The 72089-nt window shown below is 38.3% G+C and overlaps 1 protein-coding gene across 2 annotated transcripts; it reads left to right on the top strand.

Annotated features, from left to right (window-relative positions):
- Positions 1-24249: 24249 nt before the first annotated feature.
- Positions 24250-54966, top strand: LOC124796238 (ATP-dependent RNA helicase WM6). Of its 2 annotated transcripts, none has more exons than XM_047260327.1 (11): positions 24250-24390; positions 31200-31416; positions 31579-31799; positions 41818-42001; positions 42087-42205; positions 48486-48617; positions 48724-48870; positions 49263-49400; positions 49483-49600; positions 49811-49858; positions 54716-54966. In XM_047260327.1, exons 2-10 carry the CDS (start codon positions 31209-31211, stop codon positions 49822-49824), a joined length of 1281 nt encoding a protein of 426 aa, XP_047116283.1. In that variant the 5' UTR covers positions 24250-24390; positions 31200-31208; the 3' UTR covers positions 49825-49858; positions 54716-54966. The 2 variants fall into 2 exon arrangements, with proteins under 2 accessions (XP_047116283.1, XP_047116282.1); XM_047260326.1 differs by having other exon boundaries at positions 24283-24436.
- The last annotated feature ends 17123 nt before the right edge of the window (positions 54967-72089 follow it).

Here is a 72089-nt window from a genome sequence, read left to right as displayed (position 1 = left end):
GTGATGTGAAACTGATTGATTTAGATCATACATTATGTACAGGGTGTTTACTTGTAACATAGGATAGCTCAGCTTAACCTAATGTCTTAAAATATTTAACCTACATTTGCAATATAAAACAACATAGTATGAGTTATTTAATTACAACATGCTACAATATTTTCAGCTGATTACAGTACACACTTACATCTAATAACGACAGTTCTCATTCTTTACGTGTATGCTCCTCTACACTAAAATATTCTATTTACTTTAAGAACCATTCAGATGTTTCTCGAATGTCCTTTCACTCATACCGTCCTGTAGACTCTTGAAGAAGATGCTTTATCAATTGTAGATGTATCGAGGAGCTTTTTCAGTGACTCTCAGCTAACCTTTATTTCTTGTGCATATGAATGAACATCTGCATTTTTTCTAGTAATATATTGCCTTTGATTCACGAAATTACTGTTTCGTATGTGTAAATGGATTAAAAAGTCGATATTTTTAGATTACAGAAGGGAGCTTGTAACAACAACAACTGTACATATAATAATTTCTCTTCTGATCTTCGATGAATTAATGTAAGCAATGTTTTGATTTCATTTCTTTTTCTTTTCGTGTCATTATGTTAAAGAAAATGTAAGCAACTTTCGATGTGAATGTTAATATTTATGTCAAATTTCAAGAAATGCTATAACAGAATTGAAGTGTAACACATATTGAATCTATTGTAACATGTTTAAAATTGTAATTGTGCACCTGGTCCATACGTAGGCAATGTATTAGGATATGTGGAATGTAAAACCTTTGGTGAATACCCTATCTGTAGGGGAGCGGTAAAGGGTGGATGGCAGGCGAGCGCGGGAAAATGCACACGGGCGCGGCACGGCATAACGGGCTCAGCAATACAGTCGGAGTTGGGCATCGGTCTGAGGAACACGTTCCGGATCGAGGAGGCTATCCTGGAAAAAGTGGTTTCATTGAGCCTCAGATGTGCTGTTTCCGACGACTACACAGCATGGCTATCTTCTAAAGGCACTGAATTGAAAAGGATTGCGACGCTAAGAAGAAGCAAAGTGCCGATAAACCAAGAGCCATAGCTGTGATTGTATGTGTACGGTGGGCCTCGCCATCTCGCCGCCCGCCAACCGCTGCATCGACACGAACAGGTTGAATCTTTAGAATTGTATTCGTGTGGACCAGTGTTAATTTTGTTCCTGACTGTTCAATAACAACTTAACTTTTACCAGAATTGTCCTATCAATTAATTATCCTTATCACTAACCTAGACAGGGTCCTTTCCACATGTTGTACAATCTGAGTGCCCCGAAATGAAGATTTAAATTTTATGTTAATAAGAAGGTCCTGCTGACCTTTTTTATGCTAGAATGAATTTTAAGGAGCTTTATTGTTAATAAAAATATAAACAAGGAACAAAGGTCTGACAAAGTTGGAAGTTAATTTTGGAACTGGTTTAGTAATGAAGATTAATTAATTTGAGACAAAAATAATGGTAGTTAAATGAGGAAGTAATAAGACAAAAAGAGTAGTAACTCATATTTTGTAAATCTTGAGTGATTAATGTTTCCAATAGTTAAGAGTTGCAACACAGTGATCATAACAGTTTCAGCGTCCCCCCCCCCCCCCCTCCACTCTTTACTTTTCTATTCATTTAAATTCTGGAGTGTACTAAACTGATTTGACCTGGAAAGTTAAAGTTAATATAAAACCTAAATTTATCAGTGTTTTACCCTTCTTAAAATTGACATTGTTTGTGTGTTTCAAAAGTGCTATTTCTAGGGTAACCTATGCCCGATGTCAGTCAGATCAATAGACAAAACGCAGTTTGTAGTAATCATTATAGTGTAATGTTGTGTATTTATAGCTTGTCCAAATTAGTACAGAAAGGGAAAATATTAGTTCAGTAGATTTTTCTGGTTCTAAAATTTACCATATAATGCAGTATTACTACGTGTTGTTATGCTTGTACGTACATCCACTTGTACAAGGGAAAAACTCACTTAATGCCTAATTAGGCTGGCGACCATATTATTAACAATTGGTAGCATCGGCTGTGAATGTTTCTTGCCCGTCCTAACGTGTAGTTGCACTCAATACTTGCTTGACATATTATGGTTGTTAGTGAGTAGGTGAAAGTCTGATTTTGCCTCCATTCAGGTACACGCAGTCAACATATTTACTAAAATCCTTTCTTATAAGGTGAAGCCCGTCAACTTATCATAGTACAGGCTTTAAAGGGTTAACGTACGCCCGAGCATAGACGTTACACGTGGCGACCGTGACAGGACATCCAGTTGTTGTCGGTCACAAATTAAAGTGAATACCGAACAGTGGATGTTCAGTGGCTCGAATTGCAATAATAGTCAGTAAAGTAAATAGCAGTGAACGTCAAGTACGGTAGATGTGCCAAGTGTAATGGAAAATGCGGCTGGCAGTAGCAGGAGTTTACGCGGCCAGATAACAGATGGCGTTAGCGGAAGACAATTGGCGTACATACAATATCATGAACACTTAACGAACAGATTGAAATGTCGAGATCGTCTCGAAAACAGCAAGGGATAAAACAGGAAGTAGAGGGTGGCTTTGTAGATGATAGTGGGTATGTGAATGAATCCACTGACATGTTTGATTCACCACAGATAAAGAAAGAACCGAAAGAAACTTCTGAAGTAGGGTCAGAATACACCGATTCAGTAGAACAAAACAGTGTGAAAATTTTAAGCGTGAACGATTTATTTGAACAATTAACCAAACAAATTTCAGGGCAGAATAATCAGCTTAAAACACACGTTGACAAGCAGCTTAAAACACAGAGCCATCAGCTCAAAACACAGAATGATCAGCTTAAAGCACAGGTCGAAGAGCAAGGAATTAAAATTAGTAAACAAATAGAACAGGTAGAACAAAAAGTGGGTAATTTAAGTTCTGTGGTAAATACTATGAAATTTGAAATTGACACCATTAACAAAAATATGGATACTATGCAGGGGGAAATTGACAACATTAACAGTAGGTTTGATGTTGAAATTCTCAACATCCAAGAGAAAGTAGAGCCTCTGGTTGAAACAAAAGTAGACGAAAACGTTTTCGGTCTTAAAACTGAAAACGTAAACGAATGTCAACACGGAATCTCACAGTTGAAAAGGGCAGTTTCAGACACTGAAAGAGATTTAGGTGAGAAAGTTACCGGATGTGTACAAAAATGTGAACAAAATGCTTCGAAAATTCAAGGCAAAATTTTCGATCTTGAGAGTAAAATTAAAGATAGACCTGGTGTTGTCTGTAATGGCACACCAATTACGAAGCTATTAGAAGGTGAGGAACGCTTCGATCCCGCCGAGAAACATAACGGATGGCATCCGTTAGATTTCATCAGAAATTGCGAGAGGATATTTCCTGAACACTTGTCTGATCAGGAAAAGATAAACGTAGTAATTAGCGCCTTAGCAGGTGACGCTAAGCGCTGGGGAATTAATTTGAATACCGAACAAATGACGTTCGAAGAATTCAAGCAAAGGTTTACGGAAGAATATTGGTCCCAACAAAAACAGGATCATTTATGGCGCGAGTTTATCATGGCCAAGCTTCATGATAACAGGGGCAGGAATTCTTTGAAAGATTTCTGCGAATATTGGTACAGGAAGTTGACGCATTTAAGAGGAAGAAGATCCGATTCAGAAATCATCTGGGAACTATATAAAAAGCTTCCAGAAGACTCAAAGAGATACTTGGGAAGCAATCATCGTAGCTTCCAAGCATTTCTCGAAAGGGTCGAAGTCGAAGACCATTGGCGCGAAAGTCGTGCCAATTATCAAAATTTTGGTAGTCGAAATAACCGTAATAATGACGAAAGAAATGACGGCGAAGGGTTTCGCATCAATATGATACAGAGAGGTAGAGGTAGAGGCAGAGGAAGAGGAAGTTATCCAGGTCGCGGTAGAGGATACACTGCGCAAAATAATAACGACGGGGGAAACAGATTTCTGTGAACATTGTGGGCCAAACGGAAGCGGACAATATATACCGGCCCCGATTTGAGAAAAGTTACCGAACTGACAGTACTGTTATGAGACAGGTTAGAGACAGGCGTGGAACGACGCAACGTGTTGTTGCGAAACAAGCGTCAGGTGCGAGCCAGAATGAGTCATCTCCGCCACGCAGAGCGTTACATGTCAACAGGCGAGTGGAGCAGCAGAGGGCAACGGCCCAGCCTAGCAGAACAGCTGTTCAGAGAGAAGCCGCTAGCAATGCGGCAGCATTAGATACGAACATGGCCGTAAGAGCTGATGAATATATTATGAATGATAATTCCGTGGCGAAGGAAATAATAGATGAAACTTTGAATACACAGAGAGGTGCGGTTAGCAGTGTTTGCAATGAAGTAAAAGGCGAGAATGAATTAGCGGAAGTAAATAATTGGCGTGTGCAGATCGACGATCTGTACAAGGTCCTAAAGCAATGTGAGTGGGGGGATTTTAAGAAGGAGTATGATGCAAGGAAGTTAATTAGTGAAAAAGGAGGTAGTAGGGACGTCGATAAGGTGATGTGGCCCAAATTTGAAGAGGAGAGAGTAAATAGCGCCGCGCAAAGTACGCGTGCTGCCGATAGGACGAAAGTGAAAAATAGGAAGGAATTGGAGGACGAAATCCTTAGCATTGACGAGGAAGTAACTTCTGTCAATGATCCGCCAACAGTACTAGCTGTTACCGAAAGGCTCCGTGAAGAAGGGGCAGATTATTACCTAAAAGTAATTGAAGTCCACGAGGATTACACGAAATATGAATTAACAGTAGATGTGAGTAAAGCTGATGATGAGGCCGTTTTGCCAAAAGAGGATACTGAGTTAAAATTAAAGCCTGACGAAAATGCAGAGGGAGAACTTAATGCCTGTCTCAGAAAAGCTTTTATGTTAGAACCTGAAAGCGATCCAGAATGGTCGGATTCTGACGATAGTTCAGATGGCGAATATTTCGGTACTGGTGAAAATAATGGGGATGCAGCTAATTGTGATATTGTACCTAATGATGATGAAGTTTCAAAACAAAGAAAGAAAGAGCCACCGGACGACTCAGTATTTATTTTACAAAGAGTTCAAGTAAGCAAGGGCTTTGAACTCCAGAAACCGAAAAAGCCGCCAGATATAAATGGTTAACATGTCAGGAACGTATCTTGGGACAATATGACAGTCGACCAAGGTGCGTTGCGGTAAAAACAGGAAGGGGCATGATTTAGAGTCTGGGGCAGATTTATATCGGATTTTGAGAATGTCATGAACACATTACATCATGAAACTACTGGGTTCCCACCAGAAGAAATTTTGTTAGGCAGCAGAATTAAAAGTTTAATTGAGGAAAAACTAGAGTTTCCACCTTGTACAAGTTTGGGGTTGAGTCAAAAGGAAAGAATTAGTAAGAAAAAGGGCAAAGCAAAAAACTGTATCTAGATCTAAAAGACACGATAAAAATCTGAAAGTTTCAAAATTTAAAATTGGGGATTATGTTCTTTTAAAAACCCACGAAAAGTCTAGTGAACTGAACCATGAAATTTCCAAATTTAAATATATTTATAATGGGCCATATAATACAGAACATTCCACACGATAATGCTTACTACCTGATCTACCCAAAATCCAAAAAACCTTTAGGTGTAAGATATATTGTGGACCTGAAACTGCATGTTCCTAGGAGTGAGTGACATAAGTACACTCAGAAAATAATTTGCAATAAATGTGCTGTATCCTATGCTAAAACTATTTTATTCCAAATGTAACAAATCTTTGTAAATGTATGTATACCATTGGCAGTGTTCTAATGTAGTTATGTGAGTTTCAGATTACCAAATGCACTATAAATGTAAGAATGTATGGAGAAAAGGACTGAAAAGGAAAGGGTAAATGCAAAAAACCAAAGTGGACAGTATATGAGTCATAATATAAAGGACTGCCAAACACCAATGAGGGCAGACAAATAATCAATGGAGAATTGTAAGTGTGATACAGGTGATGTGGTAAAATGAGGTGAAAAGGACTGCCCAAATCTGAATAATAGGCAGCAAATGTGTGTAGTAATTTTCTGAATATTATTGTGTGTGTGTGTGTGTTTTTTTTTTTAGTAAGTAAGGAAATGGACTGCCATTCAATGCAAGCAGCAATAAATTGTCTTATAGTGTATACAGATATTTGCATTTGCTTTTATAGTTAAATGTTTATGTTCCAGATTTTGAAATTATTTCTTTGAAAAAGTTAGTAAAAATGAGTAATTTGCTATTTTAATAATGTTGTGATGGGAGGTTGGACTGTGCAAGAGGCACTTAAGTAAATAACAAGTAAATGTTCTTGATATGTTAAAAAGTATAGACCTATATAATGTGAGTGAAAAGAAAGTATGTGGTATAATTTTTTTTTTTGGCATTCACATAAAGATTCAGAACCACTGTATAAATGTAAAATTTAGTGTTCCCATTAAATTTGTACTTAGTAAAATTTACTGGAAACAGGGGCATGTGTAACAACAACAACTGTACATATAATAATTTCTCTTCTGATTTTCGATGAATTAATGTAAGCAATGTTATGATTTCATTTCTTTTTCTTTTCGTGTCATTATGTTAAAGAAAATGTAAGCAACTTTCGATGTGAATGTTAATATTAATGTCAAATTTCAAGAAATGCTATAACAGAATTGAAGTGTAACACATGTTGAATCTATTGTAACATGTTTAAAATTGTAATTGTGCGCCTGGTCCATACGTAGGCAATGTATTAGGATATGTGGAATGTAAAACCTTTGGTGAATACCCTATCTGTAGGGGAGCGGTAAAGGGTGGATGGCAGGCGAGCGCGGGAAAATGCACACGGGCGCGCCACGGCATAACGGGCTCAGCAATGCAGTCGGAGTTGGGCATCGGTCTGAGGAACACGTTCCGGATCGAGGAGGCTATCCTGGAAAAAGTGGTTTCATTGAGCCTCGGATGTGCTGTTTCCAACGACTACACAGCATGGCTATCTTCTATAGGCACTGAATTGAAAAGGATTGCGACGCTAAGAAGAAGCAAAGTGCCGATATACCAAGAGCCATAGCTGTGATTGTATGTGTACGGTGCGCCTCGCCCTCTCGCCGCCCGCCAACCGCCGCATCGACACGAACAGGTTGAATCTTTAGAATTGTATTCGTGTGGACCAGTGTTAATTTTGTTCCTGAGTGTTCAATAACAACTTAACTTTTACCAGAATTGTCCTATCAATTAATTATCCTTATCACTAACCTAGACAGGGTCCTTTCCACATGTTGTGCAATCCGAGTGCCCCGAAATGAAGATTTAAATTTTATGTTAATGAGAAGGTCCTGCTGACCTTTTTTATGCTAGAATGAATTTTAAGGAGCTTTATTGTTAATGAAAATATAAGCAAAGAACAAAGGTCTGACAAAGTTGGAAGTTAATTTTGGAACTGGTTTAGTAATGAAGCTTAATTAATTTGAGACAAAAATAATGGTAGTTAAATGAGGAAGTAATAAGACAAAAAGAGTAGTAACTCATATTTTGTAAATCTTGAGTGATTAATGTTACCAATAGTTAAGAGTTGCAACACAGTGATCATAACAGTTTCAGCGTCCCCCCCCCCCCTCCACTCTTTACTTTTCTATTCATTTAAATTCTGGAGTGTACTGAACTGATTTGACCTGGAAAGTTAAAGTTAATATAAAACCTAAATTTATCAGTGTTTTACCCTTCTTAAAATTGACATTGTTTGTGTGTTTCAAAAGTGCTATTTCTAGGGTAACCTATGCCCGATGTCAGTCAGATCAATAGACAAAACGCAGTTTGTAGTAATCATTATAGTGTAATGTTGTGTATTTATAGCTTGTCCAAATTAGTACAGAAAGGGAAAATATTAGTTCAGTAGATTTTTCTGGTTCTAAAATTTACCATATAATGCAGTATTACTACGTGTTGTTATGCTTGTACGTACATCCACTTGTACAAGGAAAAAACTCACTTAATGCCTAATTAGGCTGGCGACTGTATTATTAACAATTGGTAGCATCGGCTGTGTATGTTTCTTGCCCGTCCTAACGTGTAGTTGCACTCTATACTTGCTTGACGTATTATGGTTGTTACTGAGTAGGTGAAAGTCTGATTTTGCCTCCATTCGGGTACACGCAGTCAACATATTTACTAAAATCCTTTCTTATAAGGTGAAGCCCGTCAACTTATCATAGTACAGGCTTTAAAGAGTTAACGTACGCCCGAGCGTAAACGTTACAAGTGGCGACCGTGACAGGACATCCAGTAGTTGTCGGTCACAAATTAAAGTGAATACCGAACAGTGAATGTTCAGTGGCTCGAATTGCAATAATAGTCAGTAAAGTAAATAGCAGTGAACGTCAAGTACAGTGGAGAGGTGTAATTGGCATTCAGTATGGACAGGAACGTAGACACGCTAGATGTGCCGAGCGTAATGGAAAATGAGGCTGGCAATAGCAGGAGTTTATGCGGCCAGATAACAGATGGCGTTAGCGGAAGACAATTGGCGTACATACAATATCATGAACACTTAACGAACAGATTGAAATGTCGAGATCGTCTCGAAAACAGCAAGGGATAAAACAGGAAGTAGAGGGTGGCTTTGTAGATGATAGTGGGTATGTGAATGAATCCACTGACATGTTTGATTCACCACAGATAAAGAAAGAACCGAAAGAAACTTCTGAAGTAGGGTCAGAATACACCGATTCAGTAGAACAAAACAGTGTGAAAATTTTAAGCATGAACGATTTATTTGAACAATTAACCAAACAAATTTCAGGGCAGAATAATCAGCTTAAAACACACATTGACGAGCAGCTTAAAACACAGAGCCATCAGCTCAAAACACAGAATGATCAGCTTAAAGCACAGGTCGAAGAGCAAGGAATTAAAATTAGTAAACAAATAGAACAGGTAGAACAAAAAGTGGGTAATTTAAGTTCTGTGGTAAATACTATGAAATTTGAAATTGACACCATTAACAAAAATATGGATACTATGCAGGGGGAAATTGACAACATTAACAGTAGGTTTGATGTTGAAATTCTCAACATCCAAGAGAAAGTAGAGCCTCTGGTTGAAACAAAAGTAGACGAAAAAGTTTTCGGTCTTAAAACTGAAATCGTAAACGAATGTCAACACGGAATCTCACAGTTGAAAAGGGCAGTTTCAGACACTGAAAGAGATTTAGGTGAGAAAGTTACCGGATGTGTACAAAAATGTGAACAAAATGCTTCGAAAATTCAAGGCAAAATTTTCGATCTTGAGAGTAAAATTAAAGATAGACCTGGTGTTGTCTGTAATGGCACACCAATTACGAAGCTATTAGAAGCTGAGGAATGCTTCGATCCCGCCAAGAAACATAACGGATGGCATCCGTTAGATTTCATCAGAAATTGCGAGAGGATATTTCCTGAACACTTGTCTGATCAGGAAAAGATAAACGTAGTACCTAGCGCCTTAGCAGGTGACGCTAAGCGCTGGGGAATTAATTTGAATACCGAACAAATGACGTTCGAAGAATTCAAGCAAAGGTTTACTGAAGAATATTGGTCCGAACAAAAACAGGATCATTTATGGCGCGAGTTTATCATGGCCAAGCTTCATGATAACAGGGGCAGGAATTCTTTGAAAGATTTCTGCGAATATTGGTACAGGAAGTTGACGCATTTAAGAGGAAGAAGATCCGATTCAGAAATCATCTGGGAACTATATAAAAAGCTTCCAGAAGACTCAAAGAGATACTTGGGAAGCAATCATCGCAGCTTCCAAGCATTTCTCGAAAGGGTCGAAGACGAAGACCATTGGCGCCAAAGTCGTGCCAATTATCAAAATTTTGGTAGTCGAAATAACCGTAATAATGACGAAAGAAATGACGGCGAAGGCTTTCGCGTCAATATGATACAGAGAGGTAGAGGTAGAGGCAGAGGAAGAGGAAGTTATCCAGGTCGCGGTAGAGGATACACCGCGCAAAACAATAACGACGCGGGAATCTGATTTCTGTGAACGTTGTGGGCCAAACGGAAGCGGACAATATATACCGGCCCCGATTTAAGAAAAGTTACCGAACTGACAGTAATGTTATGAGACAGGTTAGAGACAGGCGTGGAACGACGCAACGTGTTGTTGCGAAACAAGCGTCAGGTGCGAGCCAGAATGAGTCATCTCCGCCGCGCAGAGCGTTACATGCCAACAGGCGAGTGGTGCAGCAGAGGGCAACGGCCCAGCCTAGCAGAACAGCTGTTCAGAGAGAAGCCGCTAGCAATGCGGCAGCATTAGATACGAACATAGCCGTAAGAGCTGATGAATATATTATGAGTGATAATTCCGTGGCGAAGGAAATAATAGATGAAACTGTGAATACACAGAGAGGTGCGGTTAGCAATGTTTGCAATGAAGTAAAAGGCGAGAATGAATTAGCGGAAGTAAATAACTGGCGTGTGCAGATCGACGATCTGTACAAGGGCCTAAAGCAATGTGAGTGGGGGGATTTTAAGAAGGAGTATGAAGCAAGGAAGTTAATTAGTGAAAAAGGAGGTAGTAGGGACGTCGATAAGGTGATGTGGCCCAAATTTGAAGAGGCGAGAGTAAATAGCGCCGCGCAAAGTACGCGTGCTGCCGATAGGACGAAAGTGAAAAATAGGAAGGAATTGGAGGACGAAATCCTTAGCATTGACGAGGAAGTAACTTCTGTTAATGATCCGCCAACAGTACTAGCTGTTACCGAAAGGCTCCGTGAAGAAGGGGCAGATTATTACCTAAAAGTAATTGTCCACGAGGATTACACGAAATATGAATTAACAGTAGATGTGAGTAAAGCTGATGATGAGGCCGTTCTGCCAAAAGAGGATACTGAGTTAAAATTAAAGCCTGACGAAAATGCAGAGGGAGAACTTAATGCCTGTCTCAGAAAAGCTTTTATGTTAGAACCTGAAAGCGATCCAGAATGGTCGGATTCTGACGATAGTTCAGATGGCGAATATTTCAGTACTGGTGAAAATAATGGGGATGCAGCTAATTGTGATATTATACCTAATGATGATGAAGTGTCAAAACAAAACCCAGGTGTTGAGACTGAACAAAGAAAGAAAGAGCCACCGGACGACTCAGTATTTATTTTACAAAGAGTTCAAGTAAGCAAGGACTTTGAACTCCAGAGACCGAAAAAGCCGCCAGATATAAATGGTTAACATGTCAGGAACGTATCTTGGGACAATATGACAGTCGACCAAGGTGCGTTGCGGTAAAAACAGGAAGGGGCATGATTTAGAGTCTGGGGCAAATTTATATCGAATTTTGAGAATGTCATGAACACATTATGTCATGAAACTACTGGGTTCCCACCAGAAGAAATTTTGTTAGGCAGCAGAGGTAAAAGTTTAATTGAGGAAAAACTAGAGTTTCCACCTTGTACAAGTTTGGGGTTGAGTCAAAAGGAAAGAATTAGTAAGAAAAAGGGCAAAGCAAAAAACTGAATCTAGATCTAAAAGACACGATAAAAATCTGAAAGTTTCAAAATTTAAAATTGGGGATTATGTTCTTTTAAAATCCCATGAAAAGTCTAGTGAACTGAACCATGAAATTTCCAAATTTAAATATATTTATAATGGGCCATATATAATACAGAACATTCCACACGATAATACTTACTACCTGATCTACCCAAAATCCAAAAAACCTTTAGGTGTAAGAAATATTGTGAACCTGAAACTGTATGTTCCTAGGAGTGAGTGACATAAGTACACTCAGAAAATAATTTGCAATAAATGTGCTGTATCCTATGCTAAAACTATTTTATTCCAAATGTAACAAATCTTTGTAAATGTATGTATACCATTGGCAGTGTGCTAATGTAGTTATGTGAGTTTCAGATTACCAAATGCACTATAAATGTAAGAATGTATGGAGAAAAGGACTGAAAAGGAAAGGGTAAATGCAAAAAACCAAAGTGGACAGTATATGAGTCATAATATAAAGGACTGCCAAACACCAATGAGGGCAGATAAATAATCAATGGAGAATTGTAAGTGTGATACAGATGATGTGGTAAAATGAGGTGAAAAGGACTGCCCAAATCTGAATAATAGGCAGCAAATGTGTGTAGTAATTTTCTGAATATTATTGTGTGTGTGTTTTTTTTTTTTTAGTAAGTAAGGAAATGGACTGCAATTCAATGCAAGCAGCAATAAATTGTCTTATAGTGTATACAGATATTTGCATTTGCTTTTGTAGTTAAATGTTTATGTTCCAGATTTTGAAATTATTTCTTTGAAAAAGTTAGTGAAAATGAGTAATTTGCTATTTTAATAATGTTGTGATGGGAGGTTGGACTGTGCAAGAGGCACTTAAGTAAATAACAAGTAAATGTTCTTGATATGTTAAAAAGTATAGACCTATATAATGTGAGTGAAAAGAAAGTATGTGGTATAATTTTTTTTTTTTTGGCATTCACATAAAGATTCAGAACCACTGTATAAATGTAAAATTTAGTGTTCCCATTAAATTTATACTTGGTAAAATTTACTTTAAACAGGGGCATGTGTAACAACAACAACTGCACATATAATAATTTCTCTTCTGATTTTCGATGAATTAAGGTAAGCAATGTTTTGATTTCATTTCTTTTTCTTTTCGTGTCAATATGTTAAAGAAAATGTAAGCAACTCTCGATGTGAATGTTAATATTTATGTCAAACTTCAAGAAATGCTATAACAGAATTGAAGTGTAACACATGTTGAATCTATTGTAACATGTTTAAAATTGTAATTGTGCGCCTGGTCCATACGTAGGCAATGTATTAGGATATGTGGAATGTAAAACCTTTGGTGAATACCCTATCTGTAGGGGAGCGGTAAAGGGTGGATGGCAGGCGAGCGCGAGAAAATGCACACGGGCGCGGCACGGCATAACAGGCTCAGCAATACAGTCAGAGTTGGGCATCGGTCTGAGGAACACGTTCCGGATCGAGGAGGCTATCCTGGAAAAAGTGGTTTCATTGAGCCTCGGATGTGCTGTTTCCGACGACTACACAGCATGGCTATCTTCTATAGGCACTGAATTGAAAAGGATTGCGACGCTAAGAAGAAGCAAAGTGCCGATACAGCAAGAGCCATAGCTGTGATTGTATGTGTGCGGTGCACCTCGCCATCTCGCCACCCGCCAACCGCCGCATCGACACGAACAGGTTGAATCTTTAGAATTGTATTCGTGTGGACCAGTGTTAATTTTGTTCCTGACTGTTCAATAACAACTTAACTTTTACCAGAATTGTCCTATCAATTAATTATCCTTATCACTAACCTAGACAGGGTCCTTTCCACGTGTTGTACAATCCGAGTGCCCCGAAATGAAGATTTAAATTTTATGTTAATAAGAAGGTCCTGCTGACCTTTTTTATGCTAGAATGAATTTTAAGGAGCTTTATTGTTAATAAAAATATAAACAAGGAACAAAGGTCTGACAAAGTTGGAAGTTAATTTTGGAACTGGTTTAGTAATGAAGATTAATTAATTTGAGACAAAAATAATGGTAGTTAAATGAGGAAGTAATAAGACAAAAAGAGTAGTAACTCATATTTTGTAAATCTTGAGTGATTAATGTTTCCAATAGTTAAGAGTTGCAACACAGTGATCATAATTGTTTCAGGGTCCCCCCCCCTCCACTCTTTACTTTTCTATTCATTTAAATTCTGGAGTGTACTGAACTGATTTGACCTGGAAAGTTAAAGTTAATATAAAACCTAAATTTATCAGTGTTTCACCCTTCTTAAAATTGACATTGTTTGTGTGTTTCAAAAGTGCTATTTCTAGGGTAACCTATGCCCGATGTCAGTCAGATCAATAGACAAAACGCAGTTTGTAGTAATCATTATAGTGTAATGTTGTGTATTTATAGCTTGTCCAAATTAGTACAGAAAGGGAAAATATTAGTTCAGTAGATTTTTCTGGTTCTAAAATTTACCATATAATGCAGTATTACTACGTGTTGTTACGCTTGTACGTACATCCACTTGTACAAGGAAAAAACTCACTTAATGCCTAATTAGGCTGGCGACTGTATTATTAACAATTGGTAGCATCGGCTGTGTATGTTTCTTGCCCGTCCTAACGTGTAGTTGCACTCTATACTTGCTTGACGTATTATGGTTGTTACTGAGTAGGTGAAAGTCTGATTTTGCCTCCATTCGGGTACACGCAGTCAACATATTTACTAAAATCCTTTCTTATAAGGTGAAGCCCGTCAACTTATCATAGTACAGGCTTTAAAGAGTTAACGTACGCCCGAGCGTAGACGTTACAAGTGGCGACCGTGACAGGACATCGAGTTGTTGTCGGTCACAAATTAAACTGAATGCCGAACAGTGAATGTTCAGTGGCTCGAATTGCAATAATAGTCAGTACAGTAAATAGCAGTGAACGTCAAGTACAGTGGAGAGGTGTAATTAGCATTCAGTATGGACAGGAACGTAGACACGGTAGATGTGCCGAGCGTAATGGAAAATGCGGCTGGCAGTAGCAGGAGTTTACGCGGCCAGATAACAGATGGCGTTAGCAGAAGACAATTGGCGTACATACAATATCATGAACACTTAATGAACAGATTGAAATGTCGAGATCGTCTCGAAAACAGCAAGGGATAAAACAGGAAGTAGAGGGTGGCTTTGTAGATGATAGTGGGTATGTGAATGAATCCACTGACATGTTTCATTCACCACAGATAAAGAAAGAACCGAAAGAAACTTCTGAAGTAGGATCAGAATACACCGATTCAGTAGAACAAAACAGTGTGAAAATTTTAAGCATGAACGGTTTATTTGAACAATTAACAAAACAAATTTCAGGGCATAATAATCAGCTTAAAACACACGATGACGAGCAGCTAAAAACACAGAGCCATCAGCTCAAAACACAGAATGATCAGCTTAAAGCACAGGTCGAAGAGCAAGGAATTAAAATTAGTAAACAAATAGAACAGGTAGAACAAAAAGTGGGTAATTTAAGTTCTGTGGTAAATACTATGAAATTTGAAATTGACACCATTAACAAAAATATGGATACTATGCAGGGGGAAATTGACAACATTAACAGTAGGTTTGATGTTGAAATTCTCAACATCCAAGAGAAAGTAGAGCCTCTGGTTGAAACAAAAGTAGACGAAAAAGTTTTCGGTCTTAAAACTGAAATCGTAAACGAATGTCAACATGGAATCCCACAGTTGAAAAGGGCAGTTTCAGACACTGAAAGAGATTTAGGTGAGAAAGTTACCAGATGTGTACAAAAATGTGAACAAAATGCTTCGAAAATTCAAGGCAAAATTTTCGATCTTGAGAGTAAAATTAAAGATGGACCTGGTGTTGTCTGTAATGGCACACCAATTACGAAGCTATTAGAAGGTGAGGAACGCTTCGATCCCGCCAAGAAACATAACGGATGGCATCCGTTAGATTTCGTCAGAAATTGCGAGAGGATATTTCCTGAACACTTGTCTGATCAGGAAAAGATAAACGTAGTAATTAGCGCCTTAGCAGGTGACGCTAAGTGCTGGGGAATTAATTTGAATACCGAACAAATGACGTTCGAAGAATTCAAGCAAAGGTTTATGGAAGAATATTGGTCCGAACAAAAACAGGATCATTTATGGCGCGAGTTTATCATGGCTAAGCTTCATGATAACAGGTGCAGGAATTCTTTGAAAGATTTCTGCGAATATTGGTACAGGAAGTTGACGCATTTAAGAGGAAGAAGATCCGATTCAGAAATCATCTGGGAACTATATAAAAAGCTTCCAGAAGACTCAAAGAGATACGTGGGAAGCAATCATCGCAGCTTCCAAGCATTTCTCGAAAGGGTCGAAGACGAAGACCATTGGCGCGAAAGTCGTGCCAATTATCAAAATTTTGGTAGTCGAAATAACCGTAATAATGACGAAAGAAATGACGGCGAAGGCTTTCGCGTCAATATGATACAGAGAGGTAGAGGTAGAGGCAGAGGAAGAGGAAGTTATCCAGGTCGCGGTAGAGGATACACCGCGCAAAACAATAACGACGCGGGAATCTGATTTCTGTGAACGTTGTGGGCCAAACGGAAGCGGACAATATATACCGGCCCCGATTTAAGAAAAGTTACCGAACTGACAGTAATGTTATGAGACAGGTTAGAGACAGGCGTGGAACGACGCAACGTGTTGTTGCGAAACAAGCGTCAGGTACGAGCCAGAATGAGTCATCTCCGCCACGCAGAGCGTTACATGTTAACAGGCGAGTGGAGCAGCAGAGGGCAACGGCCCAGCCTAGCAGAACAGCTGTTCAGAGAGAAGCCGCTAGCAATGCGGCAGCATTAGATACGAACATAGCCGTAAGAGCTGATGAATATATTATGAGTGATAATTCCGTGGCGAAGGAAATAATAGATGAAACTGTGAATACACAGAGAGGTGCGGTTAGCAGTGTTTGCAATGAAGTAAAAGGCGAGAATGAATTAGCGGAAGTAAATAAATGGCGTGTGCAGACCGACGATCTGTACAAGGGCCTAAAGCAATGTGAGTGGGGGGATTTTAAGAAGGAGTATGAAGCAAGGAAGTTAATTAGTGAAAAAGGAGGTGGTAGGGACGTCGATAAGGTGACGTGGCCCAAATTTATGTACTAAAATCTGATTGTACATCAGTAAATGTTATAGTTATATTAAGAGAGAAACATTTTTTGTGGGATTCTTAAAGAGATATGGTACATAAAGTTTTGGATTTTATCTTAGAGTAATCCATTTGAGGCACTAAGAACCATAAAGCACATCATCGTCGATTGTGAGACTGTAGCATTTATTCGTCCTTCTGACATCTGTTGATCTTATGGTTTACGAGGCGCGTTTGAAAAGTCTGTGCAAAATCCGAGAGATGGCACCAATGGCATGTATCGAGTTTACGTTTATTTAGTAGCATCTTTGGAAAGAACGCACACCAAGTTTCAGTCATATTGGTCTATTTCTTTGTGTTTGGCATTCGTTTGAATCAAGAAAGTCGAGTGATCGTCAAAAAATGGACGAAGAAGAATTTTGTGTGGCGATTAAACATCACTTTATGAAAGGCAAAACGCCTCAGGAGACTAAAGAGAAGCTTGATGAACATTTCGGTGACTTTGCACCCTCGATTAGAACATTTTATAAGTTGTTTCAAAATTTTCGGAGTGGCCATGTGGACACGAGTGATGTTGAACGTTCTGGACGTCCCGTGGAGGTTACAACTCCAGAAATCATTGATAAAATCCATGATGTTGTGAAGGATGACAGAAGAGTTAAGGTGCGTGAGATTGCTAATGCTGAAGGCATCTTGAATGAACGGGTGCATAATATTTTGCATAAACCTTTGGACATGAGAAAGCTATCCACAAGATGGGTTCCGTGATTGCTCACCCTTGACCAAAAGCGGAATCATGTGAAGTGTTGCAAGGATTGTTTGCAGCTGCTCAGGAAGAATCCGCAGGACTTTAAGCGTCGTTTCGTCAGTGTGGATGAAACACGGATACATTACTATATTATTGAGACCAAACAACAATCTAAACAATGGGTTACCAAGGGAGAATCTGCACCAAAAAAGGCGAAGACCTGTCTTTCGGCCAGAAAGGTTATGACGACTGTCTTTTGGGATTCGCAAGGGATAATCCTCAACGAGTATCTGGAAAAGAGTAAAACTATTACAGGTGCATATTGTTCACCGTTATTGGACCGTTTCAAAACCGAGCTGCAAGAAAAACGCCGCCGATTGCACTGCAAGAAAGTGCTTTTCCATCACAACAATGCATCAGGACACACCTCAGCAGTTGTAGTCGCAAAATTAATGGAAATAGGAGTCCAACTCGTTTCACATCTCCCCTATTCTCCAGACTTGACTCCCTCAAACTACTATTTGTTCCCCAATTGGAAGAAATAGCTGGTGGGACAAAGATTTTATTCAAATGAGAAGGTGATTGCACAACTAATAGCTATTTTGCAGACTTGGACAGTTCCTATTATTCAGAAGGGATCAACAAATTAGAACAGCGCTGGACAAAGTGTATAAGTCTAAAAGGAGATTATGTCGAAAAATAAAAAGGGTTTACCCCAAACACATAAGTAGTTTTCATTTTTGCACGAACTTTTTAAATGTCCCTCGTATCTGTACTGTAGGCTCACATTCTACATATATTTGAACATTTAGGAATAGCTGTTTCACTGGTTTCTCTGATATTCACATAAGTAGGGGGATCAAAGGCGGTGCTTTTGGCCGTTATGGCTCTCAGCGCCTCTTCTGTATTCTAATCAAGTGACCTTGGTGATTGATAGTATTGCTTGAGTTTAATCATTTCTGCAAATGGCAGTTTGTGTTTGGAGTTGGTTGTCTACTGTGCACAGGTGCCAAGGCCATGGGGTCTGAGGGAACCCAAGCCCCCTCAAAAATTTGTTTGTGGGGCGGAGCCTCCCAATAATGTAAGAAAATTATTCGTTATATTATGCTTTGTAAAATCACAAAATTATGTTGGAAATTTTTATTTTCCTTGTTTGATGATAGTAACCTTTTAAAATACATTCAGTAATGAGTTAAAACAAATAATTATTAGAGCAGTAAGCAGATTAACTGAAAACGATTGGTGTCAATCATGATAGTGTTATGGTGCTGTGGACACACTTAGAATTTGTTCCAGTGTGCGAGCCTTCGAGTAAAGTCTGACACCAACAGGCCACCGCTGTGGCTGCGCTGACATCAAAAGGACTGGAGCAGAAGTGCCTGGAATGCTGTGCCTCACGTCGCCTTGACGCTTCGAGACATTTTGACGCCGCGGCTATATAAAGCCCACCCTACTGTTGCAGTCATTCAGTGTGGGTAGTTCAGCACATGCTGCAGACGTGCTTAGTGTTCCAAATTTAGTGTCTAGTGGACTACTTTATATGACTATATTTTATTCACTTACATTCGTCTCTTAGTATATTGTGAATTAAGTTTGTAATGGATAAATGTGGCACTAAAAAGGCGCACTTGGAAGCTGATGATAGTGCAAGTCAAGCTTCAACAATTATTGTGTCTCATCAACTGCTTCATCGTCTTCAGGTGAGAACTGTTCACAGCCAAAACCTGGACACCCCGGTAAGGGAATGTCATTTCAGAAGTCTTGGTTGATCAAATGTACATGGCTAGAATACGCACATCTACTGAAAAGTTTGTTGCAAAACATGCAAAGAGGCCGATGTTAATAATCTGTTACAATTTTCTTCAAAAAAAGAAGATGCATTTACTTCCATAGAGTTTTCTAACTGGAAAAATGCTTGGGAAAAATTCAATCTTCATGAAAATACGTTTACACATAAAGAAGGCGTTCTCAAAGTAAATTCTGTCACTAACCGAAGTGTGGCCTCCCTATAGAACGAACAGTTAGATAGTGATATGAAGGAAGGCCGTTTAGCTATTGGAAGAATTTTTACTACCGTGCAATTTCGAATTCGACAAGGACTAGCAATTAGAGGGCACGAAGATGTAAAATCAATTTTTTTTTTCATTTGTTGGAACTCCGAAAGGATGACATACCTGAGTTAAAGATTGTCTAGGGCGATCGAGGTATAAGTGGACAGCCCACGATATTCAAAACGAGATCATTGATCTACTAGGAAAGTCTGTGTTGAGAAAAGTATTGGCTTCAATCAAGAAGAGTGAACATTTTTGTATTATGGTTGCCGAAACAAGTGATTCTTCAATTCACGAACAAGTGTCATTTTCTATTTGTACTGTTGATGATTCCTTAATCATCAATGAAGACTTTATTGGCTTATATGAGACCCCCAACAATGAATAAAAAACTCTGTTTACTATTTTAAAAGATTGTTTTGCTCGTCTTGATTTGTAAATGGATAACTTAAGAGGACAGTGCTGTGATGGTGCCTTGAATATGAGAGGTAAGTTCAAAGGACTAAAAAAAGTTAGTTTTGGATATACAACCAAAAGCACATTACATGGATTGCACAGTTTAGACTTGGCAGTTGTAGACAGTCTCCGCCATCTTACGTCTATGAAGGATATTATGGCTTTAGCCAAGGATTTAATAAACACCGTAAGGGAATCCAACAAAAGGATGGCACTTTTCAGAAGCATTCGCTGTGAGAGGCCAATGATCAAACTGGTCTACAACCCATTTGCCCGTCTCAATGCACTATGTGAGCTTCTAGTATGTTGAGAATATTGAAAAACTTTTGAAGAACTTCTTGAGTTTTTTGAAACATTTTCTGCAGAGGTCAAAACAGAGACAGGTTACAAATAAGCAGGCTACCTTGAGTCAATGTTACAATTCAAAACTTATTTCTTTTTACATCTTTATTGCCATGCAACGAACCCTGTAGAGAATGCCAACGAAAAAATTCAATGCCCTCATCTAAGTGTTGCTGATCTGGAAAAAATATATGAGGGCTTGATTTGTATATTGAATAGAAGGCGTGATAGTTTTGAACACTATGGGAATTGTATTTAAAGGAAAAATCTTCACAAATTGTATTTTTCAAAAATGACCTAGACATTGAGAGACTGCACTTACACTTGAATATGTTAACCAATATCGCTAAGAAAAAACAAATGGTCTTAAAAATGCATGATGTAAGAAAGTACATTACACATGAGCCTGCAGTTGGAGAAATGTTATGTGAAGTAGTGAAGTGCATTAAGCTTATCCAAGTAGTTCCAATCACTACAGCAACAGCAGAATGGTCATTTAGCACCCTTAGATGTCTGAAGTCAAATGCGATTGAACAACATGGCTGTTCTTCATACCCATGGAGATGTTTTGGATGAACTGGATATCCGACCAGTCATCAATGACTTCATATTCAGTAATCCTGTGATATGGTCGACATTTGCACCTTTCTAAAGACAGTCTAGCCCTGATAATGGCATTTAGAGCAATATTAAAAATCTTTATAAAATAGAGAATTAAATACATACATAATGCTAAATTTTCAGTACTAGTTTGGTACTATATTACTATAGTACTAGTTATTTTCAAATACTTTAATATTTTTAGGATGAAGACGCAATTAAAACCAGCTGTTTGCATATTTTTTGACTGAAAGTATTAGGCATACTGTATTAAGTCTATTAACTGTATTAAAGCATTAACTTTGAGATATTGTTTTTGTTTAATGAACCATGAGCCTTAATCAAAGTAAGTTTAGATTAGGTATTTCACTTATTAGTCAAAGTGTTATTACTGTGTAACAGCAATATTTTATGTTTTACTCTTTTAATGATAGTTTAAAATATATTAAATTATAATATCAGTCTTTTGAGAGCTATATATTCACTGCCCTGTAATAGTCTATAAGCAAGATTATTACTCTAAATTAAATTAGCTTTTTACGAAAATATTGTGCTTGTTTATGCTTTGTTTCTTTTTTCAAAACCAAAAAATGTATCATGCTTGTCGAGTTTCCTGGAGTATCGAGTTATCGAGAGTCCAGTTTTCAGTGTTATAATGTTGATCGTTAGACTCTAAAATGCTTTAAAAAACTGTAAAACTCACTGTTTTTCATATAAAATTTTGAAAATTGCCTGAGGCGAGATCCCCAGTGTTGGACCCCCCAATATTTTTTCATGTCGGCGCCCCGGCTACTGTGCAGGAGTCGGCATTCCTGTGGAGTGTCAATGTGAACCCTGTTGAATCTGTATTATGCGCTAACAGAAAAGAAAATTACCAGAAAAAGTTAACCGCAAAGAAACTATTGCAACCCAGACCAGATTCGTTGTCTGAGAAAGTGACGGAATCAAATAAGCTTGAATATAAGCGAACATTTAACAAATAAGTGTATAATAAACGTAAGTTTTTATGTGAGTGCAACATAAGAATGCCTGATTTTTCAGCCCAGAAGTTAATTTGTTAATTAATACATGAATGAGGGATATTGTACATTTGACGGAAAAAATAAAAAAAAGCAGGAAAACTCCCACTTCCACAAAAATGTGAAATGGAGAGTAGCAAAAGGTTAAACATTATTTCGTTCTTGCCAAAAACTGTACTTAATTATGCAGTAAACAACAAAATTCCACAAAACAGTTCTTCCTTTTTTTAGGCAAGTTACGCATATTGTTATTATTATTATTGACAGGGGCTGAAGTTGTATAAATATGTTGATAGGCGTAACTTTCATACAGTAGATGCTATTAATTTCGCACTCTCATATCTACCTGATTTCAAAAATTTGTGGACATCCAGAATGTATATCTGCGAGCCGTCACTGGTTTCCCCAAATGGTAATTCCATACTGTGAGTATGCATGGTACAATGTATGTAGGTGTTCTTTAGTAGCACAATGTGCAAGCAGTATCATAATAATTATTATGGTGCTAAATTTGCAAGACATTGTTGTCTCCATTGGAGTTTATTGTCAACTGTAATTCCCAAGAATTTGCTCCAACCTTGTATCATCTGTCAATATACGTATTCTGTTCAAGAAAGCCATAAACATTTCTTTTTTCTGATTTATAATTAAGTCATTCTGTACGAGCCACAGCTTTCTTCGATGTGCCAAACGCGTTCTGCAGTGTTTTGACATTCCGTTCCGTCAATAAATCGACCTTACTGTTGAATAATCCGAGAACATTACAGTAGATGCAACTAAAACTATACGTCAATATTTTGATATATTTTTTGTGAATGAAAGTCACAGTCTAATATAACAGTCGCGACACTCACTGCTGTAAAAGTTGCTGCCGTTTGACAGGTGGAGCGACACTAGCGCTCCAAGCGGAAGGTAAGGTGAACGTCAGATGCGTCGTAAGCATAATGTTTGTTTGCATCCATTTCCTACGTTATTTCCGAATTATTTGAGTTAGTTTCTTGCCTCCAAGAGTTTGTGTAGTATCAGAAGGCATATATGTTTCTAAAAATGATTCTAAAATAAGCGCAAGTATGGACAAAATCCATGAATATAGTGGAAAGCTACAACACATTCGTGAAGAAACACTTGTGGCATTGGACAGAATTGCAGCTTACCACGTCGATATCAAAAGAATATAAACACACAGAATCACATGTAAGAAGCACAGACATGTACCTCTACATGCAAAAGCGATGGACAGCTCGTTTATCGTTCTGTAGGCCTACTGTGTTTGTCATTGTCGTCTGTTGCCACAAGTACGACCTTCATCTTTATATTATTCTAAGTGGGGCAAGCTACTACCAAATAGTGGGAGAAATATGCTGAAAACATTATAATGAGCTGATTATATTACATTTCACGCAAAACCAAATATTTGAATGATTTTCAAACAATCTGTCTGTAGGCACTTTCCTTGTCCCATAACAGTTTCGCTCGAAGTCTAGCGATCTGCACATTCTGACACTACACACGCTTTTGTAAGACACGAACAGCTGCACTCAATCTAACCACTTCATCGTCAAAGCAGGTCTGTGTTGATGATTCTCACGAATCTGGCACTAATACATGGAGAGTTGAACTGGCTGCTTCTGTGTCATAGGACTGTTTTACAGCTTTAGATTGACTGTCGAATCTCTGTGGCAGTTTCCTCTTCATCGTCAATTGAGTTGGCTTATTTGGAACGTCAAACAGTGTGAGTACTGCATTCCACACGAGTTTGTTATTGTCTGCGTTCATGAACTGGTTTTGTTCGAAATGTAGCGAACAAAACCTAATATTATTATACAGGTAAACCGGGTCTTTCTTCATAAGGTCTTCTCGTCTGCTATTAACTAGCCATTTTTTGCTCCTAAAACGAAACATTCATTATTTATACACATACAGTTTGCAAGTGAATCCTGACGATACACTTTAGTAACATGATGGTATATACCTCTCAGGATCCTTAGGAAACCTGAAAAAGACAGCTGTGGTGTCTTCTACCTATTGCAGCTGCAATTTATTGCGCTACAAACGCTCCCGATGGTAAAAACCATTGTGTAAATCAAAATAAACAGTCAATATTCGATTTCACGATCGCGCCGAACTCAGAGTATAACCTTCCGGCCGCTTGGGGCGCTTCTGGCAACAAAATCGAGGCGAAGTGTCGCGACTGTTACGGTAGACTGTGATGAAAGTCACGACCATTGGACTGTTGCTGAGTCTTCAGCGATATCATTGGTCTAATTACAAATTACTTCCGGTCAATTTAGAAACTGTAATTCAGAATAATCTCCAGTTTAGAAGAATTTCTATCAGATACTTATTAGTGATTATTAAAAAATATTGGGGGTTTTTACTCGTATATATTTGCCTCCAGCAATGTCTTCCAGATCGACGTTCATAACCAAATTTGATTGTGTGACTGATTTCCTGGCGTTACCTTCCATTTTGGCTGTAGGTGAAGTGGTACACGGGTTGAAGAAGTAGCGTGTAAAAGTTAGTATTGGTATTTCTGTGTGTAGTGCTTCTGAGGTTTGAAACAGTAAGTAAAATGAAATTGTTTATAGTTGGGTGAAAGTATTATATTTACTTTGTATGTTGTTTATGGTTTCATTGTCTGTAAAAGCCATGAGTTAATGGGGAACTCATGTTCGGTTTTTGTTGCGTTTATAATATTGTACGATATGTGAGGCAGATTGTACTATGTGCGAAGTTACGGCCCAAAACATTGCTCAGTAAATGTAGCATTGATTTCTATTATCTCCTATATTGCAAATGAATTGGAATTACGAAATCAATAAATTACGCCATATTGTATTTGTTGATTCAGAAGGATCAGTTTTCAAGTTGTGTTCTGCCTTGTAATTAGTGTTCCCATTTGCTAACTGTAGATTGTCTGAAAGTGACTTTAGGCTGTAGTTAGTAAGTGAAATGCTTCGTGCAGTTTAAAAACTTGTGCGAAACTGAGGACAGGCTATTTGCATTATTGTGTCTACTGTGTAAATAAACAGAGGAAGAATGATGAAATTATAGATAGGGACATCTGATCATTTGTGATGATTCCATCTATACTGACTTCCTTCTCGTTACTCTTAGCTTGGGTATGGTTATGTACATCGTGGCCAATCCGTATGCCTTTAGTGAAATGAAACAAAGTGAAGAGATCTTAGTCCGGTTTCTTGCGGTATTATGTTAAAAATAAATCTTATCTTAGTCTACGCGTAAGTTAAGGTTTGGTGTGTAATGGATTATGAGTTTACCACTTTTAACAATGTTAGGGCATAGAAAAATTATAACTTTTGCAAAATTTTCTTTTACCTGTGCACTATCAGTATTGTGGAAATATTAAGCATGTGGATTAGGTGCTTTAATTTTACTCTGGATGACAGCTTTTTTCAGATTGGTAGGCAATACCTTTATAAAGTAATGCTGAAAATCTATGCGATACTTCCAATGTTTTGTTGCATTGAAATGGAAAATACGGTTGTTCCAGTAGCAGTACATAACCAGACATTCTTGTTAATTTTTTTTTTAAGAGTTCGAGTGCTACTATTGATGCTGGTTCGGTGACTTTTAGTAGCAATAGTATTGACTTGTTTCCAGTTGTATCCTAGCAAGTAAACATTACTGTGTGTTGAACATTGTAGTAGTTATTGTGAATGCAGTGTCCAGTTAGTCTGCTATATATATATGACTGGAAGTAGTATATAATTTGGAAACAGTTAACTATTACAGTTTTTCACAGTCTGTCATCATAAGTACAAGTATAATTTTTATTTATTTATATAAGATGCTAGCAGTGGGTGAGGTGGGCTAGTTACCTCTGAGCCTCCCCCATAATTTCTTTGTAGTTAGATAGAGAGGATGGATGTGTTTATTTCAGCTGACAATCTTGGTAGTTTAGTGTACACAGTGTCTAAGTTGTTTAGTTTTATCATGCTAGTAGTTAACATGGTCATACCTAACTGTACAGTCTACCCAAACTGTGTCATATTCGTCCAGTTTTCAAGCTACTGGAAGTTAAATTTTTTCCAATAGATTATGTTGACTAACACAGGATAGAAACAGGCTTGTAACAAAGTGCCTGCAGTTTGTTTATTATAAGTTTAGCTTGTTTACTGTGCTGCCAGCACTGGCGAAAATGCACTAGTTGGAAGGTAGTCACAGACCATTGCTAGTGTATCCATTCCGGTAACCTCTTGGTTTTAACATAAGCACAAAATAGGGGTAAGGAGTCTGACCTGCCTCCCGTTCACTGCTCCTCTCCCCACAGAAGCCCTAATGCTGGATCATAGCACGCCTCCTGTCGTTCCCGGCAGCTACTGCACAAAGGGCCAATTTATTGTTGCCAAGCAGTAGGGTAGTGTGGAGATTAGGGTTGAATGATTTCCCTTGGCTTATACAACTCTGTAAGTAACTATAGACACCTGAAATACGTCATATATACCCAAAACGGAATAACAAAAGTTATTGACTGTTACGCGGAAAAAAATGTTGGTTTGCTGTTACTAGCACACTCAGTATGGTCGTGGCAACAGCAGCTAATAAGTCCAGTATCAATTCCTTTGTCCATTTCCTGTTAACCTACAGTACAGAGTTCGTTTTCCAACCTTGAAATAACTGTAACACGAGTTAACACTTTCTTAACTCACTTTGCCTTTCAGCTGCTGGCATTCCGTTGTGTATTTTCAGAAAAGCACAAAGTAGCCTATGAAAAAAATGAAGAAGAAAGTTATTTTAGTGGCTGTAAATTTGTTATGCATGAAGGTATACAACAGCAAACAGAAAGCTGTACCAACCATGTTCTCTGGTTGGTTGTTGCTATGGAATTTCATGCAAGCACCTAACTGTCATTCATGTTGTTCTCATCCTGGTACATTATTACTGATTACTGAAAGCAGATAAACAATAATAGCTTTTGTAAGTTAACACTTGGACAGATTTTATTTGTGTGCTATGTGTATGTGTACTGAATTTAATGTACAGTGACTTGTGATAGTTATCCATATGAACCATAAAAATTTATAAATTTGCTGATGATATCATTACCTTATAAGACTTTTAATTTGTATTGCAAAATTAATTGATCAGTATTAAGGGGAAAGGGATTTGTGCCCTTTTCTTTTTATTAATGTTTAAGTGAAGGAAGAATGATGAAACTATAGATAGGGACATCTGATCTATTGTGATGAAACCTGTCTATACTGACTTCCTTCAGTCAGAAGAGCTGCTTCATGCACTTACTCCAATCAATCACCTAATGCACCTTAGTGTTCTTGCAACTCCATACACTTGTTTTCAGTAACAAAACATTGGTACAGCTATAGTTGGCGTGATGAACGATGGCGATTGAATTAAGGCTTGTTGTGCAGACCTATGTCATGCATTCTCTGCAGCCAATGAGCTTTCAGCATAGTCTGAGTGCTCTGCTGCATATGCCGTAGCTAATGCGAGCATTAAACATGATCGTAGCTAATTTATTTATTCTATTTTTTAATTTTTTTAAGTGAATTTTGATTCCTTTTATTGCGAGTTGTCATTGCTGATTGTGGTGATAAATTCTGCATAAGCAAGTGAGAGACATAATTTGCAAGATATGCACTTTCTTCAAGCATAAAACACACGCATGCGCACACTGCAACTGTCACTTGCAATCGTCGTCAATGCAATCCGTGTCCGTGCCTTGAGATGTGCAAACTGTAATCGTTTGTGTATTGAACTACAGAAGCCTTCTGAGCTTAGCACTAGGAATGTAGCAACAGTGCTGCCAGTGTCGAGACTCTTCTTTGACATATGAAAAGTAGTTGGAGGCTTAGATTTGATTAACTTCATCTTACTTTTTAATTTTACATTTTTTATGTGGGATTCATTGTTTAATGCATCCAGTTTTCTACAAAATGTATATATCTACTACTTTACTTCGGTTTAAGTTTGTTGTACATAAATTGAGTGAATGATCCAAAGTACTATTGAATTCTTTGTGCTAAAGATGATCTGCTCATAGAGTTCCTTGTGTGTGGGACACTAAGAAGACACATCACAAAAACCATGAGGTACCATAGTCACAGTCAAAGATGTGAAGAAAGACCTTGGTTTCTGACAAACTAGGAAGTGCAAGAATGGGTACAGTGCTGGATCCATCAGTGGCCGACAATGTTTCACAAACAGGAATTCATCATTTCGTCTCCCAGTGGGATAAATTTCTTAATGCGAACAAAGCGCAGAAACCAAGAGCGCACAAGCTCTCTCCGAAGGCTCGCATATAGCGGGTATCCTCAGCTGCATCCCCCCCCCCCCCCCCCCCCCCAATTTCCCAAAGCAGATTAAGGGTGGACATATAGTTACTTTCAAATAAATATCTGAAATTTGCCGGAAAAAAACTGAACGAACTTAATTGTAAACTGCATGCATTATACACTGGTGGTGAAGTTTCAGGGTGCAAATGAAAAATGAAGGAATCCTGGTTTTGTTAATGGAAATCTATTGCAATAATATTTCAGTTTTATTACAGAAAAGCTTTCCTCTGGTTCGCCACTGTTTTCTTAACAGCTAAAGAGACACGTGCATGTTTGTTACATGCTGTGTGAGGAGTGGTATGGCTTCTGTTCACATGCTCCTCTTCCCAGAGTACTCACAGCGCAAAGCTTGTGTTACTGCCATCACCACATTGCTAGAAGTGCCAATTTACAGCCTAGCCATCACCACATTGCTAGAAGTGCCAATTTACAGCCTATATGTATCATTCAGCTGTTGTACCAATCTGATGATAAGGATGGGCCAGGGAAAAATCTTATGATTGATGTTGTCGTGTATGTCCGAAAGATAAAGACACCACGTGGGTTCCGCGGCTGTGATGCATATGATTTAAGTTGAAGTGGGTTGTGGGAGAAAGGGAAGGAATTGACAATATCAGCTGCATCGGGACTTTATGCTGTATCAGCAGCAACAAGTGAAAATGTGTGCCTGACTAGGACTCTAACCTGGGAACTCATGCATACTAGGCAGTTGCATTAACCACAGGACTGCCCAGACACTGCATTTATTGCAAAAAAGTGGATTATCTTGGCATGAGAGCTTGGAGGACATGGTTTTGGGTGCTGATAGGTGGTGGTAGGTAAGAATGTGAGCATGAGAGTATGGAGGACATGGCTGGGGACTGTGGATAGGTAGTGCTGGTTGGGAATGAGTCAACAGGGCAGCCAGCAAGTTGGAGATCCTGCGTTTGAGTCCTGGTCTGGCAAATGCCGCTGATCCCGAAGTCCCTACCCTTCAATTTACATAAATAACACTCTGTTATGAAGTACGGTGCGTGTATACTCACACTAAAAGTATTGACTAGTACATATATACTTCAGACATCCATTGTTGGTAGAAGGCAGCTTTGATGAGTAGAGTGAGTGTGGACTGAGACCTTCTAACTAGAATGGTGCTCCTCATTCTGTTCCTTCTAGAAGGAATCCAGTACACCATCCTATGTCATTTCCACATCATCCTTGCCAGATTAACTTAGTTTTTTCATCATTACGAGCCACTCCCACATTTGTTGCAAAGCCTGGTGGAATGCTCTCTCCTCCTTGGATCTCCGTGTTACGCATGGTCTTCTGGATTCTTTGTCTCCAACGTTGGTGGCTGATTCATGAACAGTTGAATTCATCTTTGTTTTCTCTGAGAATATGACTTTTATTCTCATATATATTGTTTCAAACTCCTTTCATGGTGTCTCCTGGGGTTGAGTGGGTGCTGTTCCCATCTATTTAAAAACTTTTTAATAAGTCAGGGCTGGAAGGATGTGGGAGGGATGGACATCGTCACATGCAGAGCGTTGTGGAGACTCGCCTGGCCCCATCCACCTACAGAATGGGTTATTTATTCTCCCACTTTGTGTTATTATTGTCTGTCCAATGATTACCATTGTGTATTTAGTTTTGTAACTTCAGCTATTACGAATCTCTTGAATAGAAGGGATTTTTTCCTCTGTAACTATTTATCCGCCCTTAATCTGATTTGGGAAAAGGGGGGGGGTGGCAGTGATGCAGCTGAGGATTCCCGCTACATATGACCCTTGGGAGACAGCTTGTGTGCTCTTGGTTTCATTATTTCATTGTATTTATGGCTGTTAACACTAACTCCAGATGGATTATTATTTGACTGGAGAACGGATGACCTCACTGTTTAGCCCCTTAACCTCCAACAAACCATATAATTAGCTGAAGGAAGAATGATGAAATTATAGATAGGGACATCTGATTATTTTTGATGAGTCCTGTCTATTCTGACTTCCTACTTTGTTACCAGTGGGGTGAGATAAAATATGATGACAATATTACAATGGAAGAATAACGCGTGAAAACATCTGAAGCCGTTTTTTCCATTGCCGTTTCTTTGCATGTTCATAACCTTGAATTCTCTTTCGGTGATATCAATTATTGCTACTGCAACACAGTAGTAAGTTTTTAGATTTTTCAGATTTTCCAATTTGGTGCAGGTGCTCTTTGAAGCAATTTTACTTCTGAGCAAGGAAAAAAACACTTTAGTCCCACTTGAGCAGGCTGTTCCAGCTTAAATGTCTGCATGCGAAAAGCCAGGCACTTGCAGGCAGAGGTGTGGAAACAGCTTATGTGCATGCAGTCGAGCAACCTGCCTCTGCTCTTTTATGTTAGTTTTCTTGAGCCAAGTGATTGCAGACAAGGATGGGTGAAGGATTTGCACATGCAGTAGAATGAGGTTTGAACGATGTGCACTGCCCAGCAGGTAACCTATGTACTACATGTGTCTGCACACTCTGTGAGCAGCTGATGTCCATCCCCATTGGAAAGTGGTGAAAGAGCCTGCATTGTGGTATTGCGAGTTGAATGATCAGAAACCTTGACACTGAGAAGAACCAAGAATTTCATTTGATCACTTGTTTGAACTGTAGGCCAAGACATGGAAAAGGCGGGGCTGCTCATTGTTTACAATGAAACTTATAGAAACAACAGGGCTGCTAATTTCAGACAAAGACAGTCGGCACAATAAACTACTATCAGTGCGGATGCATAAATTCATCCCCCCCCCCCCCCCCTCTCTCTCTCTCTCTCTCTCTCTCTCTCTCTCTCTCTCTCTCTCTCATATGTCCTAACTTTCTAAATAGAAGCACAAGTTCTATGTTTGTTATTAGAATTTTTTGTGTGTCGACCACTTGAGGGCAGTACCTTCTTCTTCCTCCTCGTTATAGCGCTTTGTTTACAGCTAGAAGAATATATAAAGAAACCTTCAATTTCTGTTTGATCTTGCATTACTGAACCTTAACATTTTAAAAATTTCAGCATTTTAACATGGCTGATAATGATGACCTTTTGGACTATGAAGATGAGGAGCAGCCTGAACAGACTATTGTGGAAGGATCAGGAGATACTCAGCCATCCAAGAAGGAAGTGAAGGGAACGTATGTGTCAATTCACAGTTCTGGATTCAGAGATTTCCTGCTGAAACCAGAGATTTTGAGAGCAATTGTAGATTGTGGTTTTGAACATCCATCAGAGGGTAAATTTATACTAATGTCATATTCATTCTTTGAACACCTATGATGACAATTATATCCATTGATTTCATGATTTTGAACTCTCTCACTGATGCCTATAATTACTTTCAAGAACTGTGTAATTACCCACGAAAAATACTGATGAATATGTTCTTTGATTTCAGTGCAGCATGAGTGCATTCCACAGGCTGTACTTGGGATGGATATTTTATGCCAAGCAAAATCTGGAATGGGGAAAACAGCTGTATTTGTCTTGGCAACTTTGCAGCAACTGGAACCAACAGAAAATCAAGTGTATGTTTTGGTCATGTGTCACACTAGAGAACTGGCCTTCCAGATCAGCAAAGAGTATGAACGCTTTTCAAAGTACATGCCACAAACAAAGGTTAGTAATGTGTTTCTTACACTACATGCCATAAATTAATAGTCAACTATTTCATTTGTTTCATGTGTATTTATGCGTTTTTCGTTTAGGAAGTTATTTATGATGATGCAAAAGCTATAAAAGATGCTCCTTGTCCACATCTATGTCTATACTCTGTGATCCACCTTGCGGTGTGTGGTGGATTGTACGTGGGGCACCATTATTGTTTAGCTCCTTCCTGTTCAGCTTGCAAATGGTGCATGGAAAGGATTGCAGAGTCCCTGTGTAGTGTCTCCCACTTGAGGGGAAGCAAATAGTGACTGACAAAGATAATAGTTTCAGTTTGTCTTTTATGTCATAAATACTTGCAGCTTTTCAATTGCAATCCAACACAGATGGAAATAAACAGTGTGTGTGTGTGTGTGTGTGTGTGTGTGTGTGTGTGTGTGTGTGTGTGTGTATATATATATACACACACACAGACATATTTAAATATCAAGCCGATAATCAAGTTTCTCTCACACTCGGCGCAGCATGTCCCCATCAATGAGTTCGAAAGCATTGTTGATGCGAGCTCGCAGTTCTGGCACGTTTCTTGGTAGAGGAGGTTTAAACACTGAATCTTTCACATAACCCCACAGAAAGAAATCGCATGGGGTTAAGTCAGGAGAGCGTGGAGGCCAAGACATGAATTGCTGATCATGATCTCCACCATGACCGATCCATCGGTTTTCCAATCTGTTTAAGAAATGCCGAACATCATGATGGAAGTGCGGTGGCGCACCATCCTGTTGAAAGATGAAGTTGGCGCTGTCGGTCTCCAATTGACATGAGCCAATTTTCCAGCATGTCCAGACACACGTGTCCTGTAACGTTTTTTTCGCAGAAGAAAAAGTGACCGTAAACTTTAAACCGTGAGATTGCACAAAACACGTGAACTTTTGGTGAATTACGAATTTGCTGCACAAATGCGTGAGGATTCTCTACCACCCAGATTCGCACATTGTGTCTGTTCACTTCACCATTAAGAAAAAATGTTGCTTCATCACTGAAAACAAGTTTCGCACTGAACGCATCCTCTTCCATGAGCTGTTGCAACCGCGCCGAAAATTCAAAACATTTGACTTTGTCATCGGATGTCAGGGCTTGTAGCTATTGTAAACGGTAAGGCTTCTGCTTTAGCCTTTTCCGTAAATTTTCCAAACTGTCGGCTGTGGTACGTTTAGCTCCCTGCTTGCTTTATTTGTCGACTTCCGCGGGCTACGCGTGAAACTTGCCCGCACGCGTTCAACCGTTTCTTCGCTCACTGCAGGCCGACCCGTTGATTTCCCCTTACAGAGGCATCCAGAAGCTTTAAACTGCGCATACCATCGCCGAATGGAGTTAGCAGTTGGTTGATCTTTGTTGAACTTCGTCCTGAAGTGTCGTTGCACTGTTATTACTGACTGATGTGAGTGCATTTCAAGCACGACATACGCTTTCTCGGCTCCTGTCGCCATTTTGTCTCACTGCGCTCTTGAGCGCTCTGACGGCAGAAACCGGAAGTGCGGCTTCAGCCGAACAAAACTTTGAGTTTTTCAACGTATCTGTAGTGTGTCGTGACTGGAGCTACAGGGAATTTATGAAATCGCTTCAATCATTTGTAATAGCCGTGTATATATATATATATATCTCCACGTGGGAAAAATATATCTAAAAACAAAGATGATGTGACTTACCAAACGAAAGTGCTGGCAGGTCGATAGACACACAAACATACACACAAAATTCAAGCTTTCGCAACCAACGGTTGCTTCATCAGGAAAGAGGGAATGAGAGGGAAAGACGAAATGTGGGTTTTAAGGGAGAGGGTAAGGAGTCATTCCAATCCCGGGAGCGGAAAGATTTACCTTAGGGGGGGCAAAAGGACAGGTATACACTCTCACACACACACACACACACACACACACACACACACACCCATATCCAACCGCACATACACAGACACAAGCAGACATTTGTAAAGGCAAAGAGATTCGGCAGAGATGTCAGTGTAGGCAGAAGTACAGAGGCAAAGATGTTGTTGAAAGACAGGTGAGGTATGAGTGGCGGCAACTTGAAATTAGCGGAGGTTGAGGCCTGGCGGATAACGAGAAGAGAGGATATACTGAAGGGCAAGTTTCCATCTCCAGAGTTCTGACAGGTTGGTGTTAGTGGGAAGTATCCAGATAACCCGGTGTAACACTGAGCCAAGATGTGCTGGCCATGCACCAAGGCATGTTTAGCCACAGGGTGATCCTCATTACCAACAAACACTGTCTGCCTGTGTCCATTCATGCGAATGGACAGTTTGTTGCTGGTCATTCCCACATAGAAAGCTTCACAGTGTAGGCAGGTCAGTTGGAAAATCACGTGGATGCTTTCACACGTGGCTCTGCCTTTGATCATGTACACCTTCCGGGTTACAGGACTGGAGTAGGTGGTGGTGGGAGGGTGCATGGGACAGGTTTTACTCCGGGACAAGTGTAGGAGCCAGAGGGTGGGGAAGGTGGTTTGGGGATTTAATAGGGATGAACTAAGAGGTTACGAAGGTTATTCCATTCACTTTAATGTTTGAACTCCGGGATAAAAATACAAACATCTGGATAGGAATACTATTGTAATGTTGTAAAGGTTTTGGAAAGAAGTCTTATTGGGAAATGAGATTTGAATAATGGAATTTCAGTTTACAGGCGGCTTCTGTTAAGTGAATATTGGTCAGTTCATTGGAATGGCTTGTAGTTTCACTGAATTGAATTCATAGACAAACTGTTAACTTTGATTTTTGTTATGCAGTTTGGAAGTAAAGTTTGTGTATAAAATATGAAAGGTTCGATTTGAGAAGTGCAGCAGTTATTCGTAGTTTCTTTTCCTGCAGTCATGGACACAGAAAACACTAACCACCGTGACTTTTTGTTTCCATTTGTACATTCCTTAAGCAACATCATGTAGATAAAAAGGTTGTATTTGCTGTGTGAGAATGACTGAATCCACAATTTTTATGATCATGGACATTGTGCACAGTGTGTGCATTGCAAATTAGTCCTAAATTCCAGGCATATGGCAAGTTCTTCAAAATGAAAGAGCAATCTTTCTTGTGCTGTAATATGCCTGTGGTTTAGCCTCTCTTGGGAGATGTATGTTAAATGAATATGAGACACTGATAAATGCATCTCCTCTGTAAGCTTTATAGTCTTCTATTAATCCTGTTTGTTAAGGAAACCATGTTCAAGAAGTAGATGATAACTTTCATGGTAATGCCGTATGTGTGGTTAAAAGGGGACCAAGAAGGATTCAAAGGGACATTATCTGTGATATTAATTTTGTAGCTTGGAGTCTCAAACTTTCAGTACGGGCTAGGTCCCAGAAAATGAACTTTATTTCTGTAACTGTAGAGTGTAAATGTATGCAGAGCTGATTGTTGCAGGTAGTACAGTAATCAGAGGGTGATAATGAGTTGGGTGTATAATGGAGAATCAGTTAAATTCTAGATTCATTGAACTTTTCTGAGATATACATTTTTTATCCATTGTAGACATTTTGTGCTCATTTTTAGTGGTATCTCTGATTAAATTGTAGGCTGTTTGGACATACCTTTGTACAGATTTTAAGTAGAATAATAAAGAACATTAGTAGTAAATTGAATGTGTTTCAAGTGCCCGCTGGGAAGCAGTAAATCAGCAGAATAATTTTGAAATACATCAAGGTACAGCAGAGTCCCGGTAATCCGAACATGAAAAATGTTAGTCTAAGTATGGTATACATACACACTATTTTATTTTAACAGTACAGTAAAAATGTATTAGAAATATTGGCAAGAAAACATTAGGTAATACCGCAGACATTTTATCCCTACTTTTTAGATGACAATAACCCAGTCATTGTTTTATGGTGTAATGAATACAGACTGTTCTATGACACATAGTTGTGCCATCGTGTCATTAACATCAAATCAGCAGGTGTAGCAGTGGGCTGTTGCTTCAAATAACGTAACTGAGGTCAAGGGCTTCTGCTGCGTCACTGTGTGGCATCAGCTCTCCTTTGTCGCTTTCAGGCTTATTGTCACTTCCCGTCGCAGCAATCCACTTCTTCCTGGTCTAGAGTCACAGCAGCAACTAAATCAGCGTCAGTAAGGTTCTCCACATGTGCCCCACATGCTGCCATCCAATCATCTACATCTCCGTCACTAGCTTCTTCACATGCAGGGATTGTCTGTGTCATTCGTAGGAGATTTTCCTCTTCATTTTCAACTAGGTTGTCCTGAAATTCAAGAGATGTCCAGTTTTCTCCACGATTTTCTCAGAGTATTTTCTGAAATATTCTGCCATGCCTCAGTGGCCCAATAAACAACATCCTTCACATTGGACTTTTTTATTTTGTCCACTAAAGGAATGCTAACATCTTGGATCAGCATTCTTAAAAGTTGTTTTCTGTAAATCCATTTGCAGTACGCCCTGGTCCCACCAGCTGTAGCAGTGGTGTATTCGGCGGCAAAAACTTCGCGACAATTGCTCCATGACATAATTCCTCAGTGCTGGGGTGAGATGGCGTATTATCAAGCAAAAGTATTGCACTGGGAGACATATGATTTTCCTTAGAAACCGACGCACTGAGGGAACAAACTGGGCGTGAAACCATTCTTTGAACAGCTTACCATCCAGCCATGCTTTTTTCTGGTTGCGATAATATACGGGCAGTAACTTCCTGTTGCAGTTTTTGGGCCTAGCAGATTTGACCATCAGCATTAAAGGCAGCTGGTGCTGCACACTAATAGTCACACGATCTTTGAACATTTTAATACCAGAAGCATGGTCTTCTGCTTTTGATGCCAGGCTTTTTGTTGACAATGCCCTAAAATTAAGGCCAATCTCATCAGCATTATAAATTTGTTGAGGAAAATACTTTCCCTCTCTCATCATTTTTTCAAACTTGCCCAAGTATTCCTTCGCTGCATCACGGTCAGAAGAAAGCCTCTCTCCAGCAATTGTTAGTTGACGGATTCCATGACGTTTGTTGAATCTGTCCAGCCAACCCGTACTCCCGGTAAAAGACTCATCACCATTCATTAACTTGTTCAGGTAAACAGCCTGCCCTCAGACACTACAAATGTCTCAACAATGCAAACAACAAGGGCAGGTAGTGAGAGTGAGCTATTGTTCCCACACTTGTTCTCATGGTGTACCTACTTATCTACTTGGTATACTTCATTCTAGAAACTTGGCACTGTAATTCCTGCTGATCCAAACAAATCGGTAATCTGAACAAGGTCCAGTTCCAATTAGTTCAGATTAACGAGACCCTACTGTATTGTCAGGCTTACATAGATTTTTTCACTTCATTTACTTAGATAGTGTCTGTGACAGCAACATCAAACTTGGTGACGCATTGATGTCAGATGCAATTGTCAAAATATCTTTGATTTTGCTGGAGGACAGTTGTTCTCATACCTGTGCATGTTGTACATTGAGTGTTTGTCCCACTGCTTTAGCGGTAGAAAGTGTGCCTGGGAGCTTGGAGGTCGTAGGATCAATTTCCAATTGGACCATGAACTTTTCAGTCTGCATTTTAACATAACCTTACCATTTACATACTGCCAGCATATGTCTTTTCAAGAGTAGGACCCTTTAAATATCTCATTAGGATACTTATGTGCTGAAATGAAGTTTTGAGATTAACTCTTTCACTGCTGTGGGCGCGTATACATGTCCTGTTTTGCTGCTGCTCAGTTGTTTTGAAAGGATGTACTTGCGCCACTTGGCTTTTCCTACAGTGCTATGGACATCTGAATGCATCCTGAGCCACTGACATCTCGCTGCTGAGGATGAGTGACTTCCGTATCTCAGGAAATAAGGTTCACATGATTATTGATGTGCAAGGACATTAATGGACATGTCGTGCTCAACTGTCCTTTGGATATAAAACCAAAAACTTGAGAATGAAATAAGTTATTGTTCTGCTCTCAATTTTAAATGAAATTTCTAATATAATATCTACATTTCATTCATTGCAGTGTGTGAGCTAAAATCAGCCTTACGCGATGCGTTTTTGCTGCTGCGAACGCTTTAAAATTTAGTACTATGTTTTAGTAATTTGATGCAGTGCTGGAAATACGATAGATAGTGAACAGAAAAACCAGTTCTTCGGGTGAACATACCATACCATAAGGTGTGTTATTTTTTCACATAATACGAGGTGTACAACTTTGCTTCCGCCATTCTTTCCTCAACATTTGAGGCTTTAATGAAACAAATTGGTTACACATATATCGTTCAAAGTATTTTCCATCGCTAACCACTACTTTCTTCCATCTTTTGGGCAGTGTATGAATCCTGTGTCGAAAAAATTGTTCATCTTTTGAAGCGATCGATGAATCAATCCAATTTGTGACATGTTCACGAGATCTGAGGTGTTTGTCAGCCATGCCATGCACCATTGATCTAAACAGGTGATAGTCAGAGGGAGCCATGTATGGAGAATATGGCGGGTGGTGTAGCACTTCCCATTTTAATGTTTCCAAGTACGTTTTGACCTCTTTTCCAACATGGGGTTGAGTATTGTCATGCTGCAAAATCACTTTATCGTGCATCTCGCTGTGTTGCGGCCGTTGGTCTTTTAATGCTCTGTTCAAACACATTAATTGCGTTCGATAACAAGCACCTGTGATTGTTTCACATGGTTTTAACAGCTCATAGTACAGGACGGCGACCTGGTCTCACCAGATGCAGAGCATGGTCTTGGAGCTGTGATATTCGGTTTGGCCATTGACGTGGAAGCATGGCCAGGATATTCCCATGATTTTTTGCGTTTAGGGTTATTGTAATGAACACATTTTTTGTCCCCGGTCACAATGCGATGCAGAAATCCCTTCTGTTTTTGCCTCTGAAGCAACTGCTCACAAACACACAAACGCCGTTCAACGTCTCTTGGTTTCAGGTCATACGGGATCCAAGTTTCTTCTTTCTGAATCATGCCCATAGCCTTGAGACGTTTTGAAATGGCTTGCTGTGTCACTCCCACTAATCGTGCGAATTCTACTCGAGTTTGACGCAAGTCTTCACTCAGCAATGACTCCAATTCTGCATCTTCAAAAACATTCTCTCTTCCACCACTATGTCAGTCTATGACTTTAAAATCACCTTTCTTGAAGCATTGAAACGACTCACGACACGTTCTTTCACTAATAGTGTCCTTACCATACATGCTTGAGAGCATTCGATGAGACTCAGCTGCTGTTTTCTTCATATTGAAACAAAACTGTAACACCTCCTGCAAATGATGAGTATTAGGCTCGTAAACTGACATATTCAATCAAGAAAAACTTTATGATGCAGACATAAATCGACTGATGTTTGAATGAGGTTATGTTGACCGAGGTTCAAGCTAACTGCCTGATGTCTGCAATCTGTTTCTTTCGACTGCTACTTACCATTGTCGCCAACTATTGGCAAATGGCAAAAGCAAAGTTGTACACCTTGTAGTTTTCAAAACATCGAATCATAAGTATTTGATATTGGTCAGAAGGCCATTTCCTAGCACAGGCACCAGCATTCAGTGAGCAGTACAGCCATAACAAACGTCGCCTCAGCACAGAATGCAAAGAGCATGTCTGTAGCAGTGGAAGGCTTGATTTAATGAGCAGTTAGCATTAATTTTGTTATTTATGTGTTAAAAAACTGAAATTGATTTTTTGTTTGTCAGTACTGGCTTCCCCCAAACTTGAGAGATTACAGAGCCATTTTCTTTTTAGATTTCATAACTTGTATAGAATTTGACAGGTATCATTTCATGTTGTGTAAGCAGATTTACACACAATTTGTTTCAGGTAGCTCGTAATATAAAACACAGTCCCTTTAATCATTGCCGAATTCTCTAAGGGCACCTATTGGAAACTCTTGAACTCTTTGCGCAAACTCCAGTCTGCTGATAAAGCAGATTCCATGCCTGCACATATTCAACTATGCTCCCGAGTCCACCTGAAAAACTAGATCAGTGTCCCCCTCCCATGATTAGTGAGATGTTGAACTCTGGAGAATTTTTACATTTCCTTTGTCAATTTATTATTTGATTTTACTTGCTGATAGAAAATGCTGATATGGGTTTTTTCCCATAGTAAATAAGAGTCCAGACTGGCTGTTGTTTCATGATTATGTGTAGAACTATTAGTGAAATAATAGGTAATGTCTTCCTTGATATGCACTACAGATTGCTACATGCACCCACTTGGTGCAGTAAGGATGCTTAATTTTTTTAAATAGTTTTTATGATGCTCCTGCCTACTTTCTCTTATGTCCCTTTTCTGCAATTTAAAAACTGTGACTGTTTAGTGCCTTCAGTCCCCAGATAAGAATGTCATAGCTATGAATTCATTGCACCTAGGCGTTATATGTCCCTACAAGATGTTGACTTACAAATTAGTGCTAAAACTCTTAAAATCATAACATGCAGATAAAATTCTTTTTGCCTGTATCTGCACCCTCATTCCATCTTAGCTGACAGTCAGTGTTCGTTTTCTAAAAAGCTTTGTGTTCATTACACAGTCTATAGCTTTATCTTCTAAGTGTTATGTGACAGTTGTTTCCCCACTGTATGCTGAGGTGCATACTGTATATTTGTGTTTTATATTCAACATTAATTTATTACATACTGAACTTCCTTCGGGGTTTCATTTACTTTCTTTAACATGACTTGTGGTATCTTGTCAGTGACTGCGACATTGCTGTCATCTGCAAAGGCAACTTTTTCTCAGTGTCTTGTACTTCCTCGAAAGTCATTGATATATATTAAGAACAGAATCAGAGAAGACTCTTTTGTAGGTTGGCAGTTTTGCAGATTTTACCAAATCTTTCTTTAGCTTTGTTTTCTGATAATAATGATTCAAAAGGTCAAGATCTTTTATAAACACTTCACAATTTTCTCTGTCAATATTTGTAAGTACATGGTTAAAACTGATGCTGAACTTTTTGATAACTTCATAGCAGTGATTATCATTTGTGTCATCCCAAAAGACTCGGTGTTGAGGAAGTTATTACTAATGTCAGCTCAACACCCATGTTAACATTCATGTCTCCACATACTATTGTGTTAGTTTTAGGGGCTGAGACTGATCCCAGGGCTTCAATTAGTTTAAAGAAAGTGTCCGCATTATCACCAAGTGACCAGTACGCACACAGTATGTTAACTTCTTGTAGATGTCTAGCTTTATTAGCTCCGTGCCTACCAGTTCAGAAACTTTATCTATACTAATTGCAATCAGATCTTCCCTATCTCAAAAATGTGTGCCACCTATGATATAAATACGATATCCCCCTCTTTAAGGTACTTCTGCAATAGCAACTTGTAGATTCGTATGGTGATAGCACTACAGGCAGTATTTTGTCGTCTCTATGAGAGTGCTCAGTAACACACAGTATTATGGTGTTCTGTTAATCATTCTTAAGTTTGTGTATTTTGTTTTTAACGGACTGGACATTTTGACAAGCAATATACTGTTCAGAGCAAATTACTGTGCTGTTCGTTCGCCTCAGTGTGGAAAATTCTATTTTCTGCATACTCGGTGAAGAAATCTCTTGAGATACTTTTAAGCTAGGGGAGCCTGTTTTGTCACAGTTTATCCTAAAATTACCTAGTTTTCCTACCCATGACAATAGATGTTTGACCATGTATGGCCCCACACCCATCTATTGTTCTTCCACTCTTCAACTCCAACCTCCCTGTCCGTCTTGTTGAGGTGAATCCTAGAGTTGCTTTGACAGTGCCCAAATGCTTTATGTACTTCTGTCCTCCGCAAAAAATAATAATAAAATAAAAATAAAAAAATAAAAATAAATATATGGTTTCTTTCAACATATTCAGTTTGTGTACTTGTACTGCCACTTTTAAAACCAACATAATTACTGTTAAAGTTTCAAAATTAGTTTGTTACTACGAAAATTATTATTGAAATACCTGTTCCATAGCCCATCAGATTCTTGTAGCAGTGCTTGTGTATGATAAATCAAGCTAATCTATGTTCTCATTTCAGGTTGGTGTGTTTTTCGGTGGCCTTCCTATTCAAAAGGATGAGGCAGAATTGAAGAACAATGTTCCACACATAGTTGTAGGAACTCCTGGACGTATTTTGGCATTAGTTCGTTCAAAGAAGCTAAACTTGAAACATCTGAAGCACTTCATTCTTGATGAGTGTGATAAAATGCTTGAATTACTTGGTATGAAGTTATTATTGGATCCTTTTAAATTGAATATCATTAATTCTGTGTATTACCATATTTTGATTTATTTATTTATTTTCAGATATGAGGAGAGATGTCCAAGAGATCTTTCGCAACACTCCTCATGGGAAACAAGTTATGATGTTCAGCGCAACGTTAAGCAAGGAGATACGGCCAGTGTGCAAGAAATTTATGCAAGATGTAATTTACAATCAATTTATAACTTAGGAATAGAATTCTTATATCACGGGTGGCACTTAGATACAAGAGGTGTTTACTTGTTTAGGGAACACAGTTAAGTCTAGTAGGTGCTCTCACTCTCAGGAGTGCTGCAGTTCTTCCGTGGTTGCCTCATCCTATGTATACCCACTGTTTATGACAGCAGTAGTGGTTGTGATTCGAAAGTTCAAATAATTAGCACATCAACGATAAATTCTTCGGTGTTATCACTTATTTTAGTTATGAGCAGCTGATTCATATTGGGGGTGTAGGCCTCAAGAACAGAAGAGACCAAGTTGAGAAGAAAGAAGATTGCAAGAAAGAAGTTTCAAGAAAAGAAGATCTTGGGTTTAAGGGAAGAGTTGGGGAAATTTTTATTATTATTGGTAATGCTGCACTCTTTTTTGGGCTACTACAGCATGATACAGGGTTGGGCTGTCACATTACAGAAGATGTAATGACATCAGTGGGAAGATGATGTACATCCAATACTGTGGAGCCCACATGTGGCAACATTTCTTCGGCACGAGAGGACCTGTTGTCCACCTGCCACTTGTTCATCTAACCGTATGTAAAATTTCCTGATTGATTGCTCTGAAAACATCTGAATTCAGGTTTTGTGATAGTTCTTTTAAGATACCTTGCTTTGGGCTCAGCAAAATCATTGTGTTCATTACAAACCTAATTTGGTATTACAGATTTCATCATTTGTTGTATTAAATTAATGTATGCAAATTAAAGAAGAAAATTATCTCCTGGTGGGAGAAATTTGAGGATAAGTCACCTCTGCTTGAAGACAGTAATCATACAAAATACAATGATTTTTTGTCATTGTATTGTGTTGATAGACATGTTCGTTTCTGTCAGTGGTTTCTTACAAATTCACATTGAGTCAGCATAACGCTTATTAATTGGGATAATAATGGTTGAAGTTTTGTTGAATTTGATCTTAACATCTTCATTATTTACACCAAGCTGTCCTTTGCCGATTTATGATACATTTTGGGGTTTGAAATGTAAAGGCAAAATGAAATGTGTGTGTCGTGGCTATGGTGCTTTCAAATGGGTATGCTTCTCTCTTAGTTGTACTTACTCAATAGGTAAGACTGTGGTAGCTGTCTAAATGTTTTGCTTCACACTAATAGTTCTTCATTGTTCGTTGAGAGGGTTGTATAATCAGATGCATTAAACCATCTTGTGCAACAATCTAGTTATAAAAGAAAAATAAAGGTACTGGTGGTTATAATTAAATTGAAAGTTTTCCAACAGCTGCAGCACAGGTTGTGGGCAACAGATGACACTGAAACATCATAGGTATGTTCAGTAATTGGTGTGTTTGCTGAAAAAATAATAGTTTCACTTTCTGCTGCCAATGGAAGTATGACACTGTAAGCAGTCAGTGTGTGGTGTGTATGCAGGAATACGGGGGAAAGATCAAACCCTCAAACTCATGATAGCTCTGGTTGTTATGGGGTTATTAGGGTATGGCCATGAATTGCAACAGGTGTTCTGTATGGTCTCCCACCTCAGCAATGTGCTGCTTCCATAACACGGCATGGTCGACAGTTGCTCGCAGCATACCTGGTGTTATGATCGATAAGTTGTCATATGCTACTGTTCTGACCAGGAAGAGCCTGAATTCATCTCTGATAGGTGTGGTCTTTCACATATCGCCACAAACTGTAACATGGATTTAGGTCGGGGGATTCGTAGGGCCACACATTTTGAAATTGGCTAGATATATACAGTTGTTACCAAAGGTAGTGTTGTGGAAACGTGTTCTTGCAAAGCTAGAATTCTGTATTGCAGGAGGAGGTTCGTATAACATGCAGATGCCACTGTACGCCTAATACCACTGCGAGATGGAAGTAGCTTTTGAAACCATGTCACAGAGTCACGTAAGCAGTGTGTGTGGATCCTCCTGCACAACATATGGTGGAATAGAATCCCATATATGACAGTTCTCTGGGTTCATGGCACTATGAAGAGTAAAAAGTGAATTGTTCGCCCAAAGAATATTCTCAAACTGCATGTCATCAATTTCTGTATGCCAAAACACAAAGGCCAAGTCACTGTTTTGTAGCCTATCTTGGGGCTTTGTCTGATGCGCATCCTGCATCCTGTAGGGGTACCAGTGTAAAATGTGTTGCAAAATCTTTTGAACTCTTAATGAGGGGAGAAAGAATTCTGATGACACGGGTCAAGCACTAGGTGCAGAATGAGGCATGTGCTGCACGGTCGCTCTTAGTTACAGCAACTTCAACAACTGTCATTTGAATGGGCCACCGCTCTCTTCCTACTTCAGTCTGATGAAACAGCTTTACCAGCAGTGCATTGAGTTTCTTGTCAATAAGCTTTATGTTTCGTATAGAAAACTTCTTAAACTTTTACACCAACACTCAATCTGCAAAACAAATCAACACGTAACCAACTGACAAACAGCATACTGACATCAAAATAGGAAACATCTCAGATTATTTTTATTTCTTCCTCTTTTTTTCCAGAATACCCTGTGAGAGAAGTGCTTAATGAACATACTTAAGATGCTGCAGGGCTCTGTGTATGTGTAGAGCCTGCATTGCAGCATTCGGAATGGCATCAGCTTAATTTTAGTTCACTCGGTATCATAGAGCGGTTAGGTTAAATGAGGATTGTTGGCCTAGTTATTAATTTACAGCTGTGTCCCACTCTTCATGACCCATCTCAAATATAGCCCTCCTTTATTTTGTCCTTGAACTTCATCCAGAAGTGTCTCATATAGTGTGTGGTGTTTTTTTTTTTTTTTTTTTTTTTTTTTTTTTTTTTTTTTTTTTTCGTCAATATTTAAATTTGTCATAATCAATGATATCCTAAAATTTCTGCACAATCCACAGTATTCTCTCATTTTATGTTCTTAATAGTGTTCACCTTGTAGTTATAGGTACTTTTGTTTTCATAGCACAGAATGCAAATAATTTAAAAATAAGTCACATTCCATACGATTGAAGAAGAGAATGAGTATCTACAAGATGAGTATGGATTTCTAAAAATGTAAATATTGGGATTATGAGGAATAATTTTATACTGCTGCAGTCAGTTTTTACTAATATTTTATTAGCACAATGCATTTCGGCAGCATGCTGCCATCATCAGGTACATTATACAGTTTTTTTTATGCCTTAGCTGATAGATTATGTACATCAGCTGTGTGTGCCAGTGGGGTTAAGAATCGAAATATAAACCTGCGTATAAGGATAAATCTGTTACAGTGTGTGCATTATGTGAGTAGCATGATTTGGGACTATATATATTAATACGTTTACTTACATTTTTGTTTGCGATTTAATTTTCTGGCACACAGAAATCACCAACAAAAATTTAAATAAATTTATTAATATATATTACATAATCATGCTATTCACATAATTCACACACTGTAACAGATTTATCCTTTCCCACAGGTTTATTTTTCAATTCTTAACCCCACTGGCACACACAACTAATGTACATAATCTGTCAGCTGATGTATAAGTAACTGTATCTGATGATGGCAGCATGCTGCCGAAATGCATTGTGCTAATAAAATATTAGTAAAAAGTGACTGCAGCAGTATAAAATTATTCCACATAATCTTATTATACGGTCGCAGACCTCAAACAACATCCATATAACATGGATAAATTTAAATTTAAAAGTAAATATTGAGGCTGGTACATTGCGGTGTGTTAAAATTGGATGCGTTTCTGTGGATTGAACAACATGTGGAAATAAGGAAAGAGCGAAACATACACAGTCCAAGAGTAAACACTTCTTTCACAAGGGTTGATTAAATAAATGTTTAGTAATGTAGAAGTGAGGTGAATTTTCATAAAAGTACTGATTTTGACAAAATTCTTTTACATTGAAAATTATGCTTACCAATATGTGAGGAGATAATGCAATGCATATATATTTTAGGTCGTCCTGAAAATTGCAAGTGTCATTCATGCACAAAATTTTTTTGTGTGCTGACCACACACATGTTCAATTGGTGTTGTGAAACAATAGATAGTTACGTGACAACGTTGGTTAGGTGTGTGTGTTGGGGGGGGGGGGGGGTTGTCAGGGGTGCATGCGTGTGGGCACGCGCTCTATTTAATAAGTGGGATCATAGAAGGGCCCAATATTTTCCAAGTACATGGAATGGTCATTAAACAATTCATTTTGGGGGGGGGGGGGGGTCGCAGGTGTAATAAATGTGAAGTGTTTTGGTGTAGACTTCATTTTGTGTATTTTCATTGATAAAGTACAAGGTGGTTGTGTTTTTGGAAGAGAGAGTGATGAAATTATCAGTTTTAGGGGAACAAAGATGCTCTAGTTTCACAGTTAAGTATTATAGGGAATGTTTTCCAGATGGATTGTAAGGGGATGACACTTTGTGGTGCCAGAAGGATTGAGTGTCACCAAAATTATTCTAGGTAAGATTAGAGTGTCAAATTTTGTATCAAAAAGGCCATATAATGTTGTGTTAAAAATGAATCGTATACAGTACTGACATTTTTTCATTAGAGCCATTAAAAGACAAATTGAGACTCAATTGTTAAATCTTGTCGGTCTGTCTCTTTTCTAGTCTACATGTAAATGTGTTTTCTTCTTGAATCTATTTAAAGTTTAATTTTGCAGAAAATTTTCTCTTAAATATACTTAACAGAAAATGCAAATATTCAATTACCCAAATCATGGGTGGCGTATAGGTATCTAAAATGATCAAATACTAAAGTGGTAGTGGTTATAGTCTCCCTGTCTATCTCTATTTACCTCTGCCTCTTGGAACTCTTGGTTTCTGTAAGATCCCTCAGAACTGGGTTTTTCATGTCATCAGTTATTCAAGAGGTGAGGCACAGCTGGACAATTATTATTTATATGTATTTGTTTCCATTCAACAAAAATTTTAAGATTTGGGAACTGGCGAACTTTATTTCCTCGTAAATATATTCAGTATGCTTTTAATGATGATTGCAGAAATAGTTGGAGGGAGGCTCTGTCGATTTATTTAAAATGACAGTTATTTGTTTTATTGAAATTTTGAGTCAGTAATTGCTGTGATTCAGTATGTACATGTTACTGGACATCATTTTTGTCACTATCTTTTAGTTCTAATTTGGTAGAGGTGGTTGTGAAATGAATTGAGTGATTAAATTTTCACATTAATGAAGAAGACTATGCTCTTTTAGTTGAGGTGTGGTTTGCATCTAATAATTATTCATTAAAATTCCCATAAAATAGTGCTTTGTAAAAACCTGATTCATTGCAGAGGTGGGAGAATCTTCCTCTAATCACAGCTAGATTTTGCTGAGTCCATTTTTGTTTAGTATGTATTTGAGTGCTACCACATATAAATGTTCTGATTTTTGATTTATTTTCAGTTCATGTCTGGTAATGCCATGAAAAAAATTGTATACTGAACAATATATTTTCATCTCTTGTGCAGTTACTTGGATGGATTAATATTACTGAAAGAAAAGTTTCTTTGCATTCAGATGTCTGATGAAACTGGTTGCTGAGTGACTATTGCTTTCACCATGTCACATATTGCCACAAGTGGTACATATCCAGAATATTTGAGATGTTGAGCATATTTTTGATAATATGTGCTGATGGAATAATGTAAGTTACATTAGCTTACTGGTCTTCTGTTGTAGAAGTATCAGATTGTAAGTTTAATATTCTGTGTGATATATTTTCTAGTGTATGTCTGTTTGCACATATAAGATTCTTGCCAAATACCACCAATCTTCTGGAAAGCAATTCCAGTGCAACACAATATTTAATATTCGAGATGAGCTGTATGAATCAACTCTTACTGCAGCTGTGAGTCTTATATTTCTGCAACAACACATTTTGAAGCAAATAATTTTGTGCAAGGAAATAACATAATTACTACATTTGAGAAAAAAGAACATACTTCGTGAATTTTAAGTCTCATGTCACGTAAAGGTGTACAAGAATATAATTATAAATTAGTAACTGATTGTCAGTTATTTTAACAGTCTTCCACCTTGGTCATTATTAATCGAGTTAATGTTTAAGAATCCATCGGTCAATAAAATAAAAATGTAGAAGTCTATAACAAGCAGACTTACAAATATTAATTTATTGGGAAAATCACCAATTGGGGCAATAAAAGGCATTTAATGTCTGCTGATAGTGGGTGCGAGCCTTTCAGAATATTCATCTATCCAAGTGAAAGTATTGGGGGGAGGGGACATTATCTTAATGTGTGTACTACTCTTTCAATCCTCAGCCGATGGAGGTATACGTGGATGATGAAGCCAAGTTAACCCTACATGGTTTGCAACAGCATTATGTGAAGCTCAAAGAAAATGAAAAAAATAAGAAGCTCTTTGAACTGCTTGACATATTAGAATTTAATCAGGTAATGTACAATGTAGCTGTTCTGCATTGTTCTTTTTAATTTTAAGTTGGCCATAAAATTGTGCTTCCTGATTGGTTGTGTTAATGTGAAAAGAATTTGTGTTCAGGTTGTGATATTTGTGAAATCAGTACAGCGGTGTATGGCCCTTGCACAACTGTTGATAGAGCAGAATTTTCCAGCCATAGCCATTCATAGAGGAATGCTGCAGGAAGAGCGACTCTCGAGGTATCAGCAGTTCAAGGATTTTCAAAAGGTATGTTCTATGTTAAGGCACTTTGAAACACAAAACCAGTGTGATTTATCATTAATATTCAATAAAATTGAAAACTTTATATCAGATTTACTAAATAGTTTAAAGGTTCATTTAAATTTTCTTTCCAAAATGTCAAACAAGACTACAGTTTAATTTGATGACAATAGACTTCCGCTTTTAGAGGGAAGATGATGTCCAGTAGTATGTGTTGGTGCAAACATTGATTATTTTTATTCATCTTAAATTCCACTCAATATTTATTAAATAACATTTCCAAATGCTAGCTATCAGTACAGGTGTAATAAATGATGTTTTAAATATAAATTTTGAATTTGTGCTTTGTTTACTAATATTGTGCTTGATTGCACAATGCTCCTGTTTTTCTTCTCCAGAGAATTTTGGTGGCAACAAACCTTTTCGGTCGGGGTATGGATATTGAAAGAGTGAACATTGTTTTCAATTATGACATGCCAGAGAATTCGGACACTTACTTGCACAGAGTTGCTCGTGCTGGACGATTTGGTACCAAAGTGCGTATCTTCTTTCTGTACTTCAAAATTTATCTTGTGTAATTGTTAGTACCAACATATAAATTTAATTCTTATGTTTCAGGGTTTGGCAATTACATTTGTAAGTGATGAATCTGATGCCAAGATACTAAATGATGTTCAAGATCGTTTTGATGTGAACATTACAGAATTACCTGATGAAATTGACCTTTCATCATACAGTATGTACCTCATTACATTATAGTCCTGTTTGTTGACAAGATTGACATTTATTCCAAGATATAATTTGATGTGAATCATTCTTCTAACTTTTACAAAAATTAAGTGTGTTTGTCCGTTCTTATGTTATAAAACGCTAGTATTTGCAGTTAGTCTAAGAGTTTTACTAGAAAAAGGAAAACTTTGGCTAACATAATTTTTTTTTATTGCAGTTGAAGGTCGATGAAAGTGTGGTTTTTTATACCTGGCAAATTCTTACGGTGAGTACAATTTTTGTGTTAGTGCATCAGCTGTAACGTAAAAAGCCAAAAATAATAAGGTTGGAGTGTAGGTAACATTTCAGTACATGCCAGTAATTAACACTGAAGTGAGAAAAAAGACGATGGCAGAGAAGAGTTGTCACAATATGTGATTTGCATTCATGTCACACCCCTAAACCTGCTCTGATGAAAATTTTGGTAACTTTTCTATTTGACATTGTTTTGTATATTACATATATTTGAACTGATGAATTTCATGAACACTAAAGATATATTTCAACGGTGTAGGAAAAGACAGATTGCTACTTGCTGTGACTGTGCAGTCTGCACTTGTCTTCTTTATGGTGAGTAGCAAGCTGTCTTTTCCTAAATTGTTGATATTCCTATCTGGATTTCCACTGTTTGAAAGATATATTTCAACAATTTGTGCCCTGTATGATTTTTTTTTAGTATTTTACTCCCCTTGTGGCTTTACACTCGTGCATCCAGATGTACTTTGGCACTGTGCTATAGGTTAAGTAGTGTGTAAGCTTAGGGACTGATGACCTTAGCAGTTAAATCCCATAAGATTTCACACACATTTGAACATCTTCCTGTTCCATTCATGTGTGGAGTGCAGGAAGAATAATTATTTGAATGCCTCTGTGCTTGCTGTAATTATTCTAATCTTGGTCCTCACAATCCCTGTGTGAGTGATACGTAGAGGGTTGTAGTATATTTCTAGAGTCATTCATTTAAAGCTCGTACTTGAAACCTGGTTGGTAGACTTTCTTGGGATAGTTTATGTTTTCAAGTCTGCCAGTTCAGTTTCTTCAACATCTTAGTAACTGTCTCCTGCAGGTCAAACAAACCTGTGAAAATTCATACTGTCCTTATTTGTATATGTTCAATATCCCCTGTTAATCCAATTTGGTATGGGTCCCAAACACTTACGCATTATTCTAGAATGTGTCGCGGGAGTGATTTGTAAGCAGTTTCCTCTGTAGACCAATCGGCACACCCGAAGCTACTGCTGTCTTGACTCTCCAACCAATATAACGCTGCATCTTCCCTACCGAAAACTTCTGTCACAGATATCACATTATACCCCATACAATCTAACTTTTGACAGTAAGTGTAGGTGTGGTACTGAGTCACCAACTTTTACCTGACTGCATTGATTCAAAGCCTTCAGTATATCGTGTTGGGTTACACATGATCAAGGGTTTCAAAATCCATGCTGGTTGGCATTGAGGAGGTCATTTTGTTCAAGATACCTCATTACATTTACGCTCAGAATATGTTGTAAGATTCTACAACAAATAAATGTCAATGATATTGGACGGTAGTTTTGTGTATCATTTCTACTACCCTTTTTATAGACGGGTATGACCTGGTCTTTTTCCAAGAACTGGATTATAAATTGAAGAAGGGCTAACTCGGCCACAAATTCAGTATAGAATTTGGTAGGGAGTCATTTGGGCTCTGGAGTTTTATTCAGTTTTAACAATTTCAGCTGTTTCTCAACACAAATGACACAAATACTGATGTCGCTCATGTTCTCCTGGGTTTTCCTTTGTAAAGGAACATTTGAAAATGGGAGTTTTCTTTGACTTTGCTACCTTCAATTTCAGTTCCTCTTACTTGTTAGGGACTAAGCACTAACTTTGGTACCACTAACAGCCTCTATGTATGATCAGAATTTCTTTGGGTTTTGTGAAAGGTCCCTGGACAATATTCTGCTATGGTATTCATTGAAGGCGTGCTCTCTTGACTGCCACAGGCATTTCATTCATTACCCCTCTATCTGTAGTCCTATGCCTTGTTTTACACCTATTGTGCAGTAGTCTCTGTCTCTTTAGAGGTTTCTCTGTAGTGATCGTGTATCCTGGAGAATCTCTACTATTATGAACAGTCCTATTGGGTTCATATCTGACCAGTGAATGGTCAGCTGTTGTTTTAAACTTAAGCTGTAGTTCCTCTACTTTGTTTCATCCTGTGCTGAAACTTTAAAGTTCTCATTGAGATACAGCCCTGCTGATTTATTAAGTAGTTGACTGACTATAACAAAGATGATTTAACTTACCAAACAAAAGCATTGGTATGTTGATACACACACACACACACACACAAAATTGAAGCTTTCGACCCATGGTTTTCTGCTAGCTTTTGTTGTCTTTTGTACTTTGACAATCATTGTTGCCACAACCACGTCATTTTTATCGATACCAGTTTCGATGTGGACATCTGCAAAGAGCTTGTGTCTGTTTGTTACCATTTGATCCAATGTAATTCCATCTTGATTGGGGGCTCTGAACTATCTGTTCCAGGAAGTTTTCAGAGAAGGTGTTTTCACAGGGTATCTTATCAAGACCACCACCAACAAAACTGTTACTTCAGCAGTGATTGATGGATGATTAAAGTCTCGTTTGATGATTACAATATGATTGGGGAACTTAATTCAAGAAAAGTGGGGTTTTCTCTAAAGTTTTTGGTTATATTGGGAGAGGGGTCTGCTGGGTTATAGGATTATCCAATTACCATTTTATGCCCACCCCAGATACAATGAGAAATCCGCAGTGGTGGGATCAACTTGTTGAAACCATCTATGCAGTGGTGTAGGTTAATATCCCAGTTATCACACCCTGTGCAGCTGTTCACCGTGGTGAGCCCTTGTTTGTGAGTAATCAAAGAAAATAAAAATTTGGAATTCAAAGTAATATAGATTGGTTGTGTGGTGTAATGGATAGAAGGTAAGGCATTCACACCCTAAACATTATGGGTTTGAAGCACAAAATTGGGTGCTTCAATTCTTTTTTAATTTTTAAATAGTTATTGATCTTACTTTATTTCTACTTTTATTCAGTTAATTGGTTTAAATGTGACGTTTTATTTCTATTTTTTATCACATCATTTTAATCATCATATGAATCTTTGTTATTTGTTCTCATTTTTCCTTTATACCATTCGTATCCTACTTGGAATTTTTGTGAATGTGATTGTAATTATATTTATCTATCATAATATTTAAATATTTCAAAATGCCGATCTAGCGGTTAAAAAACAAACACAAAATATATAAAACGAATAGAAATAATGAATGCAATAACATGGATAGAAAAATATGATTAAAAAATGAAAGAAATTAAATTAATACATAAAATTAAGATTTGTTAAGAAAGGTTTCAAGTGGGGAAATAGTGCTGGGAAAAAAAAACAAAGCAAATGAAGAAGTTATGATGATTAAAATGATGCAGGCAAAGGAATAGAAATAAAAAAAATTACACATAAACCAGTTTATTGATAAAGACAATCATCAAACTCATTTCAATAAAAATTTTAAAAGCTTTAAAGTGCCTGACAAGATTTGAACCCCCAACTATTTTTAATGATATTGGGAATGTCACAAAATTCCAAAAAAATAAATAAATAGTTAGTTACTTGCAATTGGGGGCCCACAAGGGTGAATGGCTGTAGAGTATAATACTGGTGATCTTATCCTACATCACTTATAGATGGTTTAAAAATGTCAGTTCCACTGCTGGGATCTCTCCTTGTGAGTCTTGCCCAAACAATTTCACATGGAGCTTCAGTTTCTATCTTGCATTAGAGTTTCTTGTCTATTGCAACAAAATACACCACCCTCATTTACCAATAGCCTCTCCTTTTGATATACACTTAAAATTTCCCCCAAAAGGCCCACTGCTATCAATTCCAATATTATGTGAACTTCACTGCTTTTGGAGCTCTTCGAACTGTGGCAAAGTGTTGTGAATGCTTCGGTAGTTAACCAAGGTTTTTAATACTTTCACCTGTGGGAGGCATTTCTTTCAGTCTTACACCGCTACTTCTCGGTTTCCTACGGCTATCATCTGGATTCAATGGAGAGTCACCCACTCAAAAAAATCCTTGTGTGTGCTCTACAGTCGGCTACTTTGTAGCAGCCTTGGATGTGTGACCCATTTAGTTCTCAAACATATAACACAAGTCCAGGAAGTGGCAGCCTAGCTTGTCACAGAACCTTCAAAGTGTCTGTTTCAATCCTTCCACTCGACTCAGTACCAAGGGCACCATGATTAGTTCTGGGGACAGTGATGCAAATTGTGAGCTTTGTTGAAACTCCGTGCGCAAGGCTGGTCTTCTCAGCCTTCTGTGCCAGTCACTGGACTGATAAAAGTATGACCGGACCCCACATGACAGCCGCAGTTTATTCCAACGTATGCCACCATCTGCATTTGGTTGCACCCTTTTCCCTCAATAGCTGTCAGAATAGCCCCTAGGCATACACACTGACTGCACATAGTGGCCTTTCCCATCCTTTACTGCCATTCCCCTAAAGCATAGCACCATTCGCCATACGTTTCAATTGCCAATGATTAATAGATGCCTACCTTCTTGTGTTTCCCTCCCCTTGACACTGGACAAAACAGGTTAAGTAAATTCCACTGGCTCAGTTTCAGTGAAAGACACCACCTTGAACTTCTTGGTTAGGTGGATTGGTGTAATATCCTGAAGTCTCCCTTGTACCCATTCACCCTGTATAGGACACTTAGATCTACCTTTTAAACGCCACTCAGTCAAGTGGATGAGTAATGACAGATTCTTGCATACTTTCTGCAGAGGAGACAGGATCCACAGAAAAGGATGATACTCAAGTATTGGTACCAATGCCAGAGGTGTGTGACTCGGGAACTTTTCCAACCCACCATTTTGCAGCAGCTGCCAATTGTTTGACACTTGTGTTAGTTCTTAAAGTATGTGCAGTACTTGTAATATGTGAAATATTTATAGAACATTCATCTCAAAATGTCTCCCATATTATTGGTTTTGAATGCTCTTGGTCCTAAGTTGATGGAATAATTGTATTTTCTGTTACAGATAGTACAACGCAGTATTCTGCAGACTCACAAAGTTCTGTTCCACTAATGTCATACGCTGACATCATTATGCAACGGGACATCATGTACACGACTGAATACCGTATCTAAGTGTTTGTGTGGGATTGCTTGAAAGTTGTGAAAGTGAAATATAGTATTTGTCCATTTTTCATGTGATATTCTGTGCATATCTGTAATAATAGTCTCTCTAAAATAAGTTTCTACTGTCAATAAAGTCAATCTTTTAAACTATGTTACTTACATAACCTTTGTTTTTCAATAATTTTCTTGTGGACAGAGCTTACATTGCCTGTGACATTTAGATTATGCACTTTCATAATCGGTATTGCTGAATTTTGTATATTTATTCTGCACAAATTTGTATGTGAATGTCCTATTTGTGAACTTAATTTTGTATGTTTGTGCCTCAGGTTGGTATTAGTACAATCTGAGTTTGAAATAATTTGCTGTGGCAACTTTGAAATGGCATATTTTAAGAATCTTCACAGAATAGTACAAAAGGAAATGGATTTACCTAGTTAAAAGGAGTCTTAAGGGATTGAAATTCACCGAAGGTTTTGAATACAGTATGGGAAAATAGCTAGATAACTGGCATATTAACCAGTACCATGAGGGTTTTGAAGAGATTTTTATTGGAAAACCAACAGAATTAGCATGTTCTGTTCAGATTAATGGGGGAGTTTTTATGTCAAATCATTGATGATGAATACGACTTTCATCAAGTCTTTGTGATAAGGTTCCATGGTAATTTACACAAATTCACAAGATTGTCTTAGTATGGATTAAGTCTTGTTTGATTTTAAGGAACGTATTTATGGGAAATTAAATGTTATTTTCTTCATTACAAACCAGAGTTCAAATGTTAAACCCTGGTTTGAAAGCAAGAACTCTCAAACTGTTTTGTAAAGTATGTTGCAACTGTGGTTTTTGTAATTGTGCACTGAAAACTACAGGAGAAACTTTTAAACTTTATGGAATTTTCTGTTTCCATTAACGATTAAAAGTAAATGCCCTTGCAACAAACCAAGAACTGTTTTGGGGAAATTTTACAAATTTAATTTTTGCTGATCCAAATGCATTCACAAGGAAGCATAATCTGTGGAAAATATTCTTGTTAAACTCATTTTTGTGTAAATAAATTGGAAAAAAAAGCTTTGAATCTCTTATCTTCCCTTGAGTGTATTTGTGTTCACTGTTTTAAATGAATTGCATGAGTTGTGAGATCTTAAAAGGTTACTGATTTGCTGGTACTTCTGTCAAGGACCACAATTTCAGTGAGTGAAGACGTGTGCAAGGGCAGTAAATGTCGACTCCAAAAATTCCTATTACTACAGGACGGCGATTCATCTAGAACTCTCAGAAAATTGCCGTATTTACTCGAATCTAAGCTGCCCCTGAAAAATGAGACTCGAAATTCAAGGGGGGAGAGAGGTTTTAGGCTGCGCCTCCAAATCGAAACAAAGTTGGTCCATTGTAATATGAGACACATTTTAGCTTGAATTTATGACGATACTGCTACAGTAGTTTGGTTCGAGTCGTAAGCTTAGCAGTTAAGCTTTACCAGGTAGCCGTTGCTATGCATCAGGCGCACCGTCCGTATTTATACGGGTAGCCTTCCTTTTTCACGTGCTTCGTCTGGTTTGAATCTATTGCTTATTTTTCTTTGATTTGATAAATGCCGTTTTCTTTGTTATAGGTGTTTACGTCTCTCTAAGCTGAAGATACGTTACTGTAATGTGTCATGCATTGTTATCGCATTCTGATAATGAGTGTTATGGCCTGTCGCCGCTCGTGGCATGGCTTGCTTTTGTCCGCGCTACCGCCGCTTACTATTAGGCATAAGAATGATACGAATATAAACATGACATGATATGTATGTTCTTCCGCGTTTGCCGTTTTCTCACTCTAGTTTCGTAGTTTATTAGGCAGACAGGATTTAAATGAGATAGCAGCAAACACAAAAGAATCATGGCAAAATGTTTATATTCGTATTATTCTTATGGTGAAGAGAATACTGCATGTGATTCATAATTCATAAAAGTTCCTATTAGCAACCATCTCTTGTGGCGGCACCTACCAACATTTTTCTGATCTTCTGCTTACTTTGCACTCGATTCTAAGCCGCAGGCGGTTTTTTTTTATTACAAAAAACCGGAAAAAAAGTGCGGCTTAGATTCGAGTAAATACGGTACTTTTCACCTGGAAAAATCAAGGAAATCTTAGGGAATTTTGCATTTTTAACTAGCAGTGAAAGTGAATTTTATTAATAATTTATCAGGAGCTTCTTGACACCAACACCATCATCCTCACACCTGGAATTCCCAGGGAAATTTTTCCCCCAAGGTTGAGTAGCCACCCTGTACTTACATAATTGTAAGTTCCTTTAGAATACAATGTTATACTGAACTAGTATTCATCAATAATGTATTGTGTGAAGTTCTTTGTTGAGAAAATTATATGTTATGCTATATGGAAAGAATTGTAAGCTTATCTTGCTCGGTAAACAAATTGTAATGCTAAGAAATGGAGGATATTGCGTGATCTCCACGGAAATGATGGCCATACTGGAGAGTAGGTGAAAGGTATTTGTGCAACTCCAGTGTCCCAAGTTGCTCCTGATATCATCTAAAGCAATGGTTGTCAAACTTTTTTGCTCAGGGGCCAAAACTAACAATTTGATGTGGCGCATCAGGCCGCAGATTTCCAGGTCTTTTTATTAACTGGCAAACCACGTAAATGGTGTGTTATGAACCTCCAATAGACAAGCGAGAGGTTTACCACTGACTTTCTAGCATTTATCGTTAAAGGTTGATCCCATTCGGACCACTACTTGTAGAAAGTTCTCTGTTTCAGTTTCTTGCCATCCTCATTGACCTGTAAATTGTAACACTAATTGCCTGACGAAATGTTGTTGCATTGTCTTTGTGAACAGATGGTTAATAACAGCAAATGTACTTAAATGTATTATGTAACATAAGACTCGATCACAACTGTTTTCTACATGTTTTGAAAGTCATTTCTTCTCAACTCACTTGACTGAACTACAACAGCCTTAATTTTATTTCATACTAGATGAGGTACCTGACATTGGCTAGATATGTATTTATTCCAAGCTTATGTTATTTTGTTTCTTCCTGCCCTCGCTCTGTCATCCATCTCGACTTTCCCCTCAGTCACCATCTCTTCACCCACTTATCTGTCCATTTCGCACTCCCTGTGTATGTGTCCGCATGTCCTCCTCCCCCTTCTCCCTCCACATTACCATCCCCCCACCACAATAAGATGTTGCCTTTGCTTACCCCGCAATATTTCTTTACAGATTGAAAATATGTGTATCAGTGTGGTTGAAATCTATCCAAGGGTTTAGGAGAAGTGGAGGACATTGGAGACACACACATATACACTAATGACTAATTATTTCTTTTAACAAATATGTACCGCATATGACCATCTCTGTAATGTGTATGCATGAATCCAACCCACTTTCATTTAAGATTGATACAATAGCAGATAATTGGTACGAGCCACATGCACCTATTTGTTTTCAGGACTGAGAAACAAACACGAAAACATTTCCATTATTACGTCCCCTCCCACCACAATGACAAATCTATCTGCTCCTGTACAAGTGGCACCTGTAGAGGTGATAGAACAACTTTACGCGCACCTACTTACAATTCTTCCAGTATATTTTTCATTTGACAAAGGAGACAGTTAACAGCTGCAAACCATTTAGTCTTTACTGGATTTGGGGAAACTGTAAACATTAGCACATGTTAAATGAAACATTACTTTCGGAAACAAAACACTCACAACTGCTGGATGTATGTGACTCCTTCGCCAAGTAACATTGCTGAGCAGTTACTGACAATAACCCATGTTTATGACACTGAAATTCTGCAGTACAGGGAAAAAGATTTTAAATGCCCATCCACCGGTTTGATAACTATTAGATTATGAGGGATATATTCGTAGGAGACCAACGAGTAGTAGTCATGTTGTCAACAATTCCTTTTTTGTCAGCCTTCACAGGAGTCGAGTATTGAGACCGACTGAAATAATAGTTGTGGTAGCATGAGCCAGTGGTGATGTGCCATTCACAGAATGACGGTCACCATGTTTGAGTGTTGAAAACTGCATAAAATACTGCTCATGAAGTTTCAATAAACTGGAAAAAGCATACAGTGCATCTGACTAATTGATTCCAATTTCATTATCTCTGTGAAAATAAAATTCACATGACTTACATAATCTTACAATATACGTGTAGCTAAGTAGGAGCATGTGAAGGGGAAGGAAGGGATTCGTTAGTAATTTTGAGCCACTACCAAAAACAAATCTGGGATCAGTGTATCTTGTTCCTGAAATTTATTTTAAAGTACTTCCATGCAAGATGAGATATATGTATTAATAAAATATTACAATACATTATTCAAATGGCCACAAAAACTTTATTATAATTGCATTAAATCAAACTCTGAAAAAAAAAATGTAGAAATAAATAAGAAATTTAAAAAAATGAGGAAAGGACAGATGCACTGCACATGCAACAGGCTATATAAGAAAGCTACAGGTCTCCTATTGAATCTGGTTTTTATTCATTATAACTGCAAAACAAATGTAAATACAAATATACAATTTTTCATTAATGTGACTTGGGATGTTGAATTTTTTTGGCTGTCTGCATCGTTTGGGCTGCATGCAATCCTCATTGCGTCTTCTAAATGGCTGGACAACTGATTACAATATTTATTTTTCAGGGACTTCATTTTTGAAAATGAAGCTTCACAAAGGTAAGTTGAAGGAAACAGTGTTAAAATGAACTGTGCACAGTCTCGTAAATTTTTATAATTGCTAGAACACATTTCCAAAATTCAGTATACTGGTGTGTTTCAGGATGTTCTATAAACAGAGCTTTAAGCTGTGTGTCATGCTGAAGTTCGATTATTTCATTTAGCAAATTAGTTTTAGGAAATCCAAATTGGCAGAATAATTCGAGATCGTGATGTCCAACATGCCAAGGGTTCTCTACGAGAATGAAACAGCTTCGAATATTTGTAACATCTGCAAATCTGTTTTTTAGTTCTTCCAAATATTCTTTCATGTTTTGGTAAATAGTTTCTGCGATAGTTAAGCCTGATTGGAGCATAGCAACAGTTGGAAAATTAGACAGATCTTTTACTTAGAGTTCATTTACATATAATTGCAGTTAGGCTTCAACTGCAAATATTTTGTTAGTCATTTACCCAGTTATCTTGTTTGGTCCTTGTAATTCCAAGGTAAGTTAATGAGCACGAATGAAATTTATGACACTTATAACTGTTTGCATAATAATCTTCAATTTGGTATTTGAAATTTGACGTGCCAACCTTCTTGATGCGGTAAGCAGTGAATGGAGAGTAAATTTGGCAAATTCCATTCATTCTTAATCAGTGCTATCAAACCATTGTTGACACCCGTCATTGACGGACAACAACCTGTACATACTGATACTAATTTGCTCATAGATAAGTTTATTTTTTTTTAATTGCATCCACAAAAATCACATCCTTTTGTGTGACCTTTCATGGTTATAACTGCTAAAAAACTTTCTCTATTAGCCCATCATTTGTGCAGAACACAAATAATGAAAACAGCCATAGACGCTAAATCTATACTGGAATCACATACAAGACTGAAGTATTTGCATAGTTTGACTTTATTAATTACTGCTTCAAACATATATTTTGAAATATCTTCTATACGATGTACAGGTAGATTCTGAAAGTGTGAGCGTCTTTATTTCAGCTGATGTTTATTTACTGTTGGAGAAATTTTGAAACAAAGTTTCAGAAACAATTATCATACATTGCTTCACTAATTCAGCATCTGTGAAAGCTTTCATATTTTTTTGCCAGAATATTACATACTTGGTATGATGCTCTTGTGACAGCCTCACCTTGCCCAACTGCTGCTAACATAACGTTTTGGTGATGACAAATGGTAGATTTTAGATGAGCAATTTTTTCCTTTCATTTTAATTCAAAGGAAAAGCTACTGTAAATGAATTGTGCTTACTTGTGTAGTGGTGAAATAAATTGTATCTCTTCAGTCCCACAATCATATCCAGGCATATTAAGCAAGTAGCAGTACCTTCTTAGTGTCCACTTATAAAGCAAAACTCTTCTTCATATTTCTTGAAAACTTTTCACATATTTTCCTCTTAATCACTGTTCTTGAGGGTACATCAAACATTATTTATTCCACTAATAATTATATCATCAAATATGAGCACAAATACACTCAATATGCTCAAGGGCACCGAAACTTAGTTCACAACTGACACACTGATACAACAAAACTAACAATTAGGCAGCTGCGGGACAAGCCCATCGCCGACAAACGAGCGGCCATAGGCACGCGACGCATTTGATGCATGGCTCACATTGTTGGCTAGCAGGCCGCTCACGCTTTTAGCACTGTGGGACACTCAAATGGCGCATTAAATGAAAGTGGTGGATGGTTTTCAGTTACCTAATTACTTCCACGGCTTTAATCACAATTCTACGCAATTTCCGTAAACAAAACACTGCTATGCCAAACAAGTAGATAACTAATGCTACCCGTGCGAAGCCGAGGAGGGTCGTGGGCTGCACGGAAACATGATCTGGGCTGTAGTCTGACGACCACTGATTTCTAAAGAGTTCAGCATACTGCATGTACTAGTGCGTTTCAGGTGTAATGCTGGTGAGAGCCTCTTGCAGGAAGAGAAGTGAGGATGAAATCAGTAAGTATCTGCACTCTTACATGGCACCAACCACTTTGCTTATGGCAGGTTTCAGCAGTTTCATATCAACTCACTGTGTGCTCCTGCAAAATAAACATGGCGGCTGCACACTGCATCATTGAATTGTTTTGTTGTCTAAAAGGGTACCAGGAGCTAAATTCAATAGTAGTATTTCAGCACGGAGGCAATGTTTTTTTCATGGTAGACTGTGTTATCAGTAAATTGAAGTCTCTACTTCTGTAAAGTCTGCAATGTGTGTTTTGAAACAGTGGAGAGTGCAAATGCAGGGAATTGACCCTATGCAGGAAAAGTGACCCTCTTTTTTTTTTTTTTGCCAAGCCAAGGGCCAATTGTGAAACTATACTGTTCCTTTTTCCAGCCAAACTTATGCTGCACAAGAAGTTGAAACTTGCAGTTTGAATTGAAATGTATTCGAGGTCTTTTGTTAAATTGAATTGATTCTATGACAATAAACACCCACATACTGCCATACACACCATTCAACATATTGAGGTGTTGGAGCATCATGATGTTGTCCAGTCTGTTTTCCATTTATTGGTTTAGAGGCCTTCAGTTCACCTCCCAGTGGAAAGGTAAAGAAAGCAGTGTATGTGGCATGTTTACTAAACATTATTTTCTGATGATACCTGAAAGCTTGTGCAACAAAGGAATGAGTGCATTGCAAACAAGACAAGTTGAAAAATGCTATTGTAAATTGGCTTTTGGAAAAAATTGTGCAGATACTTTTGATTTAATCCTGTACTAGTGACCTTCAGCACAGCATCAGGGTCATTCTTTGCTGTTGACGTCACATTCTGTTCTCTTTCTCTCTCTCGTTGATTGGGGTGAAAAATTATGGCAGACCTCCTGTTCTAATTAACTCTTCCTGATACTGCTTCACACTTCATGTAAAGACAACAGCCACAATAGTTCTTTGGCAAGCCAAACTATCCTATGCAGTCAACAGGTAAGTATTTAGACAGGGTGGAACGTACACTAGTGTACACCACGCCACAAAATCATTGATTAGAACCTACACTAAAATCTTACTGACATCTCACAAGAAAAGTGAACAGCTCTTTCAAGAGCATTCTATGTAGGGAACACTTCCTAAAAAATTACTTGAAATGAATGCCATAAATCGTTGTCCCCATTTGCAACAATTACAGTTTGGAGTAGAGGCTGCAGAACACAAGCTTAATCATTAATCTCAAGAGTCCTGGAAATAAACGTTGTCATTTATTTCTGATGTGACTTCAAGAAAACTATACATGCTCTTGACTTTCTGGGGTTGCTTTACAAGAGGAGTTCTTGAAAAACCCATCTTATTTTTTTTCAGTTCATATTAATTTGAGCCATATCTATAAATTGCATTCCTGTGGTGTCCATAGTTGACTCCCTATTTTACTGAAATTGTCTTGCAAAGTGCTATTGATGTACTAAATGTTCCATAAATTCAGTCAAGGAGGAGATCTTGCAGGGATGTAGGTGAACATTAACAAAAGACAAGGAAATTTAACGACTTGAATATGTACATTGTATTAACAATAAGCTATCATTAAATTTGCTATATGCACTTGTGTCAGTTAAATTAATGTGTTAACTGCCACATGGATAGTGACCAGTAGCGATTTGTGGCAGTCAACATGTTAAACTTAGTAAATTGGAAAGAAAGCTGCTTCTGTGTAAACAACTGCTGCTTCCTGTAGGCAAAGCTGTCATCAACCCAAAGGTAGTTTGAATGTCACAGTGCTTTACTACAGTCCAATTAAAATTACTTGATAGTTGATACTTCACGTATTGTAAGAGGTTTCCTCCTATCAGAGGATTCAGCTTCATGCCGGAATCTTTCAACATTACCAAACCTGTTACAACAGTAACAGCAGTTTACTTCCAATTCCTTGTCAACTTTTTCTTGGTGTGTTTGGATCTTGAATCCCTTTTTTTAAATCACATATTAGAACAACACTAAAAACATACGCACACACACAAAACAATGCTAATGAAGTGCACACGTTTCATACACATCACTGAACAAACACTACTGGATCCTTCCAAGCAAGATGTGATTCATTGCCATTTATACAGTTACCATCACAGAGATTGACTAACATTAGATAAGCATTATACAACATTGCATGAAACCGAATTTTTAAAGGCCGTCAATTAATCATTGTGACTTGGCCATCAGTGTCATAAATATAACACCTTTTTGCTGTGTAATGGCTTAGTGTAGTGGTAAGTGTATAAACCTAATTTTTAGGAGGTCGGAAGGTTCAAATCTAATCAAAAGACTTTATTATTTTTATTCAGTTAATTGGTTTAAATGTAACGTTTTTTATTTCTTATAATTTTCTGCGTCATTTTCATCATTGACTTGAGTTTTTTATTTGCTATTATTTTTCTTCCTGTCATTCCTTCTTTGTCTGGAATCTGCTTCTGACTCCTATCATCATCATCATTCATGCAATCAGGCCCAGTGGACCGCACGCCACCACAGTTAGAGCTCTCCACCTGTGCCTGTTTCCTTCTATCTTGTCTCCAGTTTTCCGTGACTCCCAGTTGCAACAAGTCTTCTCTCACTCCATTGATCCACCTCTGTCTAGGTCTTCCCACTGGTCTGCTGCCTGATGGGATCCAGTCCATTGCAATTTTGGGCCACCTTGTTACCTCCATTCTAACTACATGTCTTGCCCATCGCAGCCTTTTGCTTCTCATCACTCCCAAGATGTTAGGCTCCTTTCCCAAGATGTTAGGCTCCTACAGCTCTTCTAATTCTGTGTCATGATGTCTTCTCCATTCTCCAGTAGTCCGATTTCGGACTGGTTCAAATACACTACTGGCCATTAAAATTGCTACACCAAGAAGAAATGCAGATGATAAACGAGTATTAATTGGACATATAGAACTGACATGTGATTACATTTTCACGCAATTTGGGTGCATAGGTCCTGAGAAATCAGTACCCAGAACAACCACCTCTGGCCATAATAACGGCCTTGATATGCCTGGGCATTGAGTCAAACAGAGCTTGGATGGCGTGTACAGGTACAGCTGCCCATGCAGCTTCAACACGATACCTCAGTTCATCAAGAGTAGTGACTGGTGTATTGTGACGAGCCAGTTGCTCGGCTGCCATTGACCAGATGTTTTCAATTGATGAGAGATCTGGAAAATGTGCTGGCCAGGGCAGCAGTCGAACATTTTCTATATCCAGAAAGGCCCGTACAGGACCTGCAACAAGCAGTCGTGCATTATTCTGCTAAAATGTAGGGTTTCGCAGGGATCGAATGAAGGGTAGAGCCACGTGTCGTAACACATCTGAAATGTAACGTCCACTGTTCAAAGTGCCGTCAATGCGAACAAGAGGTGACCGAGACGTGTAACCAGTGGCACCTCTTATCATCATGCTGGGTGATACGCCAGTAGGGGCGATGATGAATACACATTTCCAATGTGCGTTCAATGCGATGTCGCCAAACACGGATGTGACCATCATGATGCTGTAAACAAAATCTGGAATCATCCGAAAAAATGACGTTTTGCCATTCGTGCACCCAGGTTCGTCGTTGAGTACACCATCACAGGCGCTCCTGTCTGTGATGCAGCGTCAAGGGTAACTGCAGCGATGCTCTCCGAGCTGATAGTCCATGCTGCTGCAAACTTCGTCGAACTGTTCGTGCAGGTGGTTGTTGTCTTGCAAACGTCCCCACCTGTTGACTCCGGGATTGAGACGTGGCTGCACGATCCGTTACAGCCATGCGGATAAGATGCCTGTCATCTCGAGTGCTAGTGATATGAGGTTGTTGGGATCCAGCACGGCGTTCCGTATTACCCTCCTTCACCCACCGATTCCATATTCTGCTAACAGTCATTGGAACTCGACCAACGTAAGCAGCAATGTCGCGATACAATAAACCGCAATCGCAATAGGCTACAATCCGACTTTTATCAAAGTCGGAAACGTGATGGTACACATTTCTCCTCCTTACATGAGGCACCACAACAACGTTTCACCAGGCAACGCCGGTCAACTGCTGTTTGTGTATGAGAAATCGCTTGGAAACTTCCCTCATGTCAGCACGTTGTAGGTGTCGCCACCAGTGCCAACCTTGTGTAAATGCTCTGAAAAGCTAATCATTTGCATATCACAGCATGTTCTTCCTGTCGGTTAAATTTCGCGTCTGTAGCATGCCATCTTCGAGGTGTAGCAATTTTAATGGCCAGTAGTGTATTTTCCTGAGGATCTTCCTTTCAAATGTAAGTAGTCGGTTAAGGTCTTGTTTTCGAGTGCTCAAGGTTTGAGAACCATAAAGTACTACTGGCATTATTAATGCCTTATACAGCTGTAGCTTTAGTTGTTGAGAGACACTTCTAAATTTTAATATAGGGTCTACAGAGTGATAGCATCCAGTTGATGTCACTTCTGTAAAAATTGATCCAAGATATTTGAACTCTTTCACATGTTTATACCTGGTGTTGTTCACAATTAAATCTTGAGAGTTTTGGATCTTTCTTCCTATGGTCATATACTCAGACTTTTCAGAGCTGTTCCTAGCCACCATTAACTCTAAGGTCTGGATACTTCTGTTCAGATCTTCTTGTGTGCATGCTAATAGTGCAATGTCGTCTGCATAGGCCAGATATGTAATGTGTTCACTACCAATTTGAATGCCCTGGAAGTTTTCTTTGTTGAAATCCCACATTACCTTCTCAAGTGGTAGGTTGAAGAGAACAGATGATAGCCCACCTCCTTGGCATAATCCTGGTACAACTTGGAAGCTTTCTGTCATGTTATTGCCTACCTTAACCTTAAGTTTTGTGTCACTTAGGTGTACCTCTACCAGTTTCACCAATTTCTTTGGCATACCAATCTCTGTCATAATTCTATGTATACTGTTGTGTCACATATAATTTGCAAAATTGAAATATGTCGGAGATTGCCAAGGGCGAAACATCTACTGATTTTCGCAACAAAAGCAATGTGAAATTAACTTCCCCAGTGAAATAAAGTGTGAAATTTTGTACAGCAACATCAGTAAGTCGCGAAAAAATCTCTACATTTAGCTATAAAGACTTTTCCACTTTCTTGGTGGGAACAAACGATGCTGTGAGAAAATAAAAACCAAGATTTAGCGTTCTTGTTTAAAAGAAGACTGTGAAATAAGAAGTTGTGAAAATGTGACTTTTGTAGATATAGGTGAATTTGGAAAGAGATTTCATTCTGAACTTTTTAATAGCAAATATTTAGAAATAGTAAATACGAAAACAAAAAGAAATTGACACTCAAACTGTTCAGTAGTAGTAGTAAACAAGAACTAAGCATTATTTGGAAAATCTTGTGTTCAATCTGCTGACAATGAAGCATTACCACTAGAACAAAAATTATGTAATGCTCTGTCAGCACAAGGAAACACACAAGTTGCTAGCTGTTCACAAGGGAGCACAGCAGTAGTGGTAGAACCAAATCTGAAGTATCGGAAACAGCACCACTGTCAACAAGAACAACAGAAGCGGCAGTATCATAAACATCAGCCATAGCAAGCAACTCGCTACAGCCCAGTGAATGACCAATGACAGGTTTTCACCTGTCCTTGAGGATTTCTGGTATGTTGCCAGGCCACAGGAAGGCATATGACATCACAAAGCATAAATATAATTAATTTGTCATTCTAGTCACTTGCAGATTTTAAGCCTAAACATTCAGTGCATTCAAAATAAATCATTATAACTTGAGGTAGCAGTGAAGGATGCAAACAATGATTGCATGTGCATTGTGGAGTATTGGTGCAGAAGTTTTGAACTGAGTAGCATTAACATTAATTCATATAAGTTGACAAGTCATTATTGTAGGGAAAAAATGCCAAAAATGGAGATGTATGTAATTTAACATACAAACATATGTCCAGAAATAGACGGTGTGCATGCAATGATAACAAATCATCCTGGAACACAGTTCGGAGCTGCATCACATCCATGTTGCAACAAATGAGGAAAGTGGTCTCGGTATTAGCGATTGTCCTGCAGGATACAAATTATCATACTTTGGCTTACAGCAAGTTGGTGGGCCATCTTGCCCGGAGTTTGTGCAGGGTTCGTCTCAATATTCTGTTGAACCTGGTCCTCCAAATCTTGTGCGTGCACAGTCTGCCAGGTCCCTGCATGTTCGTCTGTCTGAAAGGATCCATGATCACACAGATGCCCAAAAGGGGCTTCAAATGTTGTGTGATGTGGTTGGTGTCTGTGAGGGTACTCATTTTGGTATAGCTTTCCTTAAGTGCAATGTATGTTAGCATAAGTAATAGAATCGTGTGGCAATCATGTGAGTTCTCTAAATTTTCTCAATAGTGTTTCTTGAAAAGAATGTCACCCTCCATCCAGTGATTCCCATTTGAGTTTCCAAAGCATTTCCATAACACTGTGTTGCTCGATCCTGCTGGTAACAAATCTAGCAACCTGTCTCTGAATTGCTTCAGTGTCTTCCTTCAGTCCGACCTGGTACAGATCCCAAACACTCAAGCAATACTCAAGAATAGGTTGCACCAGTGTCCTATATGTGGTCCTCTTCAAAGGTGAACCACTCTTTCCCAAAATTCTCCCAATAAACCAAAGTTGACACAGTTCTCACATGGCCAATCCATTTCATATTGCTTTGCAACATTAAGTCCAAATATTTAAATGACTTGACTGTGTTAAGCAGGGTGCTAGTAATACTGTATCTGTACATTTCAGGTTTGTTCTTCCTACTCATCTGTATAAACTTACATTTTTCTGCATTTAGATCTAGCCTGCGATTCATCATACCAAATAGATAGCAGTCCCATCACGTCTTCCTTGTACACTCCTGACAATACCCTTGTATCTGATGAACACTCGCCATTTCCATCTGCTTGGCCGTACACAAACAATATCCATGTTTGTTTCCGACATAAATACCAGACCATTCTGCTGCTTACGGTACACTGTATCAGTCACAGACTGCAGCACACAGCATGTGGTCAGTGGAACGTTCGTTGTTCAGTGCCATCTACTGTTGCAATGATACATTTACAGACAAATCTTCATAGGACATTTTTTTCCTCCATTTCCAGACAAGAATAAGTCTCTGCAGTTTGTTGGTCATATTAATATTACCCTGTGTATACAAATGCATTTTATATGTCAGGGCATCTTGCAGATTTTCAAACTAATGTCGACTTCCATAACTATAATACCTGAAATAGCACAGCACTCTATACTAAAATGAACAAAAACGACAAACATTCAAATGTATGTGAGCAACATTGATTCAAAACTTCAGAAAGTTAGGAGATGAAAACAAATTTAAAGCAGAATTTAAAAATATTTCTCCTTGAACGATGTTTCTACTTCTTAAATGTAGGGATGAGAAAAGTAAAGCCCTACGGAAAAAACAGACTACACAGTTATTAATACTTGAAACATACATGTATATAAACTTGTTCTACTATATATTCTATGGTTTTGTATTATTCTGTGTTACTTTGTATTGTACAATCTTGTATTATTCCGTGTTACTATGTATTGTATAAGCGTTTATTTTTGCCGGTATTTTTTATTTAGATTTTTGCAGGTTTCATTTCCCTCAAATGGTTTCCCATAAATTTACATGTTCATTTGGATAACATCCTTACAATATTTATTGTCTACGGATGGATGAATAAAAAAAAAACAAGTAGCATCTAGTACTAGTCATTGGTTGGCAACGCAGCACCCTGTGTTGCCAGGGTAAGGACAGTAACCAATAAAAGCCAGAAATTACAGTTTGCTTTCTCCCCTAAAACTGAAATATTGCAGTGGAAAATACCTACGTAAACAAACATATTATATAATTTTTCTGTGTCAAGTTACCTCATAGAGGTTAGCCTTAAATGCTGTGAACAAAATGATGGTGATTTTAATTCTGCTGCAGATTACTGATCTCCGTTTTCTCTGATACAATGCACATCACAAGGTTTTGGTTGCGTTAGGACACAAAGTTACATTCAGGGCTACAAATACCAGTGTCTGCAGCAGTTCAGTCACTAAAATCAGCTGTCCGACATACCTTGCGGCGGCTTCTTCCAAAATTGCTCAGCATTACACATTAGCAGCATTTGTGAAGTGACCCACCACGTTTGTAAGTCAGCCATATTTGCGTGCTAGTCAGCAACGGATATGGCAACACTGTAGTTGCAAGTGATAGATGTCAACTATCAAGTAATTTTAATCGGACTACAGTCATTTTATTATTATAGATGTGGTGTGCCACTGCACTCCTCCACTATGTGAAGTAACTTGCCCAGCCAGATGCAGGAGACCTACAGTTTAACATGGACTCCGAACCATGGTGCAACTCTGCATTTTTGTCATAACCAACATTTCCAGGGATGAAAGAAACAACATAAACTTCCTAGTACTGACTGTGAATCTAATCAGAGATCTTTAGTCTGGTACTTGGCCATGTAACCACTGTAGTAGACATTGCTAGTAATATTAAATGGATGCTGTTTATCTTCTATTGGTAGCTTAATGTTTACTTTATTGTGTAGGTATTTTTTCATTGTGTTGCTGCCACCAGCTTGGATAGTGCCTCATTGACAACTTGGGTACACAACTTTGTGGGTCTGCACCACATTCCAACCATACCAGTAGCTCTTACCAACTGAAGACAGGATCCATCTGACCAGGCCATGGTTTTCCAATCTTCTAGGGTACAACCAGGAGAGGCGCTGCAGACGATGTGCTGTTAGCAAAGGCACATGTGTCTGTCATCTGCTGCCATAGCCTATTAATGCCAGATTTCATCACACTAACCTAACAAAAACATTTGTTGTATGTCCCACATTAATTTCTGTATTTATTTCACTCAGTGTTGCTTTTCTATTAGCACTAACAACTCAATGCTAACCCAGCTGCTCTCGGTCATTAAGTGAAGGCCGTCGACTGCTGCATTGTCCATGGTGAGAGTAATGCCTGAAATTTGGTATTCTTGGCATACTCTTGACACTGTGGTTTTGGAATATTGATGTCTCTAATGATTCCTGAAATAGGATGTCCCATGCGTCTATCTCCAACCACCATTTCGCGTTCAAAATCCGTGAATTCCAGCTGTGCGGTCTTAATCAGGTCAGAAACCTTTTCGCATGAATTACCTGACCACAAATGACAGCTCCGCCAATGCACTGCCACTTTATACCTTGTGAATGTGATACTAGCACCATCTGTAAATGTGCTTATCTCTGTCTCATGACTTTTGTCACCTTGGTGTACAGAGCCCTTTTTGCAACATGTTACTACGTACTTGCAAAGTAACTAACAGACCATTTCAATCCTTATAATCAGATAATTTGTAATGAGGCATGTCTTTAATTATCTTTAATTTGTAAAGCTTCTTACCTTGTTACACAGAAGTACACTGAATATCTCTGTAGTACATAACTCCATTATGAATGCCAGACAAGGAGATAATCTACATGAAAATTATTTTTATAATAGAGGGAAACATTCCATGTGGGAAAAATATATCTAAAAACAAAGATGATGTGACTTACCAAACGAAAGCGCTGGCAGGTCAATAGAAACACAAACATACACACAAAATTCAAGCTTTCGCAACAAACTGTTGCCTCATCAGGAAAGAGGGAAGGAGAGGGAAAGACGACAGGATGTGGGTTTTAAGGGAGAGGGTAAGGAGTCATTCCAATCCCGGGAGCGGAAAGACTTACCTTAGGGGGAAAAAAGGACGGGTATACACTCGCACACACGCACATATCCATCCACACATATACAGATACAAGCAGACATTTTTGTGTCTTGTACTAGGATTGTGTGAGCAATGGCTCAATTTAAACTAATTTTTGTTAGGAACAAAAGCCATTAATTAGTAAATGCATTGAGAAGTTTATGTAAGAACTCAAAAGATCCTTACAAAGGCTTTTCTTAGATACTAAAGTTATCTACTTTATACAAAATTCTTACTGATTGCTTCTGCTAAATATACACTGTAGATGCACTGCCCCACAAGATTGTTCTATTAGATGATGGACAGTAAAAATAAACTTCCATACTTTGTATTTACTTCAGTACAATGAGAGAGGACATCTAAGGAGAAAACAATGTGAACTGAGTGTAACAACTCTATTTTAACTTGTTATCCAACTGGACTCTATGGAATATTACAGTGTATATTCCACTTTGTGTGTATCCATTAGCGTACTGAATGAACTCCACAGCTGACTTGATCTATAGATCATTGACATTATAGACACACATGAGACATTGTTGGTTGCTGATTTACATGCAGATGCAAAAATCACATGCACTTAAAAGTAGTCAGTTTTAACCAAAAAGTCACTTGTGCAAAACTGGTTAGACTTGGCATTGATCCACATGTAGGCTTGTGAAGCTATTATTTGAGCTGTCTACTGAAGCTGAGTTATGGCCTCTGGTTAGTATGTTTGTCACAGCAAATACTAAGTATTGATCCTTGTGTGATTCCAGGTATTGCGTTCCCTATTCTGAAGTTAGTTGCATGGATGTGACATTGACGTTAATGAGACCTTCTGCTTTCTGTCATGGAGATAATGCA

Source organism: Schistocerca piceifrons, chromosome 4, assembly GCF_021461385.2.
Source record: "Schistocerca piceifrons isolate TAMUIC-IGC-003096 chromosome 4, iqSchPice1.1, whole genome shotgun sequence".
Lineage (NCBI taxonomy): Eukaryota > Metazoa > Arthropoda > Insecta > Orthoptera > Acrididae > Schistocerca > Schistocerca piceifrons.
Note: the sequence above shows the minus strand (reverse complement) of the source record. Positions and strands in the feature narration are given on the sequence as shown.

Coding starts and splice junctions, on each gene's coding strand:
- LOC124796238 (XM_047260327.1), top strand. CDS start 31,209: ATGGCTGATAATGATGACCTTTTGGACTATGAAGATGAGGAGCAGCCT. Junction 42,002..42,086: donor TAAAATGCTTGAATTACTTG/GTATGAAGTTAT, acceptor ATTTATTTTCAG/ATATGAGGAGAGATGTCCAA. Junction 49,401..49,482: donor CTGGACGATTTGGTACCAAA/GTGCGTATCTTC, acceptor CTTATGTTTCAG/GGTTTGGCAATTACATTTGT.